At 37.7% G+C, this 72,089-nt stretch overlaps 4 protein-coding genes and 1 long non-coding RNA gene across 14 annotated transcripts; 3 read left to right on the top strand and 2 right to left on the bottom strand.

The window, feature by feature from the left end:
• The first annotated feature begins 12,089 nt into the window (after positions 1–12,089).
• On the top strand, positions 12,090–16,842 carry LOC141644160 (protein GAMETE CELL DEFECTIVE 1, mitochondrial). The gene is made up of 3 exons (XM_074453633.1): positions 12,090–12,727; positions 16,006–16,195; positions 16,353–16,842. Exons 1-3 carry the CDS (start codon positions 12,204–12,206, stop codon positions 16,533–16,535), a joined length of 897 nt encoding a protein of 298 aa, XP_074309734.1. The 5' UTR covers positions 12,090–12,203; the 3' UTR covers positions 16,536–16,842.
• A 3,177-nt stretch (positions 16,843–20,019) lies between these two features.
• On the bottom strand, positions 20,020–22,916 carry LOC141644161 (F-box/kelch-repeat protein SKIP11). The gene is made up of 3 exons (XM_074453634.1): positions 22,544–22,916; positions 22,021–22,106; positions 20,020–21,918 (listed from the first exon to the last, which is right to left on the bottom strand). Exon 3 carries the CDS (start codon positions 21,718–21,720, stop codon positions 20,383–20,385), a length of 1,338 nt encoding a protein of 445 aa, XP_074309735.1. The 5' UTR covers positions 21,721–21,918; positions 22,021–22,106; positions 22,544–22,916; the 3' UTR covers positions 20,020–20,382.
• Positions 22,917–31,607: 8,691 nt separating this feature from the next.
• Positions 31,608–33,029, top strand: LOC141641890 (uncharacterized). Its single transcript, XM_074450534.1, has one exon. The coding sequence runs from the start codon at positions 31,608–31,610 to the stop codon at positions 33,027–33,029; it is 1,422 nt and encodes a 473-aa protein (XP_074306635.1).
• Positions 33,030–33,049: 20 nt separating this feature from the next.
• On the top strand, positions 33,050–34,679 carry LOC141632302 (serine/threonine-protein phosphatase 7 long form homolog). Its single transcript, XM_074444863.1, has 2 exons — positions 33,050–33,891; positions 33,979–34,679. The coding sequence occupies exons 1-2, from the start codon at positions 33,058–33,060 to the stop codon at positions 34,435–34,437; spliced, it is 1,293 nt and encodes a 430-aa protein (XP_074300964.1). The 5' UTR covers positions 33,050–33,057; the 3' UTR covers positions 34,438–34,679.
• A 19,679-nt stretch (positions 34,680–54,358) lies between these two features.
• LOC141644162 (uncharacterized) lies at positions 54,359–60,427 on the bottom strand. 10 transcript variants are annotated; one of them, XR_012543913.1, is made up of 9 exons: positions 60,278–60,419; positions 59,642–59,792; positions 57,774–57,899; positions 57,413–57,497; positions 56,406–56,759; positions 55,893–55,972; positions 55,208–55,301; positions 54,970–55,027; positions 54,363–54,827 (listed from the first exon to the last, which is right to left on the bottom strand). It is a non-coding gene; the product is annotated as an uncharacterized LOC141644162 (long non-coding RNA). The 10 variants fall into 10 exon arrangements; XR_012543911.1 differs by having other exon boundaries at positions 57,413–57,504; XR_012543907.1 differs by having other exon boundaries at positions 54,360–54,827; positions 56,406–57,215; positions 57,413–57,899; positions 60,278–60,427.
• Positions 60,428–72,089: the final 11,662 nt, after the last annotated feature.

The raw sequence follows: 72,089 nt of genomic DNA on the forward strand, positions 1-72,089 counted from the left end.
CAGGAGAAGGCCGTGGCTCGAGCTGTTCATGAGCGTAATGCGCTAAGCGGTGGCTGCGTCGGCAAAGCTAGGTCTCCTCAATGAGCGGAAGCTTAGGGGAGATCTTGAGAAGGCGCTCTTGGTGAAAGAAAACTCGGGGAGGACGCCGAAAAAGAGGTCCTTCCGAGAAAGCCAAGGCCGAGGCCGCGAAGGCTTCTTTGGAGAAGTGTAACCACGTTCAAGGGCGTGCCGACCTCTATCTCCAGCAGAGGAACGAATCCGATGGCCTGTTTAAGGCCCAGGCGGAGGTGGTTCGGGGCAAAGAGGCCATCATCAAGCAGAAGGAGGCGGACATTGAGATGCTCCAAACCGTCATGCTCCCCAATCCGTGCGCCGACTTAGGGACTTGGCCGAAGGAGTCGCTAGGGAAGTGATCGAGGAGCTTTTCCCTCTTGATGGTTCCTTTCCATGGGATAGATATGACAAGTCGCTTGATGAGAAGCTCGAGGCTAAGGAGAACGCCATGGTGGAGAAGGCCAAGGAGGCGGTGAAGGCAAAGATTGAGAAGGAGGCGGCCGCGGAGAAAGCGACTCTTCCGAGAGGGCTAAGGCGGCTAAGGAGGAAGTCGAGAGAATGAGGGCGGCCGATGACGCCGAGGCCAAGCCGAGGCCGCTAGGAAAGCTTTGGGTTGCCTATTGAAGAAGATGCGCTACCGCCATCGTCGATGGTAAGCAAGACACTTGGCGAGGTTGCTTGATGAGAACAAGTTTACGAGACACTTGACTCCTCACACACCATCATGTCGCTTGATGAGAACAAGTTTCTGACAGATCCGCTTCAGATTGTTCGGGGCCGATCGTTAAGCCCTTCCTCCCCGCCATCTTTTGGTGCTTCAAATGACATAATTGTAGCTTTTGCTTTTCTCTTTGTATTTTGTATCCTTTGGTAGGCTGTTATCTCCATTCTTTTCGCCCGCAAACCGTTATTATAAATAAGAGTTCGTTTCTTTTGCCTTGACATGGCCGAGGTCTTTTCTCATTCTTGTCCGAGTTGCCCTTTTATGTTATTAGTTGAGCGTCTCTTCTTGTTTGAACCTTGGCTTAGCCGAGGCGATTTAGAGTGTGCATCTCAACTGTTTTTAACGCTTTTAAGGCATTTTGATTTGTTTATCGATCGCATTGACTGGCGCGATCGCCATGAGTCGCTTTTCGATGGAGATCGCCGCTCTTGTCGATTACGATGAAGAGTCGGCGTCGGATAGCGTGTTACGCGGCGTCTACCACTTTCGGTGATCGCCAAGCGTCTACAATTTGGGGTGACCGCCACAAAGACTACATTTCTTCACGGGGAACACCGCTCTTGTCTATGACGATGTGTGAGTGGCGTCCGGATAGCGTGTTACTGGCGTCTACCACTTTAAGTGATCGCCAAGCGTCTACTATTTGGGGTGATCGCCACAGCGCTACATTTCTTCATAACGATCGCCGCTCTTGTCGAATCGACAGATGAGACGGCGTCGGCCATTAACGATCGCCGCTCTTGTCGAATCGACAGATGAGACGCGTCGGCTTATTAACGATCGCCGCTCTTGTCGAATCGACAGTATGAGACGGCGTCGGCTTCATTAACGATCGCCGCTCTTGTTTAATCGACAAGATGAGACGGCGTCGGCTTATTAACGACGCCGCTCTTGTTAATCGACAGATGAGACGGCGTCGGCTTATTAACAATCGCCGCTCTTGTCGAATCGACAGATGAGACGGCGTCGGCTTCATTAACGATCGCTTGCCGCTCTTGTCGAATCGACAGATGAGACGGCGTCGGCTTCATTAACGATCGCCGCTCTTGTCGAATCGACGAAAGATGAGACGGCGTCGGCTTCATTAACGATCGCCGCTCTTGTCGAATCGACTTGAGTATGAGACGGCGTCGGCTTCATTAACGATCGCTGCCGCTCTTGTCGAATCGACGAGTATGAGACGGCGTCGGCTTCTTTATTCCATTCAGTGATTTGTGGGAAAAATGGACATCTTCATGGGAGACTTTGTCGATTTTACATTTGATATTAACATGCGTCGGGATGCCCACAGCTGTTTTGGGCACCTCCGGCGCTACACAAGGTCTATCAGTTTCCTAATGCCTTATCTAGAGGCGCTGTTCCCCCGTCAGCCGTCGGTCGCATCCATAAGGTCGCCCTTCGGTTGTGAGGATGAGCTTTTCCCCTTCTCCGACTGCTTCGCCACTTTGAGGGATTGCATGTTGCATCCTCTGGCGGATATCTGGATGTTGACCACCTCGTCCTTCTCGTCTTTGGAGACGAGCTTATGCGCTTTCCCCCGGTCCGAGACATACATTAGTGTCAGGGCTCGGATGGACATCACTGCGTCGGCATCGCTCGGAAGTAACTCGGCCTATTAGGACGTTGTAGGCGGATGAGCCGTTGATGACGACGAACTCGGCTAGGACATTCTTGGCCGCATTCCCTTCGCCGAACATCACCGGTAGTTTGATTGAACCGAGGGGTACCAGGCCGCCCCGGAGAAGTCGTATAGTGGATGGGTGCAAGGGCTCAAGTCCTTGATTCTCGGCCGAGGTCGTGTGGAAACACTCCCGAACATGATGTTCGTGTAGGCGCTCGTGTCTATCGGACATCTCTTCACTAGGTGGTTGGATATGTCCGGGTTGACTACGAGTGGGTCGTTTGTGAGGGGCGATGACTCCTCGTAGTCCTTCCCTCCAATAGTCATATCGGGAATCTCGGGGCGGTAGTCGCCGCGTTGGGCACAAAGTTGATGGCCCGATACGGCTCGTTCAAGTGCCGTTTGTGCCCATGAGCCGACCCACCGTTCTCGTTACCTCCGATTACTACATTGATAACTCCTATCCGTTGGAAAACGGATGTCTTATCGAGCCGCCGGCATCGTCTTCGGCCTTTGGCCACATACTTGTCCGTGCTCCCCTTCCGGATTAGCTCTTCAATGGCATTCTTCGATGATGGCGAGTTGTCGATGAGGTGGCGGCGCAACCGTGGTACTCGCAGATCGGTTTGAGTCACCGTCTCCTTTCGGTTTGGGAGGCCGTTCCCACTTCTGGCCCTCGTTTCTGCTCAGGGCGAAGACCTTGGCGGCCGATGCAACCAGAGGGGTTTTGTCATGGTAATGCCTTTGGTAAAACATTCCCGAACTCCCCTCGGCGCCCGTCGGGCCCCCTTTTCTTGGCGGATCTATCAGACCGTGACCTGTTATTGTCACGGCGTTTATCATCGGATCGTGACATGTTATTGTCACGGCGCCTCTCATCCGGACTATCATCCCGGCGGCTTTTCCTCTCTGAGGGCTCGGCCTCGCTGGGGCCTACCCAGGTCTTGTGGTAATCTTCCACCTTGATGGCCTGGTCGGCCATCTTCCTCGCAGCGTCTAGGCCAGGCCCCGTGCTTGATGAGCTCGTCTTTTAAGTTTCCCTTTGGGAGGCCCTTCATCGTCAGTCTGGCGCCGCCGATTCGGGATTGATTTCCCGAATCTGCTGGACCTTGCCGTCGAACCTCTTCATATAGCTTCGTAGAGACTCGTCCTCCTTCTGTTTGATAGTTAGGAGGTCCGACGTCTCCACGACCGTCCTTTTGTTGCAAGAGTACTGGGCTAAGAAGGCGTCCTTTAGGTCGGCGAAACAGTATACCGAACCGTCGGGAAGCCCCTTGTACCAGTTTTGAGCCATCCCATGCAGAGTCGTTGGGAAAACTCGGCACCGGACCTCATCAGCTGCTCCCATACCGACATGTAAGACTCGAAAGCCTCGGCGTGGTCGGTTGGTCGTTGTCTCCTTTGTATGTGAACGCCGGCAACTTCGACTTGGTTGGTACGGCGGTGTGTCAGGACATAATTGCGAGGGTTTGTTTGACCACGTGTCGGATGACACGCGGCGACCGACTCCTCGCGTTCCTAGTCCGGCTTCTCTCCTCGTAGCGGGAAGGACTTCTTCTCCGGCTCGGGCTTCTTCTCCGGCTCTCCGAGTCGGGCCGCTGGTTCCCCGGGGTGTGCCTCGTCGGTGTTGCGGCGGCGATGTCCTCTCCCGAGTATGAGAAGGACTTACGTTTACCACGACCACTTTGGGCTCCTCCGGCGTCTTGGTAGGGTCTGCTTCTCCCGGTGCTCCGTTCAAGTTTCTTGGAGTCACGTTCGGGCCCCGGCCTCTGGGACGCTTCCGCCGCTCGTGTCGGCGTGCCCATGTGAGGTGGTGTACTCCCAATTAGGTCCAGGAGTGTCTTCGGTTTCGCTACGTCAACCACTGTCCCATGATGGTGACCTGGTTGGCGGACGGCGGTGTGTCCGGTATTATCGGCATTCCGAATTCCGGTTGGACTATTCCGCCGGTGGAGGGTTGCACTACTCCAGAATGGTGAAATGTATCATCTTGGTGTAGCTCGGTTTCGTCGGTCACGACTACTTGTTGTTTCGACATCTTAGCTTTTTGGGTGGGTTTTTTGTGTTTTTGTTTTTGTTGTTTGGGAATGAATGTGACTAGCTTCTAGTTTGCCTTTCCCACAGACGGCGCCAATTGTTCCGGATATGATTCCAGAGCAGGTGTTTGTTACCACTCGTAGCTAGTAGAATGATGTCCTTACTTGAATCCTCCTTGCGGTCTCCTGAAACGATGAACAAACTGAGGGCTCGGCTTTGGCCGAGCGTACTCACTCCGACGCTCAAGTCAGTAAACTTAGAGAGAAGTTGTTGTAACTTGGCTAAGAGTGTATTGTAGAGAGATAAGCAAGATATTACCAGATGAACAGTGGTTATTAGGTCAATTTGTGGATCCTCTCCTCAATGAAGGTTGAGGAGTATTTATAGGCTTTTACCTTTTGTCACGTAGTGGCCAAGTGGCTATCGGTGAAAAAAGCGTTATACCCTCGGCCGATGGACTGTGTGGCGGAGCTCGCCGAGGGTCTTGGATATGAGTACGCGGATTTGTGTCCCGGTGCCGGTTGTCCGCCGAGACCTAGGTGACAGGCCGATGGGCTTCACTGGCTAGACTGTCTAAGTCGTTGACTTTGCTGTGAATACCCTTGACCTTGCTCAATGTGTTGACTTGGTCAGCGGTGCAGAATATGCCCCATCACTAATAATACTAAGCATCCTAAACTAATCATAATTAATCAAAACAATAACCATAAACCCTAATTAATCAAAAGTAAAATTAATTAAACAAACCTTATATTAATTAAGAGAAGGAGACAAAGGAAGGGAGCGGCGGCGGCAGGAAGGGGCGGCGGCGGCGGCGGAGGAAGGGCGGCGGCGGCGAAAAAAAAAAAAAAAAAAAAGAGAAAGGGGAAAGGAGAAGAAAGGGGAAAGAAGAAGAAAGGGGAAAAGGGACAAGGGAAAGGAGAAATAGGAGTGATTTGGGAAATAGGGTGGTGGTAGGAGTGGTGGTGGTGGGAGTGGTGGTGGTCTTTTTTGAGGGAGACGGAGTTTTGGGAGTGAGGGAGACGAAATAATTGATGAGCGATAGTGAAGGAGAAGGCTGACGCTGCAGCCCGTATAAAGAATTCCTGCGACGGATTTCCCGTCGCAAACTTAAAATAATAATATTTCCTGCGACGGAATTTCCGTCGCAACATTAAAATAATATTATTTTTCCAGCGCCTTTAGAGGTGTACAGCTGGACACTTAGAAATGTCTGCGACGGAAATTCCGTCGCAGAAAATATTAGTATTTTAATGTTGCGACGGAATTTCCGTCGCAGCATTTAATATTATTTTAATATAGCGACGGAAATTCCGTCGCAGATATTCCCGCCATGTCAGAAAATTTGGCGGTATGGGAAAATAAGCTGCGACGGAAAGTCCGTCGCAAATCCGTCGCAGAGTTTAAGGCCCGTCGCAATGTCCGTCGCAGGTTTAAATTTGCTACGGATTATTATTCCGTCGCAGCGTGTCCGTCGCATCGGAGCTTTTTTTTTTGTAGTGTACACACATTGAGTAGATTCAATGGTCAATTCTTTAGATTGGATTCTATTTGGATTGGGTACTGGCGTCACAAAGTAAGATTGTGTTGTGGTAATTATTTTGAATTCGGTGAACTTAAAACTCTGGTTAAGATGTGTCTATGGCATGATATCAGAGGCTTAAATTACTCTGAAATCAATCCGAAGATCCAATCCTTTTAGACTGATATTTTCACATTATGTACAATTTAAGCATAAGCTAAGGTAATAAGGTATTGTGGACATGTGTATATGTGCATTAATGCATTATTCACATTTCAATCTACAAGGTTCTTTTCAAAACAGTCATATATCAAACTTATGTGTTATTTTTGAGTTTCATTATAATTTTTTATTCTCAATATTTATATAAATGAGCTTATAAGTTTTACGATAAACCTCATAAACTTACGCTAAAGCTCAGATACTTTATTAAATAGTTCAAAAACTACCCAGCAATTGTAGGCTCCGTTTGGCACGACATTGCAGGTACCTTATTTGACCAAAGTAGCTTATCTGACCAAAATTTCAGCTACCTGATTTTTTTCCAAGTGTTTGGCAAGTAGCTTATTTTGTCAAATAAGGTACCTGAAATGAAATGCTACCTCAGGTAGCATTTGAGAAATCAGGTACCTGAAATGACTTATTTTCCATTTTTTACCCCTTTATTCTATAATATTAAATAATTTCCATATCCCTCTACGTCATTTTACCAAAATCAGCTATCTTTTCAGCTAGTTTGTCAAACACATTTTTATATAATCAGTTACCTTATCAACTCCTAATTTTCGTAATTTAATTTACCTTACCGATTCTCTTTAGGTTTTGATTAATTTTTCGATTTTATTACCTTTTCGGGTTTTGATTCTTTTTCGAGATAGTTTACCAAACAGAATTTTAAAGTGTGATCTGCAGATTTCTGGAACATTTTAATTTAAATCGGACGATCTAGTTCAAGTTCAAATCCATTTCGACAAGTCATACTTTTAAGTTTCAAGCAAACTAAAATTGTAATCGGGTAAGTTTTACCGAGTCTACCTACGTGATTGGTCTCTATGACTGACTGACAGGAACAGCCGTACAAATGAGGGAATCCAGGAGAAGGTAAGATATAAAGAGGGTTAAATGCAGAGTACTGTAAGTCTGTAGTGTAGTGAAAGCTACAGTAATTTCCAATTAGAAACACTGTAGAAACATCACCCGTGCACCTGAAATTATGATGATCATGCTCAATTTCCGTCACGCACTTTATTGTTTTCTCTCCTGAATGATGATGCCACAGGCTTGACTTGACATACATTTGCAGTAGTCTGGGATAAATATAGATATAAAGTTTAAACCATACATTTGTAGTACACTCATCATCGACTTATAAATAAAGAAGAGTACATATATGCTCTTATTTAACACATGACAACTCTCAGACTCACTGCCTTTCAGGTGCTGCCTTGCCGTGCAGGTGTGTGTCTCTATATTGTGTCCCCACCACTTGTTACAAAGATGTAAAACCAATAAGTTTTGTTTAAGTTTAAAACAAGTCAAATACATGCCGCCTGCATAAATAAAGATAACTTTTTTGCTAATATCTAGGCATTTTTTACAAAAATGTAAAATCAATAAGTCGGGCATTAAGAACATAGGTTTATCAAGAGGTTTATAGGTACCCATGAGCACTTAGATCAACTGGCAAGGGGTTGTTCTAGCTTAATCAGAGGTCTCGTGTTCGATCCCTGGAAATGCAGCAGTGTTAAAACTAATGAGGGAGAGCTTTACCACCCTAGTGGTCCTACCCGGCTCGAATCCAGATTAAACCGGATGGTTCACACAAAAAAATCAAGAGGTTTGTATGATGAAAGTGTGCATAATTTTAGAGGTTTGTCTACAATTTTTTTATTGTTGGACATGAGTATTGAGTTTCATAGATAAGAGGGGTTACTATTAGAATTACGGAGAATTACCTAGACCATTCTCAAAGACTTTTTTTAGTATTGTTGTTAATAGAATTTCCTTATTACGACTGACGACACTTCCTAATTGTGAATATTTGAATTAGATTAGGAAAACAATTATATGTGAATATTGTATTTTCTTAAGATATATTAGAAAACTATATCTCTTATATTATTATAAATAGACGTATAAATAGACATCTTGATCTTGTATTTCATTGTTATTCATGCAATTTCTCAATAAAACCTATCTTTCCAATAGTTACAATATCGGAAAAATGGTGATTGACACTCATAACTTTGTGCAATTGTGAAATAATTAACCCTCACAACTTTCAATTTGAATGATTGAGCCCATAACTTACATAATACGGAGTAAATGAAATTAAACCCATTTATCAAAATCTCACGAGAAATTAAATTAGATAAAATAAAAGTAAAAATATTTTACGAAAATTAAACAATTTATTATTTTTATATGAAGTAGAAATTTTTCAAGAAAAGAAAAATAATAAAGCAAAGTGTTAACCTAGACGACTAAAAGACGATATCTAACATAAAAAAAAAAAGCAACTAGAAATTTTGTAGATTAATTTTCTTCCCGTACAACCTAGACTAGAAAACAGATTAAGTTATGTACGCATGTCTCGTTTTAGATTTGTTGTCCGCAACAACGTCACATTAGTCATTTTTTCCCAACCCGAAGTCGACATTTACATAAAAAGGTAAGTTGTTTCAACGTTAACTCGACCCATTTAATTTTTGCAACTTAACCCGATTTATTTAAGTCATTATTGTTAAGCATATCATTTTCATTCTTATTAACCCGTAGAACCCGTTAAAAATTAAATTACTTAACATCCTTTATCTATAAAAACTGAAGCCAATAGAACTCTCCTATTGGTCCATGGTTTTTTAAGGATTAAAAAGAAAAAAAAAATGTAGGACCCCCCTGTTCATCTTACAAATTTAATTACCCTCACTCATATATTTCACTTGATTTGCTTTTCTTTTTCTCCTTTTCAAACTACTGAGTTTACGATATTTTAATTTTAATTTTAGCTTTTTTTATAGTTACATATTATACATATATACTTTCCTAAAATGTTAGGAATACATCTGAATGAAACCAATTAAAAAAAAATTACAAATTATTTGTACTGGTTTTCTTATTGATATGTACCCAAATAACATTCCTATAAAAAAATGCAAGTCTCGATAAGAAATTAAAGCACATTCATATAATTATAATTCATAATGTTAATAAATATACAAAATTTAGCAAAATTTGAAGAAGATTCATATAATTATAATGTTAAAAAAAAATACACATGGTAAAGATTTTAATGATTATAAAAAAGTATCAACACTAATTTTCTTATCTTAAAAAAAATCACAAGTCTTACAAAGCATTGTTATGAGACAAAAACATTTATTTAGTAATCAGGCATCAACAATATCATATTTACAATTTCAATACCATCATTTGGATTTAACATTTGAATAAAGAAGTTCAATTCATTATATGTGGTTACAATAATAAATAAGAGCCCCGATTAAATTCAATACCGTCTCTATGGACAATTTATAACGATATTGAACACTTAACATCTGTTGTTATGACCCGTGCATTTTTTTGCACGGGTGTAAAACTAGTATTATGTAACTCAATAACACAAACATGATGATTTAAAAAAAAAAATAGTTAGTTAGATAAATCACCGAACCAATCACCCAACCTACTTCAATTAATCTCAAATCTACTAAAAGAATAGGAGAAGCTCCAAAATTTCCCGCCTAAATATATTTCCTAAAATTAAGCTTAGTATTATTAGCATATACTATATGCATAATGGGTTATAAATGTGCATAATCTTTTAGATTTAAATATTTATCATTTAATATTACACATTATGAAAAAAAATTACAATAAAAATTATTTGACTGTTTATGATAAGAAGATGCGGCTAAAAAATATGTTAACAATTATAAAATAACATCATTAATTTATCGAAAAAAAGAAAAACTTTCATTAAAATACTCATTTTTCCACTTAGTTTTTCCACCCAGGTGATACTTTAATATAAAATGTCTGCTAGTTAATTGATCTCACTATTTATAATTATTAGTCTTATACACCCTCCAATTTTATATTTTCTTCCCCTTGTTTGTGGGCACGGGAATTAAGGAGAGAAATAAAATAAGAGTAAAAAGTTGGGTGGGGTTTGGTGGTTGGAGAGAGGGATAGATAATTATGAGTTAAATAAGGAATGATGAGGCCAAAACATTAAGAAAAGTAATAAAATATGAGTAAAAGAGTTAGGTGGAGTTTAGTGATAGGAGAGAGAAATGAATAAAATAAGAGTAAAAGTTTCCAAAATAAGAAAGGGGAAGAAAACCTGAATAATCCGTTTTAGGAAATAGGAAAAAAAAAATATAGAATAGGAGGGAGTACAATATTTACCTCCTAATCAATATTATAAATTAATTCCAGAAACCAAGGGACTTCAATGTAATTAAAGAAAGTTATAGAAATTAATTATACTATATAGTTTTAAATCACTAGCACCGTGTGATGGACCCAATTAAGGGATCTCAATGCAAATATTTTATAGTTTGGGTTAAAATTAAATTATATAGAAGCTTGGTAATTTTCCTAAACATTTGTAAGAGACTAAAACATGACCAATTTCCTTAAAATAAAATAATCAATTAAAATAGTCAATTTACTTAAAATAAAATAATTAATTAAGATGGTCAATTTCGAGGAGACTAAAAGAAAGAAGATGCTTGGTAATTTTTCTAAATATTTATTGAAGAGTAGAAGATGGTCAATTTCCTTAAAATAAAATAATTAATTAGTATAAACATGCACACTTATTGTATTAATTATTATCATCATAAAATTATATATTAAATTTAAAATCTATGCAATTTTATTAAACTTTATAGGTTATTAGATGTATAGAGATGTTAATTATTTAACATACAAAAATATAATATAAGTAGGTTATAAATAATTCAAGTTAGATTCCATAATATATAATATTGCATAATTCTTTCGATTTGATTTAATGCATATATGTAATATATTTATATAAATATATAATCCCCTTAAAATTGCATGCCTAAGTAGTAAAAGTAATTTCGTAGTAAAGAAAAGAATCGTAGTAACATTGGATATAGTTATATGATAGTAATCACTCATTTGAATAGTAAAAGTAACAATATTATCAGCGAGATTAGTGAAAGTGGTAGAAACAACACCGGGAGTAGTGAAATAATCAATATTAATGCGTTAATAGTGAAAGTAAATTATCAATATTAATGCGGCAGTAGTGGCAGTAATAATAATTACGGCGGAAGTAGTGAAAGTAACAATGATTACGAGCAAGTAGTGAAATGTTATTACTATTGTTTCATTAATAAGAGTAAAATATTAATAGCGGGAGTAGTGAATTTGTCTCAAAATTTATTTCGTCGTAATTTTAGAATATGTCATAGAAAAATATATTAATGATAAATTTATGGATTATGCAACTTTAAGTAATTTTATTTAATGAAAAAAAAATAATGGTAAGTAGAGGTAGCCCGGGCGAAGCCGGGCACCAATACTAGTTAATTATATACCAAAAATATTAATGATAGTTATAGTTACAATTTTTTCTAAATTATTGTTTAGCTTTTACATGATCAAAGCAAATTCTATGCGCTTTCAAAATAGAATAAATATTATTATTGTCAAATTTTCTTAACACTTATATATAAAAATAGGGAAATGATAAAGGGCTGTATTTAAGGAGCCATAAAAGGAAATAAATCCTTAATATTTGTATTAATTGCATTGAGTAATGTGTAATCTACTCCTAATTCTTAATTCCTAAGTTAATACCTTATATAGAAGGTATTAAATGCTTAAATACAGCCCTTCCTAAGGGCTGTATTTAACATTACCCATAAAAATACTGCAGTTTTACGCGGGATTAACACTACTACTAATACATTTTACATACGAGTAAATAAAATCTATTATTCGTGAACCACATTAAAACCCCCACGCTATTTTAGATTGGGATTAACACTAGTTAAAAATACCGCGTCTTTGCGCATGATTAACCCGACTCATGTTTAACCCAAGCATTCCTAGTTTCCTCCTCCTCAAGTACTGAACCGTCATTGTAGTCAAAAAAAGAAAAAAAAAAATACTGAACAGTCAACACTAATTAAACTTCTACTCCTAAAAACTCTCTCGACTCTCATCACCCGACACTTCACACTTCGACCTTTCCACAAACAAAAATGCTCCACCGCATCGCCGCCGCAACATCTCCCTTCCACCACCGCATCTCCGCCTCAACAACCACCATCCTCCGCCACTTCTCCACCAGCAACAACAATAACCCCAACTCCGACACCTGGAACGACGCCTGGGAAACCGCCTGGCTCCCGGACGACACCTCCCCAACCTCCATAACCACCGCACCATGGGATTCCGTCACCCCCAACGACGTCGTTTCACTACCCCCAGACGCCGACCCCGATACGACGGCGTTTATATCCGACATGAACGAGAATTGGGACGAAAGGCGACAGCGAAAGCCAAGGCAAGGGCAAAGAGGGAAGAACGATGAAGATGGTGATAATAAGGATGGAAATAATGGTGGATTGTATAGTTTGGAGAATGTTCAGAAGGATTATCGATTGAAGAAACAAAGGATTCATGCTTCTCTTTGGGCTCATGAGATTGATAAGATACAGGAAGCTAAATTGGGTGTTGATGGTGGTGCTGATGATCTTGATAAATTGCTTGATAGTTGTTCTGAGTATGTGTTTCGGGCTTCTTTCTATTTTCGTCTCTCCATCATTTGTTTACCTTTGATTAGTACTATGCTTTATTTCTGTTGTGGTATTGTGTTCGATTAATAGGTTCTCCGTCTTGATCATTTGTTTAGCTTTGATTAGAATATCTTCGCCGTAAACTTAAAAAAAAAAAGGTAAGTTTTGGGGTGCACGCCATGTGCTTGATGAAATGTCTGAGAGAGGAAAGTTTGCTCCGACTTTTGTTAAGGGTAATTGAGCTTTCAAGAAGCTAAATTGAGTGTTTCATGTGGTACCGATGATCTAGAAAAGTTGCGTCATTGTTGCTCTTAGGGGGTGTTTGGTTCAACTCATAAAGGTATGAGGTATGGGTTTGGAATGAGCCAAACCCATACCAAGTGTTTGTTTGGCAAAAATCTAGGTTTCATACCCATACCTCAAACCCATGAGGTATGGGTTTCTCATACCCAAGGGGGAGGTGGGTATGAGATTGATACCCATGGGTATCAAGTAAAAAAACCAAAAAACATGAAAAAACCTTAAATGGAACATTTTAAATGAATTTTTTTTTTCATTTATTTGATCAACTCTTCATTTTCATGATTTTTTAGTATAAAAAATAAATATTTTTAATGTTGTATTTTAGATTTTTTCAACTTTCATGAAGTTCGATCTCATTCCACCCAAAATTGAAACAAACACATGGTATGTGGAATCAAGTTCCAAACCCATACCACCCGGGTATGATTCCTGATTCCAAACCCATACCCACGCGCGAACCAAACACCCCCTTAGTATGTTTGTTAGGCTGCCACCTATGTATTGTGCTGTTGTGTTTGATTAATTCGATTGTTCGTTTTTGGCGTGCACACCAAATGCTTGCTTGAAATGTCTGATAAAGTAGTAGCGCGGGAATCAAGGGGCAATCAGGGGTGCCCTCAGAGACAATGAACAATTTCAAAATCTAGTGCTCTAGTTTTCTTTATTGCATACTAGTTTGCCTCCAATTTTTTTTCATCCCTAGCTATAAATCTTGGTTTCCGGAGAAGGGTTTGTTTGAACTTCGGTTCTAGAGATATTGAGCTTTCAATTTTGATTCATGGAATCATGGGTTGTTTTCTATTACTAGGAATGCTTTGATTGTGTATGCTTTCCATTGCTTGCTACGGGTTGTTTGGATTGTGTGAGAGGGATGAGATATTAATTTGAGCTTGTACGTGTGTTTAGCCTCTCATGCTGGAAGCTGTTACTAGTTGAATGTGTGGAATTGCTATGACTTAGACGATCACAAAGATTTTTGGCTACTGTTTGAAGCTAATTCATTGCTATTTTGTATGTACTCTGAAATTATAACATCCGTGGTAAATGCTTTTTTTCTGACTTGAAATGATTGATAAGTTTACTATTTGGGAAATAAATAACAATAGTAATTTATGTGCTTTTGGCTGCGAATATGAGAGGGTAGAGAATTGAAGGACGAAATGGTAAAGCAAAGAGGGAGGAGACAGCAGTAAATTTGTATTTGTTTGTTTTAGAGGGAAAGGAAGATAATAGGCGGGGAGAAAATCGAGTGGTGTGGTGTAGAGATCAGATAGTTGGATGAGATGGGCTGGCCGAGATGATAACTAGATTGAGGATAGTTTAGAAAGCCTAATTCAGATTGTTGTCGGGAGTTGTTGTGCTTCATATCATGCGTATGGTTTAGTTTAGCTATGCTTTGTGAAAAGACCTTTTAGTTAGAGTCTGATGATTTCGTCATTTGTGTTGATGCTATTCTCTTATTATGATTCTTTGAAGCTTAGACAATCATGGCTATTTCGTTAATAGTTTGGTTATTAATGACGTCAGTAGCTATGGCTCCTAACGTTTCATGATGTCCAAAGGCATAAATGTCGCTCGTTGAGTCGTTCTAAACAAATTTAGGGTAATTGAGCTTTCAAGAAGTTAAATTGAGTGTTTCTGGTGATACGGATGATATTGAAACGTTGGTTGATAGTTTCTCTTAGTATGTTTGTTGGGCTTCTTTCTATGTATTGTGCTGTTGTTTGATTAGTTCGATTGTTCATTTTTGGTGTGCACCAAATGCTTGCTTAAAATGTTTGACAGAGTAGTAGCGGCGGAATTAAGGAGCTAGCAGGGTGCACCCTCCGAGAGGATTAATAATTTTAAAATTTTAGTTAGAATTTTTAAGCTTTTTCTCAATTTACTACATTGCATTAAGAGTTTGCCCCAAATATTTTTCAGCCCTAACTATTAGTTTTGATTTCTGCAGAAGCTTTTGTTCTGAGTTCTATTTTAGAGAGATTCACTTTTCAATTTTAATTCATGAACTGGGTATTTTGGATTATCATGGGTTGTTTTCTATTATTAGGGATGTGTCGATTCTGTGTGCCTTCGATTGCTTGTCACGGGTTGTTTCGATTGTTTGAGCTTCTACATGAATTGTTAGGACTTATAAGGATTTGGAAGACATTTGCCTACTATTTGAAGTCAATTCTTTGCTAGATGGGATATTCTCTTTCAATTATAACCTTAGTGGCATTTTCTTATCATCTGATGCTCGATAATTGATATTTTCACATTTGGACATGAATGACCATACATATTTATGCGCTTTTATCTGCGAATTCGGAAGGTAAGGGAAGCAAGAAAGGGTAAAGCAAGGGGAGATGACAGTGATGTTGTCTTTGTTTGGGTTAGACTAAAATGAAAATAATAGGTGGGAGAAAATCAAATGATGTGTGAGAAATCAAATAGTCAAATGAGATGAGGTGGGCTAGCTGAGATGATGACTAAGTTGAAGTTAGTTTGAAATGCCTAATTCGAATTGTAGTCCGTAGTTTGCTGTGCATCTTAGAATATGTATGGTTTGGTTTAGCAATATACTCTGCAAACAACCTTTTTTGAGTCTCCAATAGTTTAATGTTGGTGCTATACTCTTATTATCAATTGAAGGTAAGTAATGGTTATTTCATGATGTCCAAGACATGAGTGTCACTCGTTGACTCGTTCTATAGCCATGGAACCTGCCCTGGCCTCTCTTCTAAAAGAAAAGGTGTACATGAACACATTTTCGAGGAATTGGGTAGGTGAAAATGTGCTTGAGTTTTGATTTTATCTTGGTGTATTCAGCACCTGTTTTGTTTAAGATTGTAGTATACTGTTCTGTTGAATCTGTTATTGTGTATCATATCTCTCTTTCTTTTCTTGGAGACTGTGTTTACTCGTCTGAAGTTATACGAAGTGTTTGGCAGCAGGTTCTTACCTAAGTATGTAATTGCAGGATATTCGACTCTCCTAGCAACGATATAAATAACCCGAAAGTCCCTAGCACTTCTGAGTTTAAGAATAAGCCTGATGGCTGGGAATCATTGACCAAAGCCGAAGATGGCAGTGTATGGGAAATGTCTCAGAGAGAGGAAGACATCCTTTTGCAGGAATTTGAGCGTCGAATGGCATTTTGCAAGTTTCAGGTAGGTACATAAACTCATATATCAGCGTGATCAGTGGAAAAGCGCATTCATCACATCTATTTATCCTTGTATCGTAAATACTCTCTTATAATAGGTTAAACATCTAATGATTATCGAGGACTATTCTAATCGTGCCTCCTCGTATGCATATTTGCAGATAGCAAGTTTCATTAAGACACACATATTTAGCAGGAGGAGACCCATAGACGGATGGAAATACATGATTGAAGTGATAGGACCCAATGCCCAGAAAGGCAAGGGTAGTGTTTCCCGGTTGCCAAGCCTCGCTGACCCGGCAACTCAAGCATTCACTGAAGATAAAAAGAAAACATACCGTTGAAGGATGACAGATGCAACCAAGAAGACTGAGAACGAGATCTGCAAGGCGGTCATTGTTTACGGTCATTGGTGAATCTCTGGTTCCTACGCATGTCTTCAGCTACACATATTATCGACATTGTAGCCTTACTATTGTATGTTTCAAAACTATGCATTGGGTATCTTAGAAGACGGGCTTACAATATGAGCGTGAAAGGAGTTCGAGTGGCACAAAAAGAAAATACATCTCCATTTTTTTTCGACTATTTGTAAGGAGTTACTCAACTTCGATATGTTTTAATTATCGTAATATATCGTATTATGATAAACATTATTAGTTATGTATTCAACGATTTTTTTAGACGTTTTTTATTAGCTAAACTTAGTTACTAAATACTCCCAAAACCAGAATAAATATATGTGAATATGATCATACATTCATATTATAAAAAAAACGGTTAGTTATGTATATCGACGACTTTCTTCTCGCCAACAAGAGTTGGTCCTAATGGTAAAGAATCGACCTTCCGAGTTCCGGCCATGAAGTCATGGCCTCATGGGTTTCAATTCCCATTGCGTTAAAATATAGTCTTGATGGTTGGACTGGATAAGGGCTACCCTTGAACCTAGGCCGTGCAAGAGTGGTTCATACTCCGTATGAGGGACGTAGCTTTGAGAGGAAGCATTGGTTTTAGGCCAAAACTTTAAGGTAACCCCACTAATTTAGGGTTGGTAATTTCTGAGATGATGTACAGCTTTAGTACTGAATCAAGGCCTCAACCAAGAGCAACCATGTTATAAAGATTTTGAAGATCATCATGATTATTGTTGCCTGCATGTTAAGAAAATCACCAATTTTCATTGAAGACGGATATTTTTAGTCCCAAGCTTAAAACGGGTTAAATATCGTTATTTTAACGATAAAATGTGACCATTTTAATGACAAATTGTTATAACTTTAGAAAATTGTTCTGGTAACTTTTTATCTAAAAATAGTTACATTTTCGTCTTAAATGGTCACATCTTACCCTCTCTTTAGCTTGTGACGAAATGTCAACCTGAATGACGAAAATGCTAATAGTTTAATACTCCTTTTTGTCATAAATCCTCTTGATTACTCCTTTACCTTTCCTTTATTTGAATATCTCGGTTATTTCTTTATGTATCTGTTTTAAGTATGTATATATATATATATATATATATATATATATATATATATATATATATATATATATATAGACTGATGTTGTTGTATCTTCACAATCCAAATTGCTTTCTCATTTTTTATATTTTCCCTAATCAGTCTCCTCTAAGGCGCATTCTTTTTGGACTTCAAGTCACTTAATTTAAGTTAACTTCAGATCCTATAAGTTCGATTCGATTCGATTCGAGATCCTATAAGTTCGATTCGGATCATGTAAGTTCGATTCGATTCGAGATCCTATAATTTTGATTCGATTCGAGATCCTATAAGTTGATTCGAGATCCTATAAGTTGATTTAGTTCAGATCCTATAAGTTCGATTCGAGATCTTATACTCACTTAATTTAAGTTCGATTCGAGATCCTATAAGTTGATTCGAGATCCTATAAGTTTAGTTCGAGATCCTATAAGTTCGATTAAGTTCGAGATCCTATAAGTTGATTAAGTTCGAGATCCTATAAGTTCGATTAAGTTTAGATCCTATAAGTTGATTCGATTGATTCGAGATCTTATAAGTTGATTCGATTCGAGATCTTATAAGTTTGATCCCAAAAAAAAGCGCCTAAGACAGAAATATCTCTTTTTATTTTACCGATAAAACGAGTTAAGTACTACACTATTAAATAGACAGACAAACTTTTGTTATTTCGGATTATACTTTTGTCACATTCATTTAAGCAAGTACTACTTAACCCGTTTTAACTATAAACCGACAATTTCCGTGTTACATAACATATCTCAAACAAACTTAAAAAAATGACTGGTGACTGGAGTTGTGAGGGAGTAGTATCCAATTATTAAGAAGCGAGTCAAAAAAGTAAACAACCAAAAGTAGATACCATTGACGTTTGACAATTAACAGAAGAGAAACAAGAGCACGTTCAGGAACTGCTATTGGTTACTAGTCATAGTACAATTTAGTTTGAATCTATCTTACTGATCTACATGACAGTATGACAGTGTGTTTGTACTTAGATTAATAATTTATTAAATAAATTATAATGATATTTTAGTCAAAAGTAGGAAAATCTCAACTTCTGTCATTTTCACTGCACCTAATTCTGTACTAATTCTAGAAAAACAACCCCTCTGATTATTTTGTACGCAAACTCCACAAAAAGCCACAACACTGCAACCAACACCACTCTCTTTGGTTTTCCGTAAATTCTCTGTGACGGAAAAATGTGACTATTTTATGATAAAATATAATCCTGATACCTGAGAATTGTAGATGGTTACTTTTTAGCAAAAAAAATGTCACACTTCCTCCGTCACAAGAGAGACCAGCTTTTGGTTACCTTTTGGTGTAAACAGAAGCCGAATAAGGCGCTAACCAATAACGAACCTAAGTCGTAAAAACGAGCATATGACCAATAACTTTATCAACTAAGCTAATTGATACGAAGTATGCAACTTTAGTAGGGGTGCGACATGGGTCTTTCCCAAAAGGTCAGCTGTCCTAGTACTACTTCTGTGTTCGACTTTCACCAATCATAGAGGAACCAAACCATCTACAATCAATCAAAACCATCAATGTTCGACTTGCTGAGAGCTACCCGTACTTATTTACCTCGAATTTTTAGAATAGATGATATTATAAAAGATAATATGACCGGAATTCCATGAAAACTCACCAGAAATGACAGAAACAACATAACTGAAAAATACCAAAACCGAATTTAAGTACATAACTAAAATGATCCGACTTGCACCTAACCCAAATGACTCGTTTGTCACGTGTAGTTCGGTAGGAGAAGTGACATTATGAGTGGAGTAACAAACCAAAAGGTAGGAGGAATTCAGTACCAAAAATACCATTCCAAAAGCTAATATGTTAGGCCGGTACCGAAAACAGCATATGCTATTTTCCCAAGAATATCCACACAAATAATTGAGCAAAAGTCCCAAAACTAACTAAGAACATATGCACATGACACCAGCACATAGGAGTACTTGTTATTCCTAAATGGTGAAAAGGAATACCAATCGGTTTATACACACGTTTCATCGGACACCACATATCGCAAATTTGCAAGCATAATAGAATTCTCCAGAACGTCAAAGAATTCGCACAAAACTAGAAATGAATTTTCAAAAAGAACACATTGGTATAGAGTAATAATATACGCAACAGCTAGAAGCGAGAAAAAATAGGGTTGAAACTCGGAACAGAACAGTGAGCATAACAAAATCAATAATACAATAATTAAGAATCAAGATATAATAATTGATTTTTTTTCCCTGCGACAATGGCACAGTAATAAAGATCAGGAAACTCGTATATATAGATGTGACAAAAAAAAGGCTATAAAATGTGATTTTAATAAACCTTCTCAAATGTTAAAATTATTGAAATCTGTTTCTGTGCTACACAACGATGTCTGGTCGAGTTTTTTTCTTAATTAATCAACCACGGAGGGCGAGAACAAATTGGAAGAAATATTTATCCTCTGAAATTAAAGGGAGGACACCCCCCAAAACCTCCTAAGAGAAACAATTCAAATGAATCTCGAGTAAAAATCAGAACTTCCCCCTCTTGTCATCCCCACCAAAGCAAAAAAATTAAGAAAAAAAAAATAAGCAACGCGAAAAATTACCCATCAGCATCAATTTCTCTGCTCATGGACAAAACATGTCTTGAATGAGTAGTCGTTGACCCGAATACCTTAGCACCCCATCACTGCGCAATTATAGACAAAGCTTCCGGACTGGATCTTTCCTAGCATGCGCCATTCAGGAGGACCCTCGCTAGGGACCCACGAGTTAACCTCTATGACTCCTCCCCCATGACCCCTGAGTCCACCAATAACAATCACACGCTTGCCACAAGCCCTAAAGGCTAGACCCCACCCATTCATTGAACCGGCGCATTCAGGTAACCTCCCAATAACGGCCCAAGACCTAGTTTTTTTATTATACTTTTTCACCTCCATGTCAGCATAGTCAGCAGCATACAACTGGTTATCTACAACAGCAATCAGTGGTGGGGCCTCGGCTGGGGAGGGGGCGTAGTTTGCGGGATATTTCCCGGGAGACATGTCGGGAATCTCTTTCCACGTCCTCGTCTTCAGGTCAAACTCTTCGCCACAAGTTAAAATCCTAGTATCATTACCCCCAATCCCACCGATCACATAGAACTTTCCGTCCATAAAAAAGCCTGAACACATCTTTCTTGGTTTAATCATACTAGGAAGAGTAACCCAAGTATGATTCTCGGAATCATAAAGTTCAGCCGAACTAAGGATGTTCCCAGATGAATCACAACCCCCAGCAAAGATCGCAATCTTACCAAGACTAGCAGACCCAAATAAACATCTCGGAAAATTCATGCTCATGCCAGATGACCATGAATTAGTTAAGATACTGTACTTGTATATCACATGGGACATTAAATCCTTCCCAAAGACAAGAAGTTCGGTGCCAACAGCCAGAGACTCCTTATCTGAACACATAAAGCATTCGTTGGAATTCATCCTAGGCAATTGCATCCAACGTCGACTAGTCGGATCGAATGCCACCCATTCAAGGAGGCGGCAAGAAAAGTAAACCCAATGCTCGATCACATTATTTTGCCTCCTTAATTTATACATGTCACCGCTTTTTATCAAAGAGCGGAAACTTCGGTTCAAAGAGGCAATTGAACCATAATTGACCCTCGAGCAACTGAGGAGACAATTAATAGTCATATCACGGCCTATAGGGTTTATTAAGCAATCCATGTCAGCTTGTTCATCAGCTTGACTTTGGCTATTATTAGTATGATCTACAGGAGTAGCAAGAGTTAATGAAAGTCTATCAAACTCATCTCTAGAAAGTATTTCCTCACGGTCACACCCCCGAGATGCTTTCCTAAACCCTTCTTCCTCTTCAAGATTGAGCTCCAATTGACGTTTTCCATTGGAATTTTCGACTTCAACTCGGTAAGCCATATAAGTCCACTTCGTTTCTTGCTCACAAGAGCTCGGTAATGCTCTTGAAATCAAGGAGGATCTTCCTTCCAACATTTCTAAGCTTATTCAACCCAATGAGGGTAACAACACCAATTTACAGCAAACAAATCCTTATTTAATCCAATACCCAAATCCAATCCAATCCAATCAAATCAAATCCAATCCAATCGAAATCAATCCGATATTCTCTATACAATGAATCAATGAGTAAACACATACAGCAAATTGAGTTGCCCAAATTGCCAAAAATACCTATTAAATTGACAAGTTCAATGCATATGAGTATAATCAATCTACCATTCATCATTTGAGAAGAAACAAATAAAAATCAGACAAATAAAGAAGAGAACTTACCAATCTACAATTAGTAATCAAATTTGGAGCTGTAAGAATTCTTCATCTCTATGCTTTCTTCCACCAAATTGACATTAAAAAATTCCCTGTACCCATCATGAACAAAAAATCAATTCTTTCAGTTACTTTCTTTAGGGAAATGCTAGAATACCAATTAAACAACAACGATAACAACATTACCCCAGTGCCTCAATAGCTCTCGCAAATTGCGAGGTAAGGGGGTCAGATGTACAACCAATGCAAACATTGAAAACCCAATAAAATTATATGAAAACCCAATTCAAATACCCAGATAATAAACCAAAAACAGGAGGCAGATCTCTCAAATTCAGATCAAATAATCACACACCCAATTAAAAAAAGAACCTAAAATTTCTCTAAATTAACAAGAAAATCCCAAATCTCTTAAACAAAAACAGCAATTGGGTCAAATTAGATCTACCTAATCAGAAAAATCCAACCTTTTTTTTATAATAATTAACAAGAATTAGAACAAAATAATGGATTGAATTAATAAACCCACCTCAAAAAGACTGCAGAAAGATTGAAACTTTATGTGTATTTGGATTGTTTCTCATATTATTGTGATTGAAGGTGATGAATTAGTGAAGAAAGGAAACTTATGTTCTTCATTTTCTCTCTCTAGATTATTGTAATTAGTACTATGATTATGATTAAGACAAAATGGCATGGCAATTAATAAGAGAAATGTTTGTGTTTTATTTATATTTGTTTGATTTGTGTATGTGTTTTTGTTTTGTTATCTAAATCTGTGTTTTATTTAGTTTGGAAATTGAGTTAAAGTTGAAGATGTTATTGGGTGTTTATCTACTGGTAGAATGGTAGATGTATAGAGAGAGCTAGAGAAGGAAGAGACGTGGAGCTAACAAAGAATTGATGCAACAGGGATGTTCTTTACTTAAATTAAAGTCGTGGATTGGGAGTTTTGGGATAGCAAGCGGGTTTTGTTTAAAAACGTTTTAACTTATGTCTCTCATATACTTTTTTTGTTCGTCTTACACTCTTACCTAAATCGATTGGAGGATTTACGAGTTATGAGGTTCTTAATCGGAAAATTTTGCGCAGTAACATGTACGATGGTTTTATATAGATCGTGTACTTGTATAGGTAACTTCAGGATTTATTATATTTCCTCCATTTCATTGAGTTGTTTAGATATTACGTTTTGGGGTGTTTCATTTGATTGTTATGTTTTTACTTTTGGACAATTTATGAACTTGTAAATGACCTTAGTTTTAGTTAATCAAAGCTCACCTTTTTACTTTTTAGACAATTTACAACATTTTTTTTTTGATTAGGTGAGAAAACTAGGTTGATCCTCTAGGGTAGGACCAACCTATCTCATCCTTTCGAATGAGGGAGGTAAGTTGAAGCCACCGGCTATCAAACCACCTCGAAAGAGTTGGAACATGAATGTCCAATAGAAGCCATGAAGTCGGCAACCTTGTTGGCTTCACGAAAGTAATGTTTAATTATCACTTCATTGAAAAAATGAAGGTCTAATTTCACATCCTTGGTAATACTAGAAATTTCACAATGAATTTGCCAAGTACCTCGAATTGAGTTAATAACATATAAATTATCACCCTCCACAATTAACTTTGAGATTCCTAAGTATTTAGCTGCTAAAATACCTTCTTTTAAAGCGAGAGCTTCCGCAACAAGGATACTATTGGATCCGCACTTTTTTGCTCCCAACAAAACGACTTTACCATTGTGATCTCTTATAAAACAATTTACAACATGTCTCCATCTATTTTAAGCTCTCCTACGGAGTAAAAACTAACACAAAAAGCAAATGTAAACAACTCAATATAATTGAGGATGTATTAGTTATTGTTTTGTGTTATGTTTTCAATTCAAGCATATGCAATTTTTGTAAATGAATAAAAAATAAAAATTATAAGAATTGTTTTTTCTCTTTAATATTTATGAAAGTAAATGTATCTGATATATTTTCTTATCAAATAAAATGCATCATACTCTACAAGATTATGGAGAGTACTGAGTAACTAAATGAAGGTCAGTATTATTGTATGGGAGAATGGGACATAAATCACCACTCAAACTATCATATACGTAGTCTCAAAATCTTTCGTATGAACAGATGTCAGCTAGCATATAACTAATAAAGTCATAATAGCTGTGATACTTATGACTAAACAAATCCCGCCAACAACATGTTACTCTTGTAGCTCCTTTATAAAAAAAACAAAAAAAATGTCTTTTATATGCATTGTTGGTAAATAAGATACTTCCTCAATTCAACTCCACTCTACCTATTTCACTTTTGTACACTATTCACAATTGTGTGTTTAATTTCGATTTTCTCTGGATACGTAAGTGGAAATATATTCATGTGGGATCTTATTTGATTCGTCTTTACGAGTATATTAAAAATATCTAACTTTTATATTTTTTGCAAATACGTAGCTAACGATATTTAACTCGTAAAACACGCGTTGACAAACGTGAAAAAAGAAAGTGGTAGAGTGGAGTTGAATGGAAGAAGTAGTTATTACAAGGGTCAAAAACTTTTCAATTGATTAAAAGGTTAATTATTCTTATAATAAGTGTTCAAGTTGAAGATAGTTAGATGATGGAAGTTTTGTTTGACCTCTATAAGAAAGAAATTAGGTGGCTCCTCTAGGATTAATATGGTCAAAATTACAAATAATCCCACGGCCATACTCAAAAGTCAGCAATACTATTTGTCAAAGCAGCCAAGCAAGCATGCACAACTTGCATTAGAAACTATACTAAATTATTGTGTTTTCACCCATGATTCGCAACTCGTAGGTAAAACAACAACAATAGGTGTTGTTTAAGACACAGATATTCGTCTTAAGGATACATAAAACGGTCTTATATACATTAAACAAATCTTTTGCTATTGCCATTGCATTCTACTTTTATGCTATTATAATACTTGACCGTCTTAAATTTAAGACGGATATTGTCTATCTAAAATGAGAATTTGTGAAACAAGAAAGTTACACCGGTTTCTATGCTTCGATTTTTGTACATCAATATAAAAAAGTACAGTTATTCTCAAATACAAGTACTTGACAATTTGTCATAAAAAAATAATTAAACTAAAGAATACTCGATATTTGGAACATAAGACCATCCCCAAGCAGAAGGTCACGCTAACTGGGTCACCAACGTTTTAGGCCTTAATCCCATCTTATTTATCTTGACCCACTTTCATCCTCCTGCCAAGGTCACGACCTAGGTCACCAACCCAATCATTTTCCACTTTCCAACATTTTCAATCATTTCCCACATTCTTTATTCCACCAAAACCTCTCTCTTAACTTTTTTTTAATTACTACTCCCTCTATTTTTTAATATATGACGTTTTGCTTTTTCGAGACGAGTCTTTGACTTTAATATTTACAAAAATATATTTGGTAAAAAATTATAAAAATTATACCATTAAATTCCTTATGAAAAATTCTTTCATATGAGTATACATATCACTATATTTAATCATATAATTTGAGAGATATTGAAGAGAAAAGTGTGTGTCTCGAAATATGAGAAAGTCATATATAGAAAAATAGAGGGAGTATTTAGTAACAAATTATTTTTATAAATAAGTTAATTTTCTAATTTTGTATTCCGTAAATATTTTAATAAAATACTCCCTCCGTCTCAATAAATTATTTACATTTGTTTTTAACCATTATTAACCATTTTTTATAATTTGGAATATTAGGCAAAAAAAAAAAAAAACATTTGACGTGTTAACCCACCACCCCCAAACAAGTTCAACTCTTTTACTCCAATAAATAATTACTCTCCTCCCCCAAACACAAATAATCCGTTAATTTTTTCCCCCAAAAAATCTTCATCTTCAACCTTACACTTGCATGCACCGATAAATACCCATCAATATCCGATCTTTTCTTTTGGAATCTGAATCACCACATTTTTCCTCGATTTGGGATTATTTTTGATTTTCGATTTCTTTGATTTGGGATTATTTTCGATTTTCAATTTATATAAACCTATTTTCGGCTTTCGATTTACAAATAAACTTTAATCGCCTTTATTTATTTTCGATTTACAAATAAAGATCATTTTTTTCGATTTGGGATTAATTTTTTCGATCATTTTCGGTAGATTTAGGGTTTATTTTCTGAGTTTATTTTCTGAGTTACTGATGAGGGCAATTTCTTCAAATGAAAGTGATTATTTTCGCCAGATTGATGAAAGTTGATCATTTTTTTTATGAAGGTTGATCGATTTGGGTTTATTTTCGCCAGATCTAGAAAAAAAAAAAAGTTGCTCAAATTATGTCAAAACTAAGTTCATTTTGTAGCTAATTAAAAAATAAAATCATATTGGATATGCTCATATTTTATTTTATTGTGTTTTACTATATAATTGTTGTTTTATCTTTATTATTTTCTTCTCCTTTTGGGAGACAAGATGTGCAGCAGTAGCAAAGCTTTCAAGGATTCCTTTCGTCCTTTTTTTTTATTGTTGTCCTTTTTTTTGTTTTCAACCAATGAGGGACTGCCACCTATCGGGTCACCAACATTCACCACCTTCCCTATTCAAGGTCACCTGGTGCCCCTCAGTTACTCAAGGTCACCAAAATCATCTCCTTAATCCTAGTTTAAGGAGTCATTAGCGTGACCCGGCAAGGTCACGACCCAGTCGGTGACCTTGCTTGGGGATGGTCTAAGTACAATTTGGTAATAAATGTGCATCAGTGCACTATGTCACAAATTCAGTTTTTATATTTATAGGTTAACTTCTATATATACATATTATTATTGACCCCGTGTAATGTATGCACGGTATTTATAAAGTTTCATTTAGTTTTCTTGTTTAGCTACTCATTGTATTTTGATTAGATATAAAAATTAAAATCGTAAGAAGTAATTAAATGAGTATTTTTCTGAAAGTTTTTTTTTTTACTGAGAAATTAATGATGTTAATTTACAAATATTTACTAATAACATATTTTTTAGTGGTAATTTTTTTTTTTTGCGGTATTTTAGTGGTAATTTTTGATCATAAAGAGTCAATGAATTTTTAACAAATATTCCCTCCAACCCAACCCAAACTACCCATTTGACTTTTCACGGTCTATGAAGCGACACTTTAACAACGTTTTTCTTTATTTATATATTACTTTTTTATGTCGAAATTATAATTTTTCAAAACTTCTTTTTATAATAAACGTAAATATGTCAATTTTACGTATAAAGTTTAAAAAAGTGATTAAATATAATCGATGTCAAAATTTAACAAGGTTGACTTTAAAAAGTGAGTGAGTAGTTTGGATTGAATTGGAGGGAGTATTTACTAATAACATATTTTTTAGAGCAACTTTTTATCATAAAAAGTCAATGAAATTTTATCATAAAGTTCTTTGAAAAAAACGGAATTTTTTTTTATCATAGAAAGATCGGAGATAAATTTGTGCATAATGTGAAATATTGAATGTTATGAATATTTAAATACAAAAGATTATATCCATTTATTATAAACCTATCATGTCCATACCTATAGTGTATGTTAAAAATATCAAGCACTATTTTAGAAAATATGTTTTAGGCGAGAAAAGTTGGAGCTTCGCCTATTCTTTTAGTAAATAGGGGATGGACACAACAAAACAAGGCATAGACCTATCAGTCCATGATCTGGACTAAATTATCGTTTTCTAGCATGATAATTCTCCTATAACTTATTGTATTTCAAAGAAAATAGAGTCCAAATTCAAACTATGTAAACAAATTAATCAGCATATTGTAAATGAAACCCTCTCAACATAAGAATTGAGATTTCTTAAATTATTTACAACTTTTTTAGACAGTAAATATGTTAAATTTTCAGAAAACAAAATAAAATAGATACAATCAACACAAACTCGGTCCTATCGCTGATTTAGTTCTAAATTCGTCCGTGATTACAAGAGTGATTATATACTCGTAAGTAATTCCGATAATACGTAATTTAATATATCATCTAGAAGTCCAAAATCAAATGTATTTTAACAAAACTTCGTAAAAGGTACTAGGACAAGACCACGGTTTATTACGTGTGAAACAAGCTTTAGTTACGATTACTTTAAGACTAATGGCGATACTTTTCAAAGTCGATTCCCGACACTTTAATATTTTTCGGCTTAACCCAATCACCAAACTCCATTGGATTTACATGCGCAAATGGACCTTTAATGACTTGATAGGGACATTATATTTAGTAAGTGCACCATTGTATAGATAAATTCAAAAATAACCACACAATTTTTTATTTTTTTTGAAAAAAAAAAAAGGGACACATGGTCCAAATTCATAGCCCATGGTTTTAGTTTTTTTAGATTTAGATAGATACCAACTTAGACGGTTTTGAACATTCGCATTTAGGGTGTATATCAATGGTGGAGTTAAGATTTGAGCTTTGGTGAATGAACTTTTTTCAAAGGGGTTGAACTAGGGTTGTTAATGAGACGAGACAGCTCGCGAGCTACTCGAGATCGGCTCGGTCAAAGCTCGGTCAAAGCTCGACTCGGGCTCGGGCTCGGCACGAGAACTTAACGAGTCAAGCTGAGCAAAGGGTGGCTCGACTCGAAAAGCTCGCGAGCGGCTCGAACTTGTGTGATTACATAAGATATTGTTCATATTTTATAAAAATATTTTATCATGATTATATTTTTGTATCACACATATCAAATGTCTCGCCGATTTGCCAAATATTTTTACTTATAAACTTCGAGCCTTGTTATTGAAAATATCAAAAGAAAAAAAAATTAAAAATCAACAATTTTATATAGGCTCGATTTGGGCTCGAATTTGGCTCGAGCTCGCGTTAAAGCTCGCAAGCTTTATAACGAGCACATTTTTTTTCAAGCTCGGGTAAGTTCGAGATCGGCTCGAGCTCGGGTTTTGGTTCTTGAGCACAAGCCGAGCAAGGCCAAGCTCGGGCTCGACTCGGCTCGTTAACACCCTTAGGTTGAACAGGTAATGATATAAGGTATACTAATAAAATTTGGAAAAAATCTTACAATTTTTTTTAAAATGCCCTTGTTAACTTCCTTAACTCCATCGTTGTCCACTGGTATAAATTGATAATCAAACCATTTAGAAAGTTAACATACTATTTTTTTTTTTTTGCAAGCAAGGGAAATGACTTTCCTTTCAAACCTTATTGGATCCGCCTAGTCAGAACTATGACGAGTGTCTTTACACCAGAGATCATAAGGAGAGTCCGGCGAGCCCAAACCTCGGGAATACGAGACAGCACGGAAAGCCGGCACCCCGTTTAACAGACCCAAAGGGCCACCGTGCAATACCTCAGTGCTCCCGTCTAGGGCGTCGAACTCGGGACCTCAAAGTTTGAGGAAAGTACCTTACGGCACACCCGGACACCACTAGACCCAAGCCACTTCGGTGTTTATAGTGTCTATTTTATAGTGTCTTAACCTAGGTTTTAAAGATTTTATACATCGTATTAGTTTTAACTACTCTTCCAAGTTTTATTTTTTTGATAAAAAAATCACGAATAACTTTATATGTATGAGTAAGCTTTTAAGATTTTAAATTTATGTTGATCATGAATGTATTGGCTCTCACGTCTCATATTTTAAGTATTACGTATGTATTTAGTAATTCTAAAATCTAAACTAAACATTATATCTAGCAATCTAATTTTCATTGAAGTCCTTGATTTTCGATTCATATGTACATTAGATGAGTATGAAGCATCAAGCCATCAGGTATGTCAGTTAAATGTCTATAGTTTATGTTGCACAAACTCGTTTTAAAGTATTCGAGACAGGCGCGTGTTCAGTTGTTGGATCGGCCATTTTTATGAAAAATATGCATATTTGACTTAAAATGAGGTGTTGAAATATCATATCTTTGTCCAAGTGTCGAGTATCAGACACAGTACATGGAAAAATCAGAAATATCGGAGTAACATAGTCTATACTTTATAGCATGCCTATTTGATATTTTGTCAACAATTTATTCCACAAATATTTTTTTTTTTTTTTTTTTTGTGAATAACAATTGAATAATAATGGTAGAATAGAATACAATTATTCCCTAACACTAGCTTGTCTGCGACAAAGAAAAAGTCGTTTGTCTTGGCTCGATTATATTGAATACTTTCCAATTAAACAAATTTTTAAAAGTTTTTTAATGAGTTTACTCGTGTTTTAAAAGTAAAGTTCATTTCAACTGTTGGTTGCTATGATCTTCCTTTTCTAATTGGGATGATGTATGAGTTAGTGACTTGTAATGATTACTCATAATGGAGAATAATACAATCTCTTAATCTAATCTCACGAACGAAACAAGAGTATTGGTGCTAATAAAGAGCCATAGAATCTGGAGTCCGTTTTTGAAATAATGCTCAAAAATAAAAGAATTGTCGTTTTGGGTCGGTTTTGAAAACAATTATCGAAATGGTGTCCACGTAGGCTCGTTTTTGACGAGCCTGTAGGAGGCTTAAACACGCCATACGTATTGGCGTGTTTACTTCAATGAACACGCCATACGTAATGGCGTGTTTAGGCAGTCCAAAAAACTAATCAAAGACAGAAGCTGAGAAATATTATCAAAGGAAACACGCCATACGTAATGGCGTGTCTTGAGAACAAAACACGCCATTACGTATGGCGTGTTTAAGCAGCCCAAATTTCTTACCTGAGTCCAGTAGCTGCAAAATAGAAGAAAATAGAACACGCCATACGTAATGGCGTGTCTTAAGAGACAAACACGCCAATACGTATGGCGTGTTTAGGCAGACTTTTTTTTTTTTTTTAGTATATCCGTCCCTCCGTCCCTTTCTACTAAACAAAACCTTCATTATTTCGCCTCACAAAGACATACCGCGATAGAACAAACCTCAACAAACCTCACTCCCCTTCTTATTTCTTCACCTCACACTCATCTCCGGCGAATCTCCGGCGTATCTCCGGCATTATATTGGGTTTTTGCTATTCAAATTATACATTCTACCTAATTAGCAAGGTAATTTAATTCTTTTAACTTATTTAATTTCATCTTTTGAATGTAGATTTTGCTTATTTTGTCTTGATTGTTGGTAATTATGTTGTTTTGTGCCTAGATATACAACTTATATGTGTTAATTTAAGGTTGTTAAAAAAAAGCCCCAAATTTTCGAAACCCTAATTAGGTAGGATGAACGATTTCTGATTTTTAATTGTTGTTTAGGTATGTATTTTAGGGAAATTAGGTTATTGGTAGTTGATTTATACTAAATTTGTTCAATTTTTTTTTATAGAATGGAAATTTGTGATTTTCCTCTTATTTGTTATTGGGATGGTGAAGTGTTGGAGCAAAATGGATGTGTAACCTATCGAGGAGGGAATCAATGTTTTATTCTAGCTAGTACAAAGATGACATATCTTGAATTAGTTGAAGAGATTTATAAGGGAATTGGTGTTCAAAGTTTGGGTACTCAATTGAAGGTAATGATGAAATTTCCGAGTCTTAGGGTGTTTCAAAATTGTTCCTCTTAATAATGAGGGAGCCTTTAAAGCGTTATGGGCAAGTATTCGTCATTCACATGCTCCTTCAATGGACATATTTGTAGAAGTTTCTACTAGTCAAATTGTCATTCCTACACCAAGTATTAGGCTAGATGATGTTGCTCAATTTGTTTCACTTGAAACTAATTACGTAAATGAAGGGGAATTTGATGGTAACTTAGAAGGTGATGAGATTGATGAGGAATTGGCAATACTTGATGAGAATTTGTTGGCAAATGAAGAAGATGGTGATGATGATCTTGTCTTTGCTAGTGCTCCCATCGTTGAGTTTAATAAGATTGATCAATTAGATGAGGATGAATTGAATAGCTGGAAAACTTGGGAAAATATGGTAAGATATGAACATGGGAAAGAGTTTGCGGTTGGACAAGTGTTCCCAAACAAAGCTTCACTTAGCGATGAGGTGACATCATATTGTGTTAAAGCAAATCAATTTTTCAAAGTTGCCGAATCAAAGCCTAATACTATTACCTTCAAATGTGGCCGGATTCCTACACCATGTAATTGGCGGTTAAGGGCTACACAAAAAGACTTTCATTCTGAAGTTTTTACCATTGTGACATACAAAGGTCCTCATGATGAGTCTTGTGTTTGTGACATGGTACCTCAAGACCACATGAATTTGAAACGAGCATTCATAAGTCATGAGATTCGTAACCTTGTTGAGGGAGATTGGGGATATAAAGTAAACTCTGTTGTTACTTATATTTTAGATAAGTATGGTTACACAATTTCATACACCAAAGCTTGGAATGCAAAACAAAGAGCAATTGAGGAAATATTTGGAGATTGGGATAAATCATATGAGTTGCTACCTCGTTTCATGCAAGGCTTAAAAGAATCTAATCCTGGCACTATTGTTCAATTTTATACAACACCAACAACTAACCCAAATGTGCAAAAATTCAAGCGTGTTTTTTGGGCATTTAAACCATGTATTGATGGCTTTGAACATTGTCGGCCAGTTTTAAGCATTGATGGAACCCACTTATATGGAAAGTTCAAGGGAACAATTTTGACAGCTATGTCAATTGATGCTAATAATCAAATTTTCCCGGTTGCTTTTGCTATTGTTGAAGCCGAAAATACCGATAGTTGGCCTTGGTTTATGTCATGCATAAGAGTATTTGTTACCAAAAGAAGTGGGTTGTGTGTCATTTCCGATAGACACAAAGGGATTATGAAAGCAATGAGTGAAGTTGGTAGTGGGTGGGAGGAGCCGTATGCCTATCATAGGGTTTGCATTCGTCATTTGGCTTCAAATGTTAATACAAGATTTAGAAATACTGCAGTTAAAGAAATGTTTGGGTCAACGGCAATGCAATTACAAAACAAGAAGTTTGACATAGGATTTCGTCGCCTAGGTGAGTTGAATAGAGAGGCACAACAATATGTTGTTGAAATTGGAATAGAGAAGTGGTCAATGTTGAAATATGTATGCCTATCATAGGGTTTGCATTCGTCATTTGCTTATCTTAATGGCAACTATCATGTTTCCGGATAAGAGTGGTAATGACATACAAGTTATTTATTTGCCTTTGTTGAGGGATTTGAGTAACTTAGATAACTACTCTTGGGGAAGTGCCGTACTTGCTACTTTGTATCGCAATTTATGTAGAGCAAGCAACGTAAAGTCCAAAGACATTGGAGGTCCCCTTGTTCTATTGCAATTGTGGGCATGGGAGAGGATTAGTATTGGTCGACCTACACTCACGAGACCCGTTAATGCTACCCATCATGGACCAAACCCATTAGGTTCACAACATCAAATCAGGATTGACTCATTGGGTCGTAGGTGGGCAAGTGTGATTCGTAAGAGGCCGGAAGGGGTGACCACACTAATTGGGTATAGGGATGCTTTTGATTCAATGCGACATGATCAGTTTACATGGCAACCTTACACCCGACAGATTTTGTCTTTTTTGCCCCCGTTTTGTTATGATGACTCCGACGATTGGACAGTGATGGCCCCTATGATTTGTTTCGACGTTGTTGAGTGGCATTTTCCAAATAGGGTAGCTCGTCAATTTGGGTGGAAACAAATTATCCCGTTAAACTCTGATACCGAACCAAAATTGCACAAAGTAGACAAAAGGGGTGCCTCTTCACGGAATTGGATTGAAAAACATCAACCCTACATAGCAAATTGGGTTAGGAGGGGTGATTTTCGGTTTCGTGGTGAAGAGGATGATATTGAAATGAACTACTTCGACCCCTACATGGTTTGGTACCGGGATCGCACTATTCTTCGCTTGAACCCTTTTCCCCCACAAGCTACTTATCAAGCACCCTTTGGAGCCACAGAATATCTTGTAAGTACACTTTAATATACTTGTCTTAAAATTCTTAACCAATATATCATAAAATGTGATTAGCTTATACTACTTATTTTGTTTTAGGCGCAAGGTTTCGTCAATGTCCATAATACATGTGATACGGAGCTTCGACAAATGCCTCTTGAGGTGCCTCCACATTTCCGGACAATGGTTTCACACCTACGGGACTACTCCTCTCAATCGCTTGAACATGTAGGCTATTCCCATCTCCTTCAACCAACCGTAGAACCAAGGCAAGAAAGTTCATCAATGGTTCAAGAGTCCCTCAACTTAATGAATGTGGATGACGATGCACCATTGGTTCAATACAGAAGGAGGGGTAGACGCTCGAACTCATCCATGCCGGCTAGACACTCTATGTCTTCCATGCCTTCCATGTCTTCAATGCCGGCCATGTCTTCAATGCCTTCCATGTCTTCAATGTCACCCGTCAATGAAGAAGCCGTCAATGAAGAAGGTACCCCGGAGCCTAAGAAAGGGTTTTGGAATCGCCTTCGACGAAAAAGCAAGAAGAAGACTTGAGGATATGATGTAATAGTTAGAAGATTAATGGTTTGTTTGACATTTTAGATGGTTAATTTCTTTGACATTTTAGTTGTAAAACTTAGATTTTAATCCCCTTGTGCGAAACATATGTGTTGTGTAAACTCGGTTTTTATTTATAATAGGCAATGGTTTGTGTTGTCCTTTGCATTGTTGAGCATTGTTGAGCATTGTTGAGTTTGGTTTTCTGTTTTGGCAAAGGAAAGATACGGACGAAGGGAATTTGTGCAGCAATGAAAAAAAAAAAATACTACTGCCTAAACACGCCATACGTATTGGCGTGTTTAAAGAGGAAGACACGCCATTACGTATGGCGTGTTTAGTTTTTGCCAATTTGATAGTCACTGGAAAGGGGTTGGAAAATTGGCTGATGAAACCCGCCATTACGTATGGCGTGTTTTGTTCCTTAGACACGCCATTATGTATGGCGTGTTTCATTTGCTTATGTTGTCCAGCTACTGACTTTGGTTTAGTATTTTGGGCTGCCTAAACACGCCATTACGTATGGCGTGTTTATTGAAGTAAACACGCCAATACGTATGGCGTGTTTAAGCCTCCTACAGGCTCGTCAAAAACGAGCCTACGTGGACACCATTTCGATAATTGTTTTCAAAACCGACCCAAAACGACAATTCTTTTATTTTTGAGCATTATTTCAAAAACGGACTCTAGAATCTGTTTAAAGCAAGTTTAGTTTTGGTTAATAAATGTACGTGTGGCTCTATAATTTGAGGTTAGATGTGGTCCTAGACCTGGTAAATGGGTCAATTGGGTCGGTTTTGGATCAGCTTAGTTTGGTTCGGGTTGGGTCAAGTCATTTCAGGTCGACTTGGATAAGTTTAGGTCAATTCAGGTGCGGGTTGGTTCATTTTGCCAGGTTTAGATGTGGGTAATATGTCATTGCATGGTATAGTTTGATACTTAACTAGTGATAGTAACGGAACCATGATTTCAATTCGGTTAGAACCAAAAATTTTAAGCGGGGTGAACAGATATTAACACAATGGAAATTCATAATCAAAAGTAAGAAAAAATTTCATCCATTAGTCGAGAGTTAAGACAAGCGTCCCTGCTAGTCCCCCTAACTCCACCACTGACTAGTGTTGTGAATTGAGATTAATTCTTTTATAAGATCCGTCTTAAACCATTGGATCAAATCCAAAATGAGAAAAATCCCAACTTAACACTTAAATATACTTCCTCGTCTTAATAATTTATTTTACCTTTTATAGTTTTTTGATAACACTAAAGGCATAAAAGCAAGCAGTTTTAGTGTAACTTATCTTCAAATTGCTTTCAAGTAGACTTATTAAGGCTATTTGGATGGCTCGCAACTCGGTAGTCTTTGACAATTGCAGTGTCAATCCGTTTCAGATTTTACATCTCTCTGACTACCTTCTTGCATCTCATTCTCAGCTGACCGTACTTTGGTCTTCGTTTTCTGTGGCTACCTCCAAACTGTCTTTACCGAGATTAGACTGTGCCCTGCCTGTCTCTGCGGTGACTTACTTTATTCCTGTATGCAGGGCAACTCGTCGGGATCATTACATCATCTCTTCTTGGGATACCCTCTCTAGCACTCCTGTTATTCAACATGTGCGTGCACCCACGGTTTTTGCAGCATCAACACAAGGTCTGCTTCGCTCTATGTATAGAGCTCACTCAGCTTCGCAACCTTCCGTTGCTTTCAAAGTTACTTCAACAAAATTATCTTCTGTTCTGGCCTCCTCAAAGCCAGTACCAATCGAATTGCGCCACTCTTTGAGCACAATTCGTAGTTTCCTTCGTCTGTATGTTCACTAGTCAGTTAGCTTGGCAACTGGCTGAACTTGTATGTACTTTGTATGCACTTTTTTACGTTATAAATGAAGTTCATTATTGTCAAAAAAAAAAAAAAAAAAAAATTGCTTTCAAGTTGGTTTTTATTTGTCTTTGGTAAACAATTGTTGGTCTTCGTTGGTGTTTGTTCAAATCAGGGTATTGTGTGCAATACAATATTCTTTCACAAATTCTCCCTTATGACGGAGGGTATCCGTCACAAACTTGTGACGGGTATCATATTGTCTCACAAAAAACCCATAAGGGTGAGAGAAGGAGCACATGAAGGTGGGTGCCCACCTTGTCTCCTCTACCCATCTCCACTCACAAAATACCCGTCGCAAGATCCGACCCGTCACAAGGGAGACCTACTGATATTCTTTAGGGGTACCATATGCAAAATTAGTGAAAATCCATGGACAATCGACCCAATTAATGAAATTTGATGGGCAAACGGGCAACTAGCCAATTTGGTTATAATTCAGCCCATTATACTCTATACCCAATTGCTCATCTAAATACTCGATCCATTAATTAATTTTTTTTTTTGTGAGATGTATTTTTGTTAAAACTAAAAAAATGACCGGAACAAGGAATAATTAGACTACTCACCTCTTTAATTCTATCGATCCTTCCATTCCAATAAATGGTATTACACATAAATCACTCGAAACAAGACAAGTAACGGGCTCAAAATAGTATTACAATGGGTCGAAATACACACATCCAGTTGTACCATAAACATGATACATATAAAGTATAAGAATCCGAACTTATATGTATTCTTTCTGATCAAATTCAAAGTTTATGTTTTTAACGTGTAAATGGATGAGCTCAATATTTTTAATAAATCTCATGTTTTTTAACCTAAAGTTTAGATATTTTATCACAAAACTCAGATTCTACCCCGTACAACATATACAACTAATTGTATAGTCCATAAATTGATCGTCGAAATAGGATGTTATCAAGGAGATGGGCATCAATTGTATCAATTGTATGCGTGAGAACAAAGTTGCAATAGTAAACAATCACTCGTTGTAACAATTTAAACTTCGAATCCGGTACTTGTTACTTCATTTTTAAACAAAAGTAAAACATAGCTTCCAACTACATAGTATTGTGATTACAACCAAAAGCCAATAGTTTAGATTTTTCCCTACAACTTAAAATCACTAATACGAATTAAAACAAAATCACTTGTAAGCGGCGACCATCTAGTTTGCTGCTCCTCAGAAAATTCCACCACCTATGTTCATAAATCCATGGCCCGTAAAATCATCTCCAACAACAACACGATAGCCATCTTTTGGGCCGGGATGAATAACTTCATTGCAATAGCACGCCTGTGTACCTTATTGTGCAAACAAACTCCTTAGCAAGTCATTGAAAGCTTAGTTTTCTTTAAAAGACTTCAAAATATTTCCAGAAAACATTTGTGAACATTGAAAGCGAAATATTTCTTTCAAAGACGAGCCTTAATCAACTATTGACTGAACTGTTGTTTTTGCACCTGTTTAACGATCACCTTACAACACATGACTTTAGCACTAATGACAATCTTCATCTTTGATCTTCATGATGACATTCTTGGTAACCTTGAATTGACAATTGGAGCTTCATGCTACATGGTTAAACTTAAGAGGCACACAATTAAATAACAATGAGATTAATTTGTCTTAAGGCATCATCAACATTAGCTTAATTAAATTGGGTTTCTTCAGTGGTGATATTCCCTTGACTTTTTGGTTAGGATCAGATGCACCATGATTTACCAGATAAGCCATCACAAAAGAATGTGAAACGTGTATGACTTGTCCTAAGAGTCGAGCAGTTAGGGAATTTTTCTAAATAAGTGTGAAAGAAACGATATTATCCTTCTCTAACTTCTTACGAGTAGGAGACTCTAATTAGTCATAAAATCGATTACTGACGATCACCATAATAATATTGTACATTTTAATTCCAAGACAATTTGGGTGGAGGAAGCCATTTTAGAGTGACATTCATTCGAGTTCTGTGGTGAATTTTAATTTCTCACAAGTTATTTATGTAATATTGGTAAGGCATTTGTTGAGTAAGAGTGTAAGACACCTCATTTAGAATTAGTAAATAGCCATGATTTCTAAATTTTTGAATTTATGTTGTCGTGGTATTACATTTGGGCATAATATTACTTCCCCTTCGAATTCCTCCTTATTTTTAGCCCATTTTCCACACTTCACTTTTCTTACATAACTCAACAAATTGAATTCTCAATTTTGAACTCAACAACATACTGGGATTAGATGATTGAGGCATAATGCTTTCTTGCTATAAATACATTATGTACCAGAGCCAAAGATAATGCAAACATGATATTTAATAGAGTATAAGGGAGCGTTTGGTTTGCGCGTGGATATGGTTTTGGAATCAGGAATCATACCATCCGATCATACCCGGATGGTATAGGTGTGGAACTTGATTCCTCATATCCTGTGTTTGTTTCAATTTTGGGTGGAATAGGGTTAGACTTCAACAAAGTTTTAAAAAACCTAAAAGATAATTATTTTTGATATCGAAAAATCATGAAAATAAAGATTTGATCAAATAAATGTAAAAAAAAAAATCATTTAAAACGTTCCATACAAGTTTTTTCATGGTTTTTGGTTTTATTATTTGATCCTCATAGGTATCAATCAAATCTCATACGCATCTCCCCTTGGGTATGAGAAACCCATACCCCATGGGTTTGAGATATTGGTATTAAATCCCTATTTTTGACAAACAAACACCTAGTATGGGTTTGGCTCATTCCAAACTCATACCTCATACCTTTATCAGTTGAAATAAACATAATATGAGCTAAGGGTATAAGCAACTCATTTGAGTAGGGGTGTTATGTGATGACTTAAAAAGATGCAAACAAATTTTTGCATTTTCCATTATTATTGTTATCTTAATTTTAGAATGAGGTATTTATTTATCCAATGTAGACTATTTGCGTAAAATGTTATGCTTAGATACAAAATGATATAAATATAAGATTATAAAAGCTTATTTATATATGCCACGGGTCCTAAGCTATTTACACATAAAATGGAGACACAATAACGAATAAGCTAGCTAGGTATGTTAGCCTGAAAGAAGAAAAAGGATCTTGCGGGTTGTAGTTCGTTGTAGGGTTACCGGATTCGCAATTCGTTCAATTCGCTTTCTTAATTCTAATTCACGATTCGCTCAATTTAGAGAATTCAATTCGCTGGCGAATTACATTATTTTAAAATTCAGTAATTCGTCGAATTCAATTAGCTGGCGAATTGCATTATTTAAATTCACACTACATTTAAATTTTTAAATAAAAATGCTCCATTGGGATCTCAAAAACCATTGTGTTTGGCTTCAAAGTTTAAAATAATTAGGTATCTTGTCTATACTTCAATTTTCCCTGATTTTTTTTTTGTTTTTAGCATAATCATATAATTCACGAATTGCGAATTAATTCACAGTTCGGAGGGGGTGAGCGAATTAGGTGAATAAGTACATACATTCTGTAAGTCGATCTCTTTTTCTGTTTTGGTTCAAAATTGGCTTCGGCTTCTCCGATAGGTTCTCCGACAGGTTCGGCTTCTACATAGGTTCGCACCTAAATAAATAAATAAATAAATATAAATAATATAGGAGGAGAAATTTAAAAAAAATACCAAAAATTATCTCTGACATATTTGAGGTAACCCGTGATGGGGTATGGAAGGGAGGGGTCGATGCTGCAAATCAAACACAATCATCTAATTTTGATTTTCCAATACTGAAACGCTACAGATAAATAATTGAGACGGAAGAAGAATTTGAGATAACATACCGCTTTAAATTATCAAAGGTTATAATAGGCATTTCCGTTTTGCATTAATCAATACAATCCTATCAAAGCGCAATTTAAAATAAAATTCAGATTAAACGATTGTTGGTTTCAACTTTAAACAAAAGAAAGATGGAGTATTTAGAATATTGATACATACCGTATCATTTGATTGATCCCGAGAAGGAGACGGCGATGCCATTTAGGGTATTCAATCCTTTCTCTCTCTCTCTTTTTTTTTTTTCCTTTTTTTTTTTTACAAACGACGTGCTCCTATTTTCTTCGCGATAAGTCTGGCTTAAAATCCAAAGACGGAGGTATTCGTATGTGTTGTCTCGTTTTAAGATTTTATTTAAAGGCCGAGTATTCTTCTTAATTTTAAATCTTTTAAATAATAACTAGTTCTATTACCCGTGAAATTCACATTCACGGGGTTAGCTGTATTGCCACGTTGGTGGTGTTATACAATCCCGGATTTGCGGTCGCACTGAGCCCTATTGACAAAAAGGACTCGTAAGAATTTTTTTTTATCAATCTATACTTATACTACCATAATATATTGTCAATATATTATCAATATATATTTTCTACAATTTACTAAACGTTTGCCGTGGATTATTAATATTTTGCCACGAATATTGTTACGTTTATTAGTGTTTTCTCACGATTATTGTTATTATTGTTATTGTCTTCAATTTTGTTTAGCTATATAATTAATTCAATCTAAAAAAAATTCAAAATAGATTTTTTGTTTAGCTATGTAATTAATCTTATGTGAATAGCTCTTCTTGGACAACTGCTTCGTCTTTAAGTTTGCGTTAATTATTTTGACAGTAATATTATAATTTTTATCATTTTCTTCAATGGATTCTCACGAACTTTCTAACCAAAAAACATGTAAATTGATTAAAAATGATGCCAAATCCAATGACGGTAACATAATGGCTACCCAGATGAACACAAAGCAACGGGACAAGCTTTAATTATGCATCTAGGGTGTGTTACCCTCGTGTCAGACAAAAAAACTAATATAGTTTAGTTTAATACGGCATTTAATCATGAAGTTTAACGCGAGTCAAACTAACCATATCTAGTATTAATAGACAACTCAAGCTTGAAAAGCAACAAGGTAAGAGGTAAGAAGTTTGACCTGTGTGGAATTGAAGTATTCCACTGCTTTCATAGCACAAGCAAGGTACATATTCTGGTTATCATCATCACATGTTGGCTTACTATTCCTTTACGAAATGCGATAATCCCAAAAGGGATAATCCTTAAACAAATCTCCAGCAACTATCATATATCCGTGTCTCGGACCCGGATGAATGATTTCCTCCCCGCACATGTCACAGCCTCACCCAATTGGATTTTCTGCAACATATGGAACAGCCCCAAACAATTAATGTATTAATTTAATGTATTAATGTTTAACTAAGCATATACCATAAGAGTCAAGGAACGTACCAGAGTCAATTTCCTGCAACACACAACACCCCTTTACGAGACAAGGATCATAATGCTCAGCCTCAAGCTGTAATAAACTGCCTTGAAATTCAGAAAATAGTAATAGCTCCATACCATCTTGAGAAAATGCAATAAAATTCAAATGGACCTTAATTTTAGGACCACATTGATAGGTTCCGACAGTTACTTTGACAAACGATAGATTTGCGTGCTGCAATTAGAAAACCCGTACCAAAAGTCAAGATTGAGTGGTGAACGCAAATCAATATATCAATACATATCTATCTATCTATATTAATAAAGGAAGCTTTTTTCGAGCGATATTAGAGTCTCCAGCTTTTGTGAACTACGTAATAATTATAATAAGCAATTGATTAACATTAGGAATAACTACGTAATAATCATAATAAGCAATAGATTAACACATGTTAATATTCATGAATATTTTGTAGTCAACAATTTAATGTAGCTAATTTTATAACTATAAATGTTTGTTTAAATTTTTTACAAATTTGTTATTTTTATATATTTATGATTGTTCCGGGCGTAATTCCAGAGCAAGTATTGATACCACCCGTGGCTTGTAGAATAATGTCTTGAGTTGAATCCTTCTTTCCTTAATTGTTCCTCTCGGTCTCTCCTGCAACAATGAACGAACTGAGGGCTTGGCTTTGTGCCAAGCGTACTCACTCCGACGCTCAAGTCAGTAAACTCAAGGGGTTAAGTTGTGTTACTTGGCTGAATGTATATTGTAGAGAGAGAAGGAAGATATTACCAGATGAATAGTGTATTTAGGTTCAGTTGTGGATCCTTTCCTCAATGAGGGTTGAGGAGTATTTATAGACTTTCACCTTTTGTCACGTAGTGGCCAAGTGGCCAAGTGGCTAGCAGGTGGAAAGACCGTTCTACCCTCGGCCGATGGACCCATGGCAGGCCGGCCGAGGGGTCTTGGATATGAGTACGCGGGTATGTGTCCCGGCTGGCGGGTTGCCATGCCGAGACCCAAGTGACAGGCCGACAGGCTGCGTCGGTTAGGCTGTCTAAGTCGTTGACTTGCTTGTGGATATCTTTGACCTTGCTCAATATGTTGACTTGGTCAGCGGTGCAGAATATGCCCCATCAATTTGCCCCCAGCGTAGTCTATGCCGTGGTATGGGCTCCGATGTATGTTGAGCGTATATTCTGTGCAGGTGTTTTGACAAAAATTTTCTGCATCGGCTTCTTCTGCGGCGGCTTCTTTTACCTCGGTCTGGTCTTTCTTAGGCCGTACCATATCCCCCCTCCACATGGATGCGTAAAGGGTATCTGATGTGGAAAGGAAGGTGACGCTGGCCGAGACCAGGGTTGAGAGTGCCGGTTGTTTTCGATTGCCCCCGGCCGGCGCTGCTTAGCTTGGTTGATCATGTGGCCGGCGGAGAGCAGATGTTTGAGAATTTGAGGAAGGTGAATAGGCGGAGAGATATGAACGGGCGTGCTGAAGACGCTTGGTCACTGTTGCATTGATTGACGTTCAACTGTTGCAACGATTGACATCCCGTGGTTGCATGTCTGACACGTGTCTGTTCGCTGATTGGATGACGCTTCATGGGCTGTTCGCTGATTGGTCCTTCTTTATGGGCTTCCCCCTATAAATAGGGCAGTTATTCCGTGAAATTGGCCACCAATTTCATTCTCCAAAATTTTCTTCTCTCTAAACTTTCAAGGGCTTCTTCTTTCTTCTAATTTCCAGAGTTTGTTACTCCGGCGAGTGTTTTTCTTCAAGGTAAACAAACAAATTTCTTCAGTTTTATTTTGCTAAGTAATTATTGCTATTATGTCTTCTGCTGACGCCGGGACTAGTACTTCTGCGGCGGGGGGTTCCCCGTCGCGTCTTGATGAGGAGGGGGAGTTGGACGCCCTTCTGATAAGGCCTGGGGGCCCTAGGTCTCCTTCTCCTGAAGTCGATCCTCGGATTTTGGAGGAATGGGAGGATGACTCTGATGTCGATGATGACGCAGACGATTTTGGTGACGATGCTGAAAAGGCTCGTCCCAAAGTGGGGAGGCAGTACGTTATGGATCACGGTGACGTCTGCAAGGTAGGCGTTGACCGAGCTTGGACCCATAAGTTGGCCAGTTGTTCTGGTGCGAAATTTTTCGAGGGTCATTTCTTCTTTGGCAGGGGATACAAGATTGTTATCCCTGAGGAGGGCCAGGCCGTCTGTTGCCCTCCACCGGGCCATATCGGTGTATACATGCGGCACTTGGAGTACGGGCTCCGATTTCCGCTGAATGAGTACGTTATGGCCATCATTAGGGCTATGAACGTTGCCGTTGCCCAACTGCACCCGCTGGCTATGAGGACCATAGTCGGCTTTGTCTGGCTTTGTCTCTTCAAGGGGGAGGCCCCGACGGTGAATTTATTCCACCGGCTTCATTATCTCCAGCCGTCGATCTCTGGCCGCGTCGGATGGTACAGTGTGCACATGGAGAAGGGTTATGTCTCTGTTGACAAACTTACTTCTTGCAAGGACTGGAGAGATCGGTGGGTGTACGTTAAGGTGCCGGATGACTATCCGCTGCCCCGCTCCTTTCAGCACCAGGTTAATTTGCGGTGTGAGACTAAGGCGGAGCACGACAAATGGGTCACCCGGAAGAAGCTTAAAATGGATGCCAGCAAGGTCTTTCTTAAGGAGGACGAGAAACTGGCGATGAGGCTTTTTGAGGTGGACAAGAGTGGGCTGCCGAAAAGATGGATCCCCCCAACGCAGATCATTCTTCAGGATGAGCCGCTTTGCCATGTCGGCCTCATACCGGCCCTAGCACAGGGTGAGTGGGGTCGGTGTGAGGCCCATCACCGTTCTCATTGTGTCTCGAACTTTGATTTATCTCTTCTACTTAACTCTTGCTTTGTTTCTTTCGCATGCCATTTTGGACCGGACCTGTCTGAGGATATTCTCCGGAGAATGGGGCTGCACAAAGATAAAACTGTTGCTAACTTGCATCCCAAGGCCCTAACCCATGACCGTAGGACGTCGCCGAATGATCTTATGGACCAGCAGCTGAAGAGTTTGAATATGGTGGAGGCCCAGGCGAAGGTTGTAAGTAACATGCCGCGCCACACGCGAAAGACAAAGCCTTCGGCGGTGATGGCGTCGACATCGGCTCCGCCTTCCATCCCCCCTGTTCAGAAGGAGACGGTGGAGATCGTTTATATCTCCAATGGGGATGACTCCGATGAGGAGGAGGGGTCGCCCCTTGTCCGTAAAAGAAAGCAGACCGCCTCTACTGCTGGCGCTGCTTCTGCTGCTGACGAGGAAACGCACCCTTCGGCCAAGAAGGCCAAGCACGGTATTGATCTATCCTGTGGCCCAGACTTAGCCGGTTCATTAGGCGCTGTCGATGGCATGCTTGCCGGCACGCCCATGTATGTTGATACTGACGCTCTTTAAATTTTGCAGATCAGCCGCTGTCGGCCGTCGCTCTTATTGGGCAGCGAGTGGAGGGGATCTCTGTGCAGGCTGGTGATCAAGACGTCACCGTTGACTCTTCATCCCAGAAGGCTTCCCTCTCCCAGCTACAGGCCGGTGATCAAAATGTTACCACTGTCTTCTCATCCCAGAAGGCTTCCGTCTCCCAGCTAATAGAGGAAGGCACGAAGCTGATCAAGGAGCTGGCGAGGTGGAACGATCTTACCGGTGCCCGTATCATGGAGCAGGAGAAGGCCGTGGCTCAATCTGCTTTTGAGCTTAACGCCACTAAGAAGGTGGCCGCGAAGGCGAAGCTGGATCTGCTCAATGAGCAGAGGCTTAGGGGGGAGGCCGAGAAGGAGAAGGACATCTCCAGCAGAGGAACGAATCCAGGGACCTGTTTAAAGCCCAGGCGGAGGTGATTCGGAGCAAAGAGGCCATCGTCAGGCAAAAGGAGAAGGACATCGAGATGCTCCAAACCGTCATGCTCCCTAACATGTGTGCTGAATTCCGGGATTTGGCCGAAGGAGCTGCTAGGGAAGTGATTGGGGAGCTCTTCCCTCTTGATGGTTCCTTTTCGTGGGGCAAATATGACGAGCTGCTTGATGACAAGCTTGAAGCCAAGGAGAAAGTCGTGGCGGAGAAGGCCAAAGAGGCGGTGAGGGCGAAGATGGAGAAGGAGGCGGCCGCGGAGAAAGCAGCTCTTGCTGAGAAGGCTAAGGCGGCCAAGGAGGAAGCCGAAAAAATGAGGGCGGCTGATGTCGCCGAGGCTAAGGCCGAGGCTGCCAAGAAAGCTGCTGGGCTACCCATCGAAGAAGATGCGGCTACCACTGCTGATGGAAAGCAGCAACAGGCGTAGGGAGACGGGCGGTCGTCACCAGGCTCACCCGGCGTCTCAGATAGCTTCAGCTCCTCACACAATACCATGGGCTGCTTGATGAGAACAAGTTTACAGCAGATCTGCTCTAGCTGTTCGGGAGCTAATTATTAAACCCTTCCTTCCCGCCATCTCTTGGCGCTTTAAATGACTCATTTGTAACTTTTGCTTTTCTTTCCGTATTTTGTACAACTTTGGTAGGTTGTAATTTGGCTTATCCCTATGGGGACGACCGTCGCCTGTATATTTTTTTTTTTTTATCTGTAATCTCACTTGTAACTTATCTTTCAATAAGAGTTCGCTTCTTTCGCCTTCGGCCTGGCCGAGGTCTTTATCTCATCTTCGCCTGAGTTGTCTTTTACATCACTAATTTGAGCGCCTCTTTTGTTTCCGCCTCGGCTTGGCCGGGGCAGTTTTCAGAGTGCGTATCTCAACTGTGTTTCAACGCTTCCAAGGCAATTCAATTGTTTTTGCGAGTATAAACTGCGCTTGCCGTTACTGTCGCGGTGTCTGCCTAATGAGGGTGATTGCCGCTCTTATCGGATTGACAGTGTAAGCCGACGTCGGTTTCGTGATAGAGACTGCTGTGGCATCTACCATTTGGAGTGACTGCGACGCCGTCAAACCTCTTGATGTAGACTTCCGCGGCGTCTACCACTTGGAGTGACTGCGACGGCGTCAAACCTCTTGGGGTGACTGCCGTGGCGTCTACTACTTGGGGTGACTGCGGCGGCGCCTATTTCTTGATGGAGACTGCCGTGGCGTCTACCACTTGGAGTGACTGCGACGGCGTCTGCTTCTTGATGGAGACTGCCGTGGCGTCTACCACTTGGAGTGACTGCGACGGCGTCAAATCTGTTGGGGTGACTGCCGTGGCGTCTACTACTTGGGGTGACTGCGACGGCGCCTGCTTCTTGATGAAGACTGCCGTGGCGTCTACCACTTGGAGTGACTGCGACGGCGTCAAACCTCTTGGGGTGACTGCCGTGGCGTCTACTACTTGGGGTGACTGCGACGGCGCCTGCTTCTTGATGAAGATTGTCGTGGCGTCTACCACTTGGAGTGACTGCGACGGCGTCGAACCTCTTGGGGTGACTGCCGTGGCGTCTACTACTTGGGGTGACTGCGACGGCGCCTGCTTCTTGATGAAAACTGCCGTGGCGTCTACCACTTGGAGTGACTGCGACGGCGTCGAACCTCTTGGGGTGACTGTCGTGGCGTCTACTACTTGGGGTGACTGCGACGGCGCCTGCTTCTTGATGGAGACTGCCGTGGCGTCTACCACTTGGAGTGACTGTGACGGCGTCGAACCTCTTGGGGTGACTGCCGTGGCGTCTACTACTTGGGGTGACTGCCGCTCTTGTCGTTATGACAGTGTGAGCCGACGTCTGTTTACTGATAAAGACTGCCGCTCTTGTCGGTATGACAGTGTGAGCCGGCGTCTGCTGCTTCCTAGCGACTATGGGGAAAATGAACATTTTGATGGAAGACTTGGACGATTTTTCATTAGATAAAGACATGCGTCGGGATGCCCACAGCTGTTTTGGGCACCTCCGTCGCTACACAGAGTTTTCCCGAGATTGCCAGCGTCCTAATGGTTTATCAAGGGCACACCCTCCCGGTCAGCCGCTAATTGCATCCATGAGGTCGCCCTCCTGTTGTAAGGATAGACTTTTCCCTTTCTCTGATTTCTTTGCCACTTTGAGGGATTGCATGTTACATCCTCTGGCAGCTATCTGGACGTTGACCACCTCGTTATTCTCATCTTTGGAGGCGAGCTTATGCGCTTCCCCCCGGTCCGAGACATACATCAGTGTTAGTGCCCGGATGGACATCACTGCGTCAGCCTCGCTCAGGGTGATTCGGCCTATGAGAACGTTGTAGGCGGACGAGCCGTCGATGACCACGAACTCAGCCAGGACATTCTTAGCCGCATTCTTTTCGCCGAACGTCACCGGGAGTCTGATTGATCCCGGTGGTACCGGGCGGCCCCGAGAGAAGTTGTATAGTGGGTTGGTGCGGGGGCTCAAGTCCTTGACTTTCGTGCCGAGGCCGAGGAAGCACTCCCGAACATGATGTTCGTGTACGCGCCGTGTCAATCAGGCACCTCTTGACCAGGTGGTTGGATATGTCCAAATTGACTACAAGTGGGTCGCTGTGAGGAGCGATGACTCCTTCGTAGTCCTTCCTTCCAATGGTTATATCGGGGATGTTGGAAGCGGGGATCGCTGTGTTGGGCACAAAGTTGATGGCCTGATATAGTTCGTTCAGGTGCCGTTTGTGCCCATGAGCGGACCCTCCGTTCTCATTGCCCCCGATGACAACATGGATCACTCCTATCCGCTCGAAGACGGATTTCTTGCCTGAACTGTCGGCGTCGGTCTTTTGGCCTTTGGCAACGTACTTGCCGAGGCTTCCCTTCCGGATCAACTCTTCAATGGCATTTTTCAGATGCCGATAGTCGTTGGTTAAATGGCCGGTGTGGCCGTGGTACTCACAGTACTGGCTCGTGTCACCGTCACTTTTTGGCTTGGGGGGTCTTTCCCACTTCTGGCCCTCGTTTTTGCTCAGGGCGAAGACCTCGGCGGCTGATATGACGAGAGGGGTTTTGTCATAATACCGCCTCTGGTGGTACGTTACTGAATTCCACCCGGCGCCCGTCGAGTCCTGTTTCCTGGCCGACTTGTCCGACCGTGACCTATTATTCTCACGGCGTCTTTCATCGGACCGTGACCCGTTGTTGTCACGGCGTTTTTCATCCGGGTTGTCCTCCCGGCGGCTCTTCTTTTCTGAGTGTTCGGCCTCATTGGGGCCTACCCAGGTCTTGTGATAGTCCTCTACCTTGATGGCTTGGTCAGCCAACTTCCTGGCGGCGTCCAAGCCCAGGCCTCCGCACTTGATGAGCTCATTTTTTAAGTCTCCCATTGGGAGGCCTTTCATCAGCGCGAAGGCCGCCAGTTCGGGATTAATTTCTCGAATCTGCTGGACCTTTCCGTCGAACCTTTTCACATAGCTTCGTAGAGACTCGCCCCCCTCCTGTTTGATAGTTAGGAGGTCCGACGTCTCCACGGCCCTCCTTTTATTGCAAGAGTACTGGGCTAGAAAGGCGTCCCTTAGGTCGGCGTAATAGTATACCGAGCCGTCGGGAAGCCCCTTGTACCAGCTTTGAGCCATCCCATGCAGAGTTGTTGGGAAAACTCGGCACCAGACCTCATCGGGCTGCTCCCATACCGACATGTAAGACTCGAAAGCCTCAGCGTGGTCGGCTGGATCACTATCTCCTTTGTATGATAGGGGTGGTAGCTTGAGCTTGGTTGGCACCTGGACTTCTAGGACGTAGGCGCTGAGGGGCTGTCTGACCACGTGTCGAACGGCACGCGGCGATCGGCTCCTCGCATTCCTAATCCGACTCCTCCCCTCGTAGCGGGAAGGACTCCTTCTTCGACTCGGACTTCTCCTCCAACTCTGCTGAGTCGGACTCCTCTGGCTCCTTTGGGGTAAGCCTCGTTCGTGCTGCGGGGACGTTGTCCCCCCACGAGTACGGGAAGGACTTAGGTCTACCACGCCCACTTTGGGCTCCCCCGGCGACTTGGCTGGGTCAGCTTCTCCTAGTGCTCCGTTCAAATTCCTCGGAGTCACGTTTTGGGCCCTGGTCTCCTGGACGGTTTCCGTCGCTCTTGTCGGCGTGACAGTGTGAGCGGGCGTATTACTAATTAGGTCCAGGAGCATTTTTCAGTTTTGCTACGTCAACCACATGTCCCATGATGGTGACCTGGTTGGCTGGCAGCGGCGTGTCTGGCATTATTGGCATCCCGAACTCCGGTTGGATTACTCCGCCGGTGGAGGGCTGCACGACTCCAGAATTGTTGAAGGTATCATCTTGGTAGAGTGTGGTTTCGTCGGTCACGACTGCGTCTTGTTGTTTCGACATTTTCTTGGCTTTTTGGGTGGGTTTGTTTTTGTGTATATTTTTTTTTGTTTGGGAATGAATGTGACTAGCTTCTAGTGTCTTTCCCCACAGACGGCGCCAATTGTTCCGGGCGTAATTCCAGAGCAAGTATTGATACCACCCGTGGCTTGTAGAATAATGTCTTGAGTTGAATCCTTCTTTCCTTAATTGTTCCTCTCGGCCTCTCCTGCAACAATGAACGAACTGAGGGCTTGGCTTTGTGCCAAGCGTACTCACTCCGACGCTCAAGTCAGTAAACTCAAAGGGTTAAGTTGTGTTACTTGGCTGAATGTATATTGTAGAGAGAGAAGGAAGATATTACCAGATGAATAGTGTATTTAGGTTCAGTTGTGGATCCTTTTCTCAATGAGGGTTGAGGAGTATTTATAGACTTTCACCTTTTGTCACGTAGTGGCCAAGTGGCCAAGTGGCTAGCAGGTGGAAAGACCGTTCTACCCTCGGCCGATGGACCCATGGCAGGCCGGCCGAGGGGTCTTGGATATGAGTACGCGGGTATGTGTCCCGGCTGGCGGGTTGCCATGCCGAGACCCAAGTGACAGGCCGACAGGCTGCGTCGGTTAGGCTGTCTAAGTCGTTGACTTGCTTGTGGATATCTTTGACCTTGCTCAATATGTTGACTTGGTCAGCGGTGCAGAATATGCCCCATCAATGATGTACGTCATAAATAATTAAGCTAAAAACGGCGGCGTCGTTAGGTCGATAAACAAAGCACTCCAAGATCGCGGTTACATATCTGATAAGTTTTTTTAAGAAAGTTAAATGTATACTATTAATTTAACTTTTCCTCAAAATCTATACTTTTTATCAAAAATATACATGTAAAATAGAGAATCTCGCCGATGATGAATGGTGATACTTTGTAAGCCAACTAAAATAGTAAAAAATATATTTTCGTTTTTCACATTTAGATCCAAACATGTAATCTTCACTTTTTAATGGCCTCCTCACAATCAATAATCTGCAAATTAAGATAGTTAAAATTAAAATTAAAATTAAATAAGCATCATCTTAATTACCAAACTAACTATACAACTTATTTAACGTTTGAAATTTTAAAATCTTAAAAGATAGAAATATGGAGTACTTTCAAGAAGACTATGAACGTTTGAATCACATGCACATATACACCTTATTTTTCACTTTTTCGTAAGTGTGCTAATTACAATATTTAAGATGGTTTTGAAATAAATCAAAAGTAACAATATGAGAAATTGTGAAGCTTTATAATCCAAGATATATTGGATTTTTCATTTACCACATATAAGACCTTTTAGCTACTATCTTTATTACTAATGAGGAATTATATGGATAAATTTTACGATTTAAATTTAATAATGAGAGTAAATTCTTAATTTATTTTTGTAATTTAGTACATGATCTTATGGTTTCCACTAAAATTTATTATTAGTAACTTTATAATCCAAATTATTAGACTTTTTATTTACTACATATAAGACCTTTTAACTACTATCTCTATGGTTAATGAAGAGTTAGATGGATAAATTGTACGATTTAAATGATGAGAGTAAATTGTTAATTCATTTTTATAATTTAAATCATGATCGATATTATGATTTCCATCAAAAAATATTAGTAAATTTTATGAAGAATTTTAATAAATACGGAGTAAGTCTGATGTAGCCTTAATATTAACCAATACTATAAAAATGACATGTGAATTAAAATTAGATGTTTTAAGTAGCCTTTTAACTATATTGTTTTTTTTTTTTTTTTTTTTTTTTTACAAAAACAGAGTTATAAAAAAAACAATTTACTAAGATCCTCTAAATTCGAATTAAAAACTAAAAATGTTTGGTTTTTATATCAAGTGAGACAACTACGTACCAAATAAGTTTTAATATCATTAGAACATGGTTCAAGAACGGATATCAAGTTTTTGTTCAACTAAATACTTCTGTTGCCTACACATTTCCCATGTAGTTTTTTTAACACACTATGTTAATATTATGAGAAGACAAAGGAAGCATCACCTACAAAAATTGAATAAGAAACAAACATACATTTAACGATAATTCAATTAATCTTGTAAGAGGGTTTACATAAAGATAGTATAAAATAAATCTACCACAAAGCGATATTAGTGGAATAAATTACAAAAAACTGTGCATTTTACAATAAGCTTATATAAATTACACAAACAAAACTCGTAGAACATACCTTATGTATAACGTAATTAACTGCACAATCCAGCTGTGCAATAATAAGAAAATTGTACCATTTTATCTGCTAAAATAAATCAAGGTGAGAAATACAAATTGACATCAATACAAGTTATTTAAACAATACCAAATAAAACACAAATCTTATGTATGATATAACTTTATTTTTTTCACAAATGCAAATGATTAATAAAAATTATATGCAATGGAAAGTTTCAATAACATATGAATATGCCAAAAGGTTAGAAAAAGAGGGTAAAAAATAAAAGTGCTTATTTTAAAGACTTTATTTATATTAACTTAGCATCAAATAAGGAGTTAAATTTTAGGAGGAGAAATGAATCATCAAAAAGGAAAAGAAAGAGCTAAAGAGAAAATGGAGAGTTAGAGATGAATAAGGGGTCATAAATGTGATAATAAGTATTCTATCTTAATTCTATGAATGAATATTATTAATTAGTCACACATTATCAAATGAAATTTTCTTAGTGATTCTACAGTGTCGCATGTCTTATACATATGCTCAAGGTAGCCTATTTATATTATTGTATAGATATGACATGTAGATTATGATAGGTAATTTAGCATGCCTTTAAGTTAGATATATAGATTTTGTATTTAGATTATAGAGTTATTGATTTTACATACATAAATATGGAGCAAGGAGAAATGTAATGTAAAAGATTTGCATGAGAGTGGTTTAAAAATTATCTTATGAAATTAAAATAAGACATATAGTTGATGGTTGATAGTTTAGCTTACTTTTTAATTATATTTATAGATTATTATTATTATTATTATTATTATTATTATTATTATTACATCCACTTTGCATGAGAGTGATTTAAAAATTATCCTATGAAATTAAAATTATCTAAATTTAGTTTTTTACCATTAATTATGAGAGTAACTTTTAAACGTGGAATTAATAATTTTTTTTTTCATGTGTACTACTATGCTAAAAATTATATGCAATGGAAAGTTTCAATAACATATGAATATGCCAAAAGCTTAGAAAAAGAGGGTAAAAAATAAAAGTACGTATTTTAAAGACTTTACTTATATTAACTTAGCATCAAATAAGGAGTTAAATTTTAGGGGGAGAAAGGAATCATCAAAAAGGAAAAGGAAGAGCTAAAGAAAAAAATGAAGAGTTAGAGATGAATAAGGGGTCATAAACGTGATAATAAGTATTCTATCTTAATTCTATGAATGAATATTATTAATTAGTCACACATTATTAAATGAAATTTTCTTAGTGATTCTACGATGTCGCATGTCTTATACATATGCTCAAGGTAGCCTATTTATATTATTGTATAGATATGACATGTAGATTATGATAGGTAATTTAGCATGCCTTTAAGTTAGATATATAGATTTTGTATTTAGATTATAGAGTTATTGATTTTACATACATAAATATGGAGAAAGGAGAAATGTAATGTAAAAGTTTTGCATGAGAGTGGTTTAAAAATTATCTTATGAAATTAAAATAAGACATATAGTTGATGGTTGATAGTTTAACTTACTTTTTAATTATATTTATAGATTATTATTATTATTATTAAATCCATTTTGCATGAGAGTGATTTAAAAATTATCCTATGAAATTAAAATTATCTAAATTTAGTTTTTTACCATTAATTATGAGAGTAACTATATTTTGCCACGTTACAATTAATTATTGTCATGTCACATTTGTCTACGTGGCGTTTAATGTCTAGCCTGTTAATAATATTTATAGATAATAATAATAATAATAATAATAATAATAATAATAATAATAATAATAATAATTTGTGTTTCTTAAATTGGGTTATTAGAAGATCCCATGTTACCTTATCAATCTCGGGGTGATGATAATGGGAGCTCTTTCTATTGCCCAAGTGCTCGAGCTTTGACATTATTTTCCAATTTTAACCTTTCTTCTTAAATACATCTCTAACTTTTTAAAAGTGTTCGGAGTCCATTCGCTTCTAGTTATTTTGACGAAAACTCAAGCTCAATGAGTTATGTCATACTTCGTATTTTGTAGAGAGACTCATAGCAAGTTAACCGACATCAATAATGGAGAACAAATCTTCTTTTTTGTTGTACGAGAGGTTACAACGACAAACATACTCGAATTATTGGATTATTCCTCGTAAAAAATCCAACCCATTTTATGCATCTCTCTGATTCAAGAAATTTCTAAGCTGAGATTAAAAACAAGGCCTAAAATATATAGATCTTCGTCTCTTTTTTCAAATGGTGGCAAACGTGTAGAAACACAATAAACAAGATATTAAAAACTCTGAAGATTCTTTTTTTTTTTTTTTTTTTTTTTTTGACGGTGAGTTAAAAGATGTACTCAAAACCCAAACCATAGTTGATTTTGCTATACAATGCGCAATCCTATTAAGATTTTTAGGATAATAACTAATAGAAAAACCGTGAGTAGAAAATACTAAGATTAAGGTAAAAAAGAAAGAGGAACGGCGAAAAAAATATTATTAGTAAATTTTAGCGACAAATTCATAATCCTTCTGGCATGGTTTCTCCTCAACGGCACCGTCATCATCGTTGTCATCACCTTCTCTCTCTTCATCATCTACATTGTCAAACTCATCACTCAGATCGCCTTGCTTTCCCTCTGACACTAATTCTATGACTGTACATTATCGTTTGTTGAACCTTCACCTTGAATCATGCAAAAGTTCAATGAGATTCTGGGCATTTTTCCCTCCTCCTCGTTCTTCTTCTCTTTCCTCCCCTCCTCTTCATCTTTCCTCCTATCGGATAACAGTTTGAACACAAAAACATATCTTAGACAATTTCCCGATTGAGGCGAACTCTTTAGCCCTATAATATTATGAAGAAAACAGAAGGAAATGGTCTGGTTAAACATTTGAGACCGTCTCGTAGGCAATATACCTCTTTCGATTCATTATAAAGTCCTTCAATGCCTTGCCAAAGAAGACTGCATGAAAAGCTGTAAAAGAAAGGCATGGTATCAGCATGTAACCTTTTGAGCGTTATCGTGACTAAATTGTTGAGGATTGACGTCCCCCAAAATGAGTAAACAGGTTCTCATATGAGACGATTAATGGAAGACCACTTGAATTGAAGTGACTTATATATCAATTTATTTTATAGATGGGGGCAATTTTACCATGAAATATTCTCGTCATCCTTCTTCTTCCTTTTCCCCTGCACCTCCTTCTTTACACTTCCTCCTTCACCCCCTTCCCCTTTCTCTTCGAAACCTGCAGATTCGAAATATTCATACATCATAAAAGAGTAGGTAGTAGTTCCACAGTAAGCAAACATTTTAGAAGCCGAAATTTTGATTCAGCTCTATAATTGATTAATAGATGACACCATACGCCACAAACATAGTTATATTTGATTCCCTACTAATGCGGAAAACCTCCATCATCCCCCTCCCCCCATCCTTGTTCTCTGAAGAAAGGACTCTCTGTACCATTCTGCTATCGTAGTCCTTCCCCTCCTCCGTCCACTCTCCTCTTTCCCTGCCTCCTCCTTCTATCCCTTCCTTTATCCATCCACCTCAGTGCACATTGCCATGTTCTTTTTGTCGATAAAATACACTTCATATAGGGATATAAAAAGACCATGAAAACATTTCTAAGAAGATGTGGTAGGTGTCAGCAACCTTAGCTCCACCCTCAAAGAAAAGAAAAAAGTTTTTCACATCGTAGAAGTATAAACCCATAACCAATGGAAATTTTCACAGCTACAGACCAACGACATAACCCTTTAGCAAACTTGAACAATACGCTATTCTTATTGGACTTAGAAATATACTTGGAATTTAAAGTAATCGTCAAGATTACCTGTCTGAGTCGAAGCAGGAAGAAGCTGATCCTTAGTGTAGCGCACTCGCTCACGACTCTCAAAGCCAAGAGTCTCTAATCTGCAGTGAGAGAAAAATCCAGCTAAATGCCATGAAAAAATGTTGCACCACAGCTTGCAATTAAGAAAATGAGAATATCGTAGGGCAAAAGAAGAATCAGCTCTCTTTCATATGTTTTAAAAGGTTCACATGGGGATCAATTTTATTTTTGCCCAAGATAATTTTCCTTGGAAACAAAGATTTAGATTTCAGGTATGTTGGACAGCCGAATGCGTGAACCACTTAAATTAAATCCACTATTAATAATAACTCAAGCTTATTAGAACAAGATAAATGATATTTTTCTGAAGAGGTGCTAAATAGAGAGAATATTAAGAGAATTTTTCAAGTATCAAGTAACAGGAAGTCCTCCAACCAAGGGGCTCAGTCTCCATATGGAGAAAATTATAAAAATATAGACAACTTTGCTAGTCGGTATGCATGGTACACTCACCAATTTGCTAGTCGGCCGCCTTAGAAAATCAGAACTACCGAAGATGCAAGATGAAACAACAATAAGACAAGACTGCATATACTTGGCGTCCTTATCATCCAGTTTAAATCCAGAACCCTCAATCCCATCAGGTCCCTTTACAAAACCACAATGCAGAGTCTTATCTCCAGCATGAAAAGATTTTTCCAGCTCTTCAAGGGATTGATGTCCTCCAAATATGAGATCAGATGGGGCTCTTAATGAGCGTTTTCTCTTTGTCAACATAATCTAATTTAAATCTCGTGAAGCTACGTAATCTTTGGGCTCCAGGATATATTCAACAGTTTTTGCAAATTTAATGTCAACACGGATAATCTGCACGATGAATGAAAATTATCAGGAAAAAAAAACGACACACACACTGGGGGGTAGGGTGACAAGATTTTGTCAGTAGGCAAGTTTAACATGTAGGTTACGCATGTACAATAACTTATGGTAGAACTGATTATAGTAATCTACATAATAACAGAGAAACAATCTTTCTTACAAATCCCAATTATCAGAAATTCAGAACAGGTAACTATTTAAATATGCATACGCTATCTAAGCTAACATTCAAAGATAAATACAAACTTTTCAAGCATAAAATTCTTTAGTTAGTTCTACTCCAACTATGGTGACAACAAAAACCTCCTGCCATATATTCCATTTTCAACCACAAGACAATGAGTCCTCACAGATTAAGTTATGTCTGAAACAACATAGAGCTTGTTACACGGGCAACCGTATGTTTGTTGTAAGGGTCTGATTCCGCCCTATCCTGAAATGAAGCTGTGAGGACACGTCTTTAGAAAAGAAAAAAGTTATCAAGTAAACCACAAAAGTGAAGTGTTGCAGTAACAAAAGTAACAAGTGCCTTCAGAGTTATCAGAATAATCTACACCTGGAATGTCAAGTGTGGGACAAATAAAGATCAGCAGCAAACTGATGAAAACTTAAGCAATTATATACAAAGTCGGCTCACTTACTTCTCCGTATTGGCAAAACCTCACACATATTTTAACATGGGTCAAGCGTCAGCTGTGATCCTTTTGACCATTAATCTGGTACGAACTATAGACTTAGCACAACAACAACAAAAACAATACATATTCAGAACTCAGAACTCAGAACTCAGAAATATACAAATGTAAAACAAGTTGAGCCAAAAAATAGTGTCGGTTGAGGTCAGTAATCAACTTTGGTCATTGATTTAGTTGACTAGCTCAACAATCAACTCTAAAGTGCTATCTGCTATCCTATCAGTTACGATAACGAATGAATAATTATGAAAAACCCAGAAAGAGATGCAAGATTGCGAGTAAATGACCGTTACACAACAGAGCTTACCCATGTGTTAGGAACAAAAATATGCACAGAAGCATTTACAAAAGGTATGCACTAAGCGTCCATCTTCAACACTAAAATAAGAAAAAGATTGTTCCTTTGATATGTTCCTGTCAATTTCCTTTTCACCTACAAAATTTTATCCTTAATTAGAAAAGACAACAATTCATTGAAAGACATTCCAACAGATACATATACAATATATCCTTCCAGGAACTAAACAATGCGTTTACAAGCACGGCTCACTGAGCCACTAGCTCAACAAATGGAGCACATTGCTGTAGTATAAGGCACGCCTAATAAAGTGCAATACAGTGAAATTCCTTATACTTTGCCATATTCACCATAATCCTTATCTGAACGGAATAAGCCGGATTAACCGCCTAAATGAGGTCAATGTCTACCAAAGGCCACGAGCCGAGAGGGGCCTAGATGTAAGAGTTACCAATGGGGTCTGGCTACTGAAACTTGGTATTAATAAACTACTGAGGAGGAATCTGGCTCTAACCAGATCAGTTCTAGCCAGGCTGGCCTCTGTTGCCCAGTCTGGCTATGTCAGGCTGCTTACATCCTCCTTGACCACGAAACCAACTACAACGTGAAAGAGGGAAACCACTATACATACTCGTCATTAAAGAATTCATGAGGTAACTACTGACTAGTCTTCGATTGGCAAGAGAAACATCATTGGAATAAACCCATGAGTTTAGTAACATTCTTAACCTCATTCCCTTCGGCGCACCCCTTAGGGTGTGTTTGGATTGAGAGAATTAGAGGGAAAGGGAGGGGAGGGAAAGGAAAGGGTTTAATTTCCTTTGTTTGGTTACAATATATGGAATGAAGGAAATGGAAGGGGAGGGGAATGAGAGGATTTAGTTTCCTTCCTTTAGACTAAACTAAAATCTTTCCATCATTGGCAAGATTTGGAAGGAAAACTTTTTTTTACTCTCATTTCATCAACATCCTCCATCCACTCTACCATCTCCCTCTCTTCCTCCCCTTCCATCACCCTCTCATCATTTTTGTTATCCAAACAACCATAATTTATTTTCCCTCCCCTCCCCTCCCCTACCTTTCCTTCCCCTCACTCCCCCTCCCCTCCCTTTCCCTCCTAAAATGGTATCCAAACACACCCTTAGGGCGTGTTTGGATAGCAAAAGTGGAGGGAAAGGGAGGGGAATGAAAAGGAGGGAAGGGAAAGGGAGAGAAGGGAAGGGGAGGGTGAATGGGGTGTGGGTGTTGTTTAGATACAAGTTTCCTCCAAATCTTGCCTATTGTGAAGAGATTTTGATTAGATTTGGAGGAGGGAATTTGGATCCCTCCAAATCTCTCTCCTTCCATTTCACTCCACCCTCATTTGCTATCCAAACAAGGGATTTCAAATTCCCTATTCTTCCTCCCTTTCTTTTCCCTCCAAATCACTCAATCCAAACATACCCTTAGTATTAGATTTGTAACATAGTGGAGGAAGCCAATCTCCCACTTGAGATATTCAAAGAGACTAGAGGGTAAGATTGTTTCATTCCCAGAAGCAACATCCTTCCCTTTGCCCATTATACATAGCTTATATTTCTTTACCCGTTAAATCTCTTTGTAATCTCAAGAAAAAGTGTGCACGAAAAACACTTTGAAAATACAAATTTGTTTGTAAAAACAGTGCGCCTCATTTGCATTCGTAGCCCTTACATCCAAAGCAACCAGACCAAAGAGCATGAAACATCCAAATCAACATAACAGAGAACACATATGGCATAAAAGAGGTTCTCACTCTGATAAAAGAACAATGAATCTTGTATCAGATAGTCACACATATAAAATCGTTCATATAAGTGTTTCTGAACCAAACCAAATATGGGAATACAGAATCTCACCATGGAAATGCACTTTAACACTGAAAAAGGTGACACACACGAAGCAAATAGCTCGAAGGGCAGTGCCAGAGCCACCATCACCTCTATCATTTGATTTCGACACGATGCCTACAATAACATCTCCTCTTCGGTACCATCAACCACCTCATCTCTGCAAATATTATTGCACTCATCAATTTTATTTTTTCCCATTTTTTATGATTAAAAATTACCTAAATTTGACAATTTGAATCATTTAATTCAACCCTAAGAATTAAAGAACAATTAGTCAAATACCCATTTCAAATTCACAAATTCTCATTGAAGACGGACATTATCCGTCACAAGCTGAAGACGCAAGTGGCACTTGTCTTCCCACTTGCTTTATTGTGAAGGGGACACTATCCGTCTTCAGCTTGTGACGGATAATGTCCGTCACAAGCAAGACGCTTTGTTTCAAATTAGACAAAAGGGTATCATATAAATCATTTCTTTTAAAGAAAGGTTAATTAAATTAAATTATTCAACCCCGCAAGAGAGGATTCATGTTACTCGACGTCTCGACCCCAAAATCATTTTGGAAACTAAGGCGGACTAAACTACTCATTATATGATGCAAAATAAAATACCAATAAAAATTAAAGGGCGAAGAAGCACCTGTAAATCTGTAATAGTGTAATGGAAGATCTGAGTATGGGAAAATTTTGGAGAAATTAAATTAAGTTAAATTGGCAAATATTTACAGAAGTGTGTGGTGGATTGTATTCGATTAAAAAAAATAGAAGGGATATTCTACGGTGTTCCCTTGTGGTTTCGGTTTTTTATATTATACCCCTCCTTTTTTTTATATTCTATGGTGTACCCTTAAACTCTATATATTACTCTATATCATAACTTTATTTATTGTCATTACTAACTTAGTTTCTTAAATGACCTATTAAATTGTCTATTTGTCATTCCAATTACTTGATAACCTACCCATTTACTTATTAGTTCGCAGAATTACTTAGTAGCCCAAGAAATAGTATACGAAACTAACTAAAAGTTCAAAACTCTCCATTATCATGTTATGAATCATGGCAGATGTTTTTAATAGTAGTTGATGCTTATTAAAAGTGATTTGTGATGTTTTTCGTATAGAATGGTGATACAACATTAATAAGTCAGAATAAAGGTCAAAGTACGGTCGTTTGATAGTGAAGTTAATAGAGAGTTAAACGAGGTTACAATAGAGAATATATAAGAAATTTAGGGGTACAATGTAGAATTAAATCAAAGGAGGAGTACAATATACAAAACCGAAAAACTCAAGAATACACCGTAGAATATCCCAAAATAGAATGAAATTTGATGTATCACCGGGCTAGCCTAATATAATCCTCATCACATCCTCATTGAGTTGTAATAGGGCAATCAGCCATTTAGGGCATTATTTAGCCCATTATACCCCACCCAATTTCTCATTAAAAAAACAAGAATTTGTGATCAGCCATTTAGGGCGTTTGATTAGGGGTATTTAGAAAATGAAAAGGGAATCAAAATCCCTCATTCCCTTTGATAGTGTTTGTTTTATCATTTTTCCCATTTTCTTACCCCCCTCAATTTCCCTTCATAACTCATAATCTCTCTAATTCCATTCACCCACCCCCCTAGAGTATGAGATTTCATTCCCTACCTCACTAAAGTACCACCATTGCCACCATGCATTATGCATACCCCACCACTGCCACCACAACCGACGTCACCATCCAATATCACCACCACTGCCGACGCCATCCTTCCACCCCTTTGTCGGCGATGTGTTTCCCTATTGCTCTTCTCCGGTGACTCGCCCTAGTCCCACGAACCCACGCTAAAACCACCAGATCCAGTGTTTTGATAGGTGGTGGGTGGTGTTAGGTGGTGGATTGTAGGTGTTTATGGTTCTTTTTTTTTATTATTATTTTTTTTAATTCATTCCCTTATATTTTAACCAAATAAGAAAGTAAATCAAAAGGGATCCATTTCTTTACCTTTCCTTTGCCTTTATTTCCCTTTCTTAATTTCATTCTCTTTCCCTTTCGTATACCAAACACCCCAAATGAATAGGTGAAACCCCCATTTTTCCCGCCTTAAAAATATGTCCTAAATAGGGCTAAGTATTTGTAGCATATACTATAGGTATGATGAGTTTATAAATGGACATAATTTTTACATGTAAATATTTACAAGATTCAATATATTACATTCCATATAAATTTATCTCCAGTCTTTTTATGATACGAAAAATCTTTTTTTTTTTCCTTTAAATAATTTTACGATAATTTTTTTTAAAAAAATAGAGTTTTTTGATAACTGCTACCACATATAGTTCAGATTTTACCAACTGCTACCAAAATAAAATTTGTTTAAAAACTGCTACCAATATTGTTGGTTCGGTTTAAAACTAACTACCCAATCAGGTTAGGAACCAAGTAGAGATGATCTCAGCCGTCCATCTCAAAATCTCATCTTAAGTTCTATTTTTTCTTCATTTAATACCCTTTACCCCTCCCTTATATGTTTCTAATTCATCACATAGCTCATCCATGGAGATCATTGGCATCTCCTCTACAAAATCACACCTCTCATCATTGATGGAGATCATTCACACCTTTCATTTATTCATCACGTTTAATTTTAACCCTCACCTTAATACGACTCAATACAAGGGCAGACCTTTGTCGTTTTCGTTCTATCCGCCAATCATGGAGATCATTCGCATCTCCTCTACAAAATCACATTTTTTCCCTCTTTCTCTCCCTCCATAACTAATTATCTCAAATTATCCCTTTTTTCAACCCTAATTTACATCATCTCTCCAAAAGATGATCAACAACAAAGGGCATGGCTTGCAAAAGTAGCTGAAATTGGGGAGAAAAAGGTGGGATCTTTTGAACTCATTAGCAAAGGAAAAGCTTTGTTTCTCATCTAGGCTTTTTAAAAACCGGGTTAATTTACTGGGTTTTCGAAATCTTGAGGTGTGTCGATCTTATCGTCTTCAATTGATTGATATTTTTCTGAAGATAGTAGATTTGATTTCGGAGATTTTAGTTCATCAATTTCTGTGAAAAAAGTTGTTGTTGAGGATCAAGTTTTCTGTATTAGGGATGCATACATAAATTGTTATTTGGAATAAGGGTCATGAGAATTGGAAGATAATCGAAACAGGGAGAGAAAGGAGAATCAATTTGATGATGTTATATGTTATGATGGACGGTTTTTCGCAGTTGATCGAAGTTGACAACGTACGTGGGATTGGAACACATTGGGTTCTTTAGATATGATGTACCCTAATCTGGGATTTAGCTGATTTGGGAAGAACTTTAGATGACTTAACTGATTTGCAGAATCCCCAATTTAATTGGGAGTAAAATGAGAAGTTTAAAGGGGGGTATAATAACGAATGTGATGATCTAAGCTGACAAAAAAAATGCTCAAATTGAAAAGGAGATAACTTTGATAGAATTTGATTACATTGAGGGAAATCCAGAGATGTTTTTAATAAAACTGAAGAAATCCACTTGAGATTAACCTTGATTAAAAGGGGATAAGTTTGGGTAATGGAATGATATGAGTGAGGGAGTGTAATATAGGGGTATAATTGTCTTTTCATGCATAAATAGGTGATTCGTGTTAATTTGGTAGTTGGTTTTAAACCGAACCAACAATATTGGTAGCAGTTTTTAAACAAATTTTACTTTGGTAGCAGTTGGTAAAATCTGAATTATATGTGATATCAGTTATCGAAAAACCCTAAAAAATATGTCACCGGCTCAATTTAAAATTTGTAACGGGTCTAAACAAATTACCTCATTATAATACCATATAAACACACTCGAAGATGATACGGTTTTACTCAGTGTGTACTGTGTAGAATCTTCTATACACCACAAATAAAATTTCGACATGTGAAACAATTTAATATTGCTAATAGAGGCGACATGTTGAAGATCGCTCATCGAAATGTTTAATGATTGATCTTTGCTGCTCAGATTATATCATATTAATACCGCCTAACTGAAATGATTTATGATTGGTCATCACTCCTCACATGATATCATATTAATTTTGTACCAGAAATAGAAGATACTACTATTAATTTTTGATTTGTAAACACACACTAATGAGATATTTTAATTTTGTTATATATGTGGTACTACATTCATACGGAATAATACGTATGATATGAGAAAATATTATGCACACTATTTTTTTTCATAATTCTATGGGTTTTTCTAACATGTGCCGTAAGGACACATGATACGAAATTAAGTAGGGAAAGATTTTCAACATTATATCACTAATTATGGTAAATATGAGTTTCTACTCTAATTTGTCATGATATATTTTCAACAAACTATCTAATTTTCTCTATTATATCGCTTAAGCATGTTACCAAGCTACTCCCTCCTATTCGGGGTTTTCCCCTTTGATGTGGGCACAAGATTTTAGGAAATAATTAAAGAATGAATAAAGGAATGGTGGGGTTTGTGAATTGGAGAGATAAATGAATAATTAGGAATTAAATAAGGAATTGTGAGTTAGGTGGGGTTTGGTGATAGGAGGGAGAGATGAATAAAATAAGAGTAAAAGGTGGGTGGGTTTTGATAATAGGAGAGAGGGATGAATAAAATAAAAGTAAAAGTTTCCAAAATAAGAAAGGGGAAAAAACCTGAATAATCCGTTTAAGGAAATAGGGAAGAAAATAGTGAATATGAGGGAGTATAATATTCAACATTTTTGTAAATTATCATCTAAAATACCTCGCATTTGCGCGGGATCTACACTAGTTATGAAATAACTAGTTTAGATCCCACGCAATAAATGCACGATAATTGTAGAGTTTTTTTTTTGAAAAAAAAAATTATAAAACTAATCAAAAAATTAAGTAATGTCATAAAATGTATATATATTTATAAACAAAATTAATAAATTTGTTTATAATTTTGTATTAGCATATAATTTAGATACGATTTAGCATATAAAAAACAAATTTTGTATCACAAAAATCTTAAAGACAAATTTTAAATAAGAGATTATATTTCAATATAGGAAAGTAAATAAGAGATTTTATCAAAATAGAAGATGTAATTTAGGCAGGAAAACTTAAAGCTTTTCCAACTCTTTAGGTAAATAGGGGATTTTATTATTCTCAACAAGAGGTGTTTTATTTTAGTTAAAGCTAAACAAATAATTGTAATGGGTAGTTAGATTACTCACATCTTTTATCCTCTCAACCCTTCTATTCAAATAAATGGTTAAGTTGGTGGATTCTAAATCTGTATCTGATAAGTATTGTCACTTGTAGAGTCAGAGTTTGTATTAAAGAGTATAAAACTATATGGTAGGAGAAAATTTTCCTTCTCAATAAAGTACTAAATTTTTATTTTCTTTTTTGAAGAAAATGAAATACTTAAATAGCAAACTAGAATTCTGCTGATGGCGTACATCCCCTCAAAACAAATGCGTATTAACCAACACAATAGAAGTGAGAATGCGGATTAAGGAAAAGAGAAAACTAATTGAATAGAGAGATCACATTGGAGGGGTCGTTGTGAGAGATAAATTCTCTCCAAAACATGTAGAAGCCTTGATCCGGGTGACAATGAATATCAGTTTTTCGAAATCCTTGAAAGTGAATCAATGACTACAAAATTGGAATTTGATCTAAATAAAAGAACTAATATCGTCAAAGGGGAAATTTATTATGAGATGACTGGTTGCTCTAGCCACATGATCAAGTGTTGCACCATTAATGATGTGTGATTATACGACTACTGAAGATTCGGGGTTGCACGCCAAATCTATAAATAAAATAAAAAGACTATTCAAAGCACTAAATCTCTCAATTCACCGTTTCAAGAATATTTTATCAAGTCACATCATCATCAATTATTAAAAAGAAAAGAAAAAAGTTAAAGAAATTTAATACATTAAACACAAATAAGAGTACAACAAATCTTAAAAAATGGGCCTACACCATTGCATATAGTTTTTTGTCAAAATATAAAGATTTGATAATATTATTTAATAAACAAACTAATTGTTGTCTTTTTAAACTAATGCATGCAAATAAAAAGATTACTACATAAATAAATTATATTAGTTAACGCAAATATAAATTATAATATTTTCAAATTTATATAATATAATATGAAATTTGTGACATTTTATTTTTCTATACAACCAGGTATTTGTATAATATACAATATAAAAAATATTGGTTTATGAAGAAAATAAGTTTCGCAGGTATCGAATATTCATAACTTGACATGATTAATTTTGCATTACAATTTTCAATATTCAAATAAGTAATTTGAGAAACCAAGTTAGAACATATAAGTTATTAAATATATATTTACCTGTCGAATAAGTTTATTCATGTGAAATTGAATATTAAAATGTTATTTTGTTTCTCAGTAAAATAAATAAAGTATATATTTTATACAAAAGACAACAAAAATAGTAACATATCTCTGATTAATAAGACTATGTTTTTGAGTGAGTTTACATACTTAGTTTAAACGCACTAATGATTTTCACGGGTACAAAACAACACAACAACAACAAAAACACTAATCGTAGCAAAATACTAATAAAAGTAACAATATTCGCTGCAAAATACTAATAATCTGTGACAAAATATTAGTAAATTGTGGTCAGATATACATAACATAATTATACTTTGACGATATATTATGACAATATACGTATTGATTAACAAAATCATTTTTTCTTATGAGACGCTTTTATGCTCAGTGCAATTGCAACTCCGGACATGTATAACACCACCCAACATTACAACATAGTAACTATGTGAATTTCATGTATTTAATAGAACTAGTTTGATATCATCATCATTTGATGTATGATGGCCCCCTCTTTGGTTCGTTCAAAGACTGTGGTGCTAATGTTCAACTTTTGGGTGATGAAGGCGATTATACAACATGGTACCAGGTAATGACCCTTTAAATGGCCCGGATCTCCATTCCGTGTCTATTGTGGGATGGGGAATTTGTGTATTTGATGATGACTCAGAAGATATTTATTGGGTCGTTCAAAATACTTGGGGAGATATTTCGTCGACGAAATACGGGCGGGTTACTAATAATATGCTCTATTATGCTATGGACGTCGCAGTCTAGATCAATATCTATTATCTAAATAATAAATACATAATTAAGGTAATGTTGTTATTAACTTAGTTGTGTCATTTTGTATTAGCAAATGTATTGGTTGACCATTGTTTAGACTTTTGCGTAATATGAGATTCCAATTCCAACGGTGTAATATTTGGTATTTCAAACTTGCCCTTATATGACTATGTGTAGCTTTACGTTGTTGTTTGGACAACAATGCCCTAAAAGGACAATCATGCACGGTGATATTAGATTAGTGGCGAATTTAGATTTTTGGAAATACGATTCGAGATTAAATACAAAAAAAAAAAAAAAAAAAAATCTTAGGCTTAAAATGACATAATATGTAATACCTAGATTCTTTCGAACTGACCTAATTTTTTAAGATTTTTTAAGTACTATTTTAAATAGATGGGGCCAATATTTCAAAGAAGTACATTTTACTATATATTTAAAAAAAGTGAATACAAAATCTAATTTGAAAATAAACTAGATTTTCCTCTTTTTATATCTAAAATTAATTTAAACTTCGAACTTATTTAACGGGTTAGTAGAACCAAAAATTACTATATCGTAGGTATTAAACTGTTAATGGATAGTACATTTAAAATAGGCTCATATTTAATTAACTTATGGGTAAATAACCCAAAAAAAAAGTAAAATTGTTTGCAATAGGAGTAGAATCCACACCCCTTCGCACAAAGAACATCTATCAAATCACTAGTTCTACATTGTTTTTTTGTTAAATAATTTTTTTAAAATTTTTGTGTCAGTGGGGTGCGAAGTGCGAACAATATGTATCCCAAATTAAATTGACCATTCTTACTCGAGAAACAAAAAGAGTATAATATAATACGGAGTAATAAAGTAAATTATAGAAAATTTCAATAATTGTAACTAAAATTTTCAATTATTTCATTTATCAACTAAGACAACCGCTTCTCCTACCGCAAGGTTGACTCTGTCCCTAATCAAAATTAATCACTTTAGGCTGTTAGGGCAGTGGCGAATTTATGATTTATGAAACTGGAGTGTTTAGTAAAATTTATAACATGAAAAAAACACCAAAATATAATTACTCGATTAAACCCTAATATTTTGGGGGCTTTATGCGATATTTTAAAGACAGACCCCTATTAAAAAAAACTTATATTTAATATACTAATTCTTGATAAATACTAAAACAATTTAATAATGACAGGATCGCCGAAATACGAAGTACTTATTTTTCAATTAATTTTAATATGCAAAACCTAAAGGTAAGAAAATGCAATTATGGGGGCTTAATCACGGGTTGCTTTTATGGTGGAAAATTGCTTCTACCACTAAGCCACTAAGATTTGATGAAATATTGGCACAAAAATAAGTATATATTTGTTTTTCTTCAATATTAATGGGGGTGAGGGTTCACCCACATCACCTCCTTTAAATCCGCCATGTGTTAAGATAAGATTATTGATGAGTCTTGAGATATTAGTCTTGAGACAAAACGCACTCAAGACTCCCAATAATCTACGAGAGTCGTAACGCCACATTTTTTATAATGAGATAGTTATTACCATGTGTTAAAATTATTATTGTACTACTACGGTTTTATGTGTTGTTGATTACCTTATCGAGTAAGGCTTACTCTGTCAAGTAAGTGAGTTTTGCGTACAAAACAATGTACTGTCTGATAGGTACTCGATCGAGTAGGGGTCACTCGATCGAGTAAGTTGGTTTTACGGGTTATTTTGCCGGGTTAAAATGGCAATCTGAGAATGATATAAAAATATATTTCGTCATTTTCTTTTCACTTTTACCCTATTCTAATGTTCACAAAGATAAAACAAAGTACGTTGCTCTCATCTCTCTCATTACTATCAAATCCCAAGGCTTCTGTCGTCGGAATTCGGAGTTCTTTACGTCGTTGAGACCGTCGTGTTGTGGTTAAGATCATAGTATAGTTTTTATATTGTTTCATTGATTTTGGTTGAAACCCTAATTGAGTAATTTGGGGGTTTGGGAGTATTTTGATATTAGATGGTGATTGTATGATAGATATGAGGTGATTTCGTAGAGGAACGTTTCTGATTCATAGATTCTGACGATATTGGTGATTGCATTTTTCGGATAGGATTTCCTAGTTATTTATTGGTTACATGTATATTAGATGGTTGGTTGATTGTTGATGGTTGATTGATGTTATTGATCTATATCGTATTGAATTGATAATTGTTGATGTAGTAGTTGGTTGGTTGTGTTTGTCTCTGGTTCGCGAGGTGCGCCCTCGGTTGAGTAGAGTCACTTGCGGGAGTGACTTCACGCCCTTGATTCGCCCCTTATGGAATCCGCCACAAGAGGGGATGTGCACATTAAGTAACATGGGTTTGCGCTCGGTATTGATGAGCGAGGCTTAAGTGAGAACGGATGCGGTCCCTCACTGGTGGTGTAGATTACTGGTTGCGGCCGTAATATGGCAGGACTAGACTTTCAGGCTAGTCAGATGATTGGTGATGTGACGGTGTTGGAGGATTGTATGTATTGTTGATATTGCCTTATCTTATATTGTGTAATCGGTAACTGGTCCCGTTTAATTGTTTTAAAAACTGTGGTGCACCGTGATGGGTGTGATCCATTCGGAGACGGTGAACAATTATTGAGCAGGTATGATATTAATGCGCGAGGAATATCTGAGATTGAGTCACCACGAGTCGTTTAGAGTCTTCTACTGTGTTATCAAATTTTACATTTGTTTTAGTTGGTTTTGGATTTGGAACAATTGTATCTCTTTTGACAGTTTTGGATTTTGGTTATGTATAACTTTAAAATTATCTATTAAAGTACGTTCTTTTATGTTCCTTTTGATATACAATGACCCGGGTAACCGAGATGGTATCACTTTCATACAATATGTGGTCTTGGTAAGGCACCTTGGTGTATGGGGGTGTTACAAAGTGGTATCAGAGCGACGATTTTGGAACCTGAAACTAATGAATCTAATTAACCTAGAGAGTCAAACTAAAATGAACTCGGGTATGAGTTGTTAGAAGCTAATGAGGTGTCATGGGATGTCATGGGATCGCTATATGTTTACTAATGTTCAATTGAATATGTTGGATGAGTATGTCATATGAAAATGTTGGATGAATGATTGTAATGGAACGGTGAATGTGGTGGAAAAAAGGTGAAGTAGATCATATGATAATATGTTTTGGATGATCATGTTGCATGATTGATGATTTATAATATGGCATAATAGTAACATGTGAATATGGATGTTGGTGTTATATACGTATATTTTTGTTATTGCGAAAAGTTATTAAGTTAAGGCATGCGGGTAGCTAGAAACGTCAGCATGACTCGATATGGGTAACTCGATCGAGTAGGGCGAACTCGATCGAGTGGGTTTATGGCAAAGTTGAGCAGTCGCTGCTGTTTTGTGGAACTCGATCGAGTAAGAGGAGTACTCGATTGAGTGGGGGCTACTCGATTGAGTACGTAAGTGACTCGATCGAGTACATTTTTGTGTACGTTCTGGTCAGGTTCTGGAGTTGAGGTACTCGATCGAGTAAGCGGGCAACTCGATCGAGTGACCTCTACTGGATCGAGTGGGTATAATTGCTTGATCGAGTAAGTGATGTGCAGGTCGTATATGCTTTTAGTCGTAGGCTACATGTGTAACACCCCCATACTCCAAGTGCCTTACCAGGACCACTCAGATATGAAGACATTACCATCTCGGTTACCCGAGGCAATGATAATCAAACAACAATAAAGAAACAACGTTTAATATAAATAGTTTAGTGAATAGATACAATCTCAAAACCAAACCAAAAGTACGATACATTATTCTCAAACTGACTGTCTAACTGAATTATAAATAAACTAAAGGCTACAGCGGAAGACTCCTATCATCATGTCGTGGCATCCCAACCTATCCCAAGACTCATCTCAATACCGCTCAATATCTACTCACCATCCCCGAATGGATCACCGCAGTTTACAAAACAACACCGGGGTCAGTACTAATCACACAATCAATATAGATAACAATAATAAGATAAACAGACAGCTGAACTGTCACACACACACACACACACACACCACCAATTCCCCTCATCTCAATCCTGACTGTCCACTGGACCAGCCCTGCCAGTGGGGGACCGCAACCGTACCCACCAAATCCCCGCTCCACATAGTGAGTGATAACCCTGTCCATTAATGTGCACATCCCCTTCCGTGGCGGGTTCCACGAAGGGCGAAACTAGGGCGTGAAGTCACTCCCGCAAGTGACCCCACTCAGCCGAGAACGCATCTCGAGAACCATCAACAGCAATCACAACCACAAACACAGTACAATCATTATATCAAACAACTAAATACAAAGACATCACCAATATCCCATTATAGGACTAATACCGAGTAGGAAATCCTACCGGAAAGCACATGATCAGACGGTATCAACTTGTTTGTATCAAAAAGCCTCTTCTACGAACCCTCCTCCTATCATATAACACATAAAGGCTACACATCACATACTACACATAAAAACCCCCAATCTCTAAATTAGGGTTTGACCAAAACAAGGGAAAGATAATAAAAAGGGTACGTAGATCTTACCCTCGACGCAAGGAATCCAAAGATATAAACAACGACAAGAACTGACCGTCTGAACTCCGGGAATTGCTAAGAATGCGATTAGGAAGATGAACTTGTTGCTTTCTCTCTTAAACAGGGTTTTAGGTTTTGTAAAAGTGATTTAAAACAATGACGACGATACTTAAATACCTTAATCGCATAATTAACAAAACCCGAGAAAATCCCCCGTAAAACCGGACACTCGATCGAGTACCCAAGGTACTCGATCGAGTACCCCCTTACTCGATCGAGTACCCCAGCTACTCGATCGAGTACCCAACAGGTCAGAAACTATTTTATTTCGCAACTTACCCTTACTCGACAGAGTAAGGGCTACTCGATAGAGTACCCCAAGACTTATAAATACGGAGTATTACAGTCTTCCCTCCTTAAAAGGAACTTCGTCCCCGAAGTTCAAACCACTACTAAACAAAGGTACTCCCACAACACTCCCGACTCTAAAGCCAAACAAAATACAACATAAGACATGATACTAACCCCAACTCATCCCGACAAACATACCGACACTACATATAAAAGGTGTATAAAACTCTTAAAACTGCTCGCGATCATCTCCTACCCCCCTAAAAGAAACAAGGTTACGTCCCCGTAACCATACATACCTGATCAAAGTGGAAAGGGTAACGCTCTTTCATAGCTTCCTCTGGCTCCCATGTAGCTTCCTCGGT

This window comes from Silene latifolia, chromosome 2 (assembly GCF_048544455.1).
Source record: "Silene latifolia isolate original U9 population chromosome 2, ASM4854445v1, whole genome shotgun sequence".
In the NCBI taxonomy this organism is placed as follows: domain Eukaryota; kingdom Viridiplantae; phylum Streptophyta; class Magnoliopsida; order Caryophyllales; family Caryophyllaceae; genus Silene; species Silene latifolia.

Bases quoted from the DNA above. Each gene is read 5' to 3' on its own strand.
- LOC141641890 (XM_074450534.1), top strand. From the start codon at position 31,608: ATGGACATATTTGTAGAAGTTTCTACTAGTCAAATTGTCATTCCTACA.
- LOC141644160 (XM_074453633.1), top strand. From the start codon at position 12,204: ATGCTCCACCGCATCGCCGCCGCAACATCTCCCTTCCACCACCGCATC. The intron at 12,728-16,005 runs GTATGTGTTTCG...ATGTAATTGCAG, and splicing joins TTGCTTGATAGTTGTTCTGA to GATATTCGACTCTCCTAGCA. The intron at 16,196-16,352 runs GTAGGTACATAA...GCATATTTGCAG, and splicing joins TGGCATTTTGCAAGTTTCAG to ATAGCAAGTTTCATTAAGAC.
- LOC141632302 (XM_074444863.1), top strand. From the start codon at position 33,058: ATGGCAACTATCATGTTTCCGGATAAGAGTGGTAATGACATACAAGTT. The intron at 33,892-33,978 runs GTAAGTACACTT...ATTTTGTTTTAG, and splicing joins TTGGAGCCACAGAATATCTT to GCGCAAGGTTTCGTCAATGT.
- LOC141644161 (XM_074453634.1), bottom strand. From the start codon at position 21,720: ATGTTGGAAGGAAGATCCTCCTTGATTTCAAGAGCATTACCGAGCTCT.